Source organism: Zingiber officinale, chromosome 3A, assembly GCF_018446385.1.
Source record: "Zingiber officinale cultivar Zhangliang chromosome 3A, Zo_v1.1, whole genome shotgun sequence".
Taxonomy (NCBI): Eukaryota; Viridiplantae; Streptophyta; class Magnoliopsida; order Zingiberales; family Zingiberaceae; genus Zingiber; species Zingiber officinale.
Window position 1 is genome coordinate 111,576,955 of NC_055990.1, and position 72,089 is coordinate 111,649,043.

Sequence of the window (72,089 nt, forward strand, 5' to 3'; positions counted from 1 at the left end):
CGTCGGTGCGGGTGCGGGTGTCAACCGGCAGTAGGGACTAACAAATTGGGTGGAAGGATGAGCGGTGGCCGAAAGAGTGACTTGAGTATCCCGGCGAGCAGTGAGATGAGCTTCATGATTGAGGAGCTTTTCATGTAACTCCTCAAATGAGATGGCAATGTCCCGAGCCTGAATGGCATGAGCAGACTCCTTATATATAGTTGTCCTCCAGACATTGAAAACTTTGATGGTGAGATCCTCACCGTCAATGGGTGTATTCATGAGAGCGAGTTCATCTGCCTTTAATATGATAAATTGCATAAACTCAGTGATGAATTGAGAACCTTTGACCGGATTGCAAAGTTGTGTTTTTAGTTGTCTGATGTGGCCATGAGAGGGTTTGTCATAGGTGAGAGCAAGAGTGTTCTAGGCTCCAATAGATGTGTGAGCAGTCGTAATAAACGGGATAAAGGATGAAGACAACGATCCAATGATGATATGTTTAGTATGAGTTGATATTGGCAGATCCATGGGAGATACACAGGTGTAGTCATTTGAACATTGGAGACAATGTTGAATTTGGCAGGGCATGATTGGGAGCCATCAACAAATCCAAGCAGATCATGACCAGTGAGGAGGGTCATGAACTGCATACACCTTGAGAGATAATTAGAGGAGGTGAGCTTCAAGGGCACATGAGCAGCAACATTGAAGGAGATCAGAAGAGCAGGAGTAGTAGTAGGAGTGGAAGCGACGATAAGGTTTTAGAAAAAAATAAGTAGGGACGGCGACGACGGCTAGCTAGGGTTAGGTTTAGTGGTGTGGGTCAGGTGCTTTGATATCATGTAGAAACTATTGAGAGAATATATAATTTTATATATCTCACTAGTAAATACCAGACAAGTTTATATACAAAATATAAACCTAACATAGATAAGGAATTATACGAGATAAAAGAAACAAAATATAGAAAGATAATACACAATAATAGAAGATATATTCCAATAGCATGCGAGCTTGGACATGGTGGATATCCATGCTTCATTTTTTTTTCCTAGGCACAGGAAAGTGAGGGCAAATACCTTTGCATACAAGACGATACTTTGACTGGCGCTGCATCTTCAGCGGATAATTCAATTAAGTGGAACTTTAAAAATTTAGTTCAGATTGGGGAAAATATGTTGGAGAAGCTGGTGTCAGAGGTGAACATGGTGGTGGTGGCGGTGGTGGATAGCTCGCAAGGGAATTCGATTTACCCGTTGGACATAGTCAAGTACACTAAGATGGAAAAGTGCAATGTCCATGATGTTGTGTTCGCGGGCAGATCGACGAGGATTCTCAAAGTCAAATAGTTGCTAGTAGATTTTACTAATTTGGTACAAAATGATCTTTCTCCTAAACTACCATTTGATATTATTCTAAACTATCCAGAGCGATTAATGCAGCAGAATCCAAAGATTTTTATTATTATTTTTAGTAATTTTTAGTTTTTCGGTATTAAGGTATTTTTGATAATTTCTATTTTTTATTTTTTTTTTATTTTTAGTCTATTTAAAGATTTAGGATGGTAAGTCTTTTTTTTTTTTTTAAGGATTTCTTTATTTTCTTTATAAGTTAAAAATTGAGGTCTATATGTTGAACTTTCCTTCTTTTTTTGTATCTTATAAATTAGAGTTCATATAAATATGTGTTTAGCTATTTGAAGGATAATAGTTGAATATTAAATCGATTATTTAAAAAAAAATCTGGAGAATAACGATTATCTCTTCTTACCTTCTCCTCAAGCTCCTATTCTTATCAACCCGTTGGATAATCGTTATTCTGCCTAACGTCAACATTTCAAAATAAACAATGCATAAAAGTTTGGAGGTAAAATTAAGTATTCTCCAGTTTTGTGTGATTATTTTTTTAGGTCCCTTAGAATCAAACATAAGGGACGGCATATTAATGAGTGCTATTTCAACTCTTTGAATTCCTTTTTTCTTGAAGTAAAACCATATCGAAGTATGACCTAAACCACTAAAATGTCATTTATTTTATTATGTAAAGCATGGATTTAGCCCTTCTTCCCTTTATTATTATTATTATTATTATTATTATTATTATTATTATTATTATTATTATTATTAATAATTTAGCCCTTCTTCCTTTATTATTATTATTATTATTATTATTAAAGAAATATTTTCTTATTCTAAAATGCAATTGCAATTTGAAGTCCATATACCTAGATATGGCTCTCGATCGATCCTTGCATTTTTGGCATCAACACAATAGTATCTCGATAGATCTCATCTCCCTCCTAATCGTAAACTTTTAAAAAATATATCCAATATCTACAAGATTTACTTCTCTTCAATGAATCATAGTGTCAATAGTAAAATAAATAATAGAAAAGAAAAACATATTATAGAAAAAAAAAAAAAAAGGTGCAAAAGATAAGGGTTACTAAAGTTGTAATGTTGTCTTTCGTTTGCGCGAGTGTGTGATGGTTTTTGTTTTCATCACACGAGTTTTTAAGATCACCATATCTACAACAATGTTTGCAATAGATCTTTCCTATTACTAACGATCTTTAGCCATGCCATTTTCGACATCTTTGATAGTCTTAAGATGGAAGATAAAGAGGAGGAGGGGCTATGGAGATGAGATCCTCTGTCCCGAAAATGTTGTGTCCTCGTGTCCCAGCATCGATCAGACGGCTATGATATTTTCATGATGTACACTGCATCCTTGAGATATGATTTAGTTCGTCCGATCGGCGTTGGGACACGGGGACACAACATTTTCGGGACAGAGGATCTCATCTCGGGGCTATGAAGGGTCATGTGAAGGGGAGGAGTCGACAACAATTCATGTTCAAAAAAGAGCTAGCAGAGGAAGCTACTACCACTTGCAATCAAAACACATATAACACTAACAATCTCGTACGGGTAAATGATCAAAACACATCCTATGAACATCATTTTTAAGAAAGAAAAAATTAACTTTAGTAAAGAAAATCAAAAACTGAGAGAATTTTTTTTCATAAAGTCTATAATATTTGGGATAAAAAAGTGAGAATACTAATTATGTTCTTACCATTTCAACTCAAGGCCTTTGTATCCCACAACTGTGACTTGATTCCATGGAAAGTGTCACACTTGCACTCTTCACTCCTCAGGTGTAATCCCCAACTACAATTGATACAAAACCCTATTCCTCCCAATGGAGGAGGGGTTAAATTCAAGTCGAGATTCAAGTCGGGGCACTTGTAGCTTTCACTTTGCCATGGCCTTCCCTTGTCGTTGCTACCACGGCTACTAGTGCAATCTTGATCGCATCGAAGGAACCCTCCCTTCTTCTCTTCGACCTTCACGAAAGACACTGATAAGTTTGTAATCGGTGCACAGACCTTTTGGTGCGTCGCCGGGTCAATTCCTCGACTCGTTAACTTCCTCTTGATGTGCGTGTTCCAGTGGTTCTTGATCTCGTTGTCGGTTCTTCCCGGTAATCTCCCGGCTATTAGAGACCACCTGCATGAGCAACAAGAGTTAGTCTTTCCGTGCATGGAATGTCGAGGGTGTCTTCGACTTACTTGTTGCCATGATGGCTATGAAGTTTGATGATGAGCTCATCCTCCTTCTCGGTGAAGTTGCCGCGCTTGAGGCCCGGCCGGAGATAATTGATCCAACGCAAGCGGCAACTCTTGCCACACCGGAGAAGGCCAGCCGCCTGAGGCAGCGAGCGCCAACAACCCTCACCGTGCGCGCGTATATAGGCCACCAACCGACTATCTTCTTCCTTAGTCCATGCCCCCTTGTTGATATGGGTCTTCTCGCAGCACCGAGACCTCCCCATTGCCTAAAAGCTCTAGATGCAGGCCTCCCTCCTCACCTGAGTACTTAATGCACACCTCTGTTTGAGCCATGAACACTAATAATAAAACACCGATAGGGATATAAGAGGTCAAGAAGAGAGAATTGAAAGGTACTTGAAGGGTTAAAATAAGTACTGTTTGGAAGAAGAGTTAATAATCCTAATTGGTCTGATTGTCAAAGGAGTATTATGATATTTGGAAGGGAGGGAGTTGGTCCTTGATTGGCTTCTCTCGGTTGATGCCGCCATTAATTGAATAATTAGGGTTTAATTTGTTTAATTTATTATTATGTTTTGTATGTTTTATAATTTAGGGTTTAGGGTTTGAGGTCACGAAGGGGAATAATGAAATGGCGGTGGGTGAAGAACAGGTGAGTCTTGTCAATATCTACAAACTTTGGATTGAATTTGCATTAGAAGAAAAGTGGGGCAAAAAAGATCTTCATGACCAAATTAGAAGATAGATAGATGTTGATAGGAACAAGCTAAGCATTGACTTGAATTAAAGAAGGGGAGAAATATGTTTCCTGGTGCGTAAGCAAGAGAAAGTAGCAGTTATGTGACATGCATTTGGTTAGGTAGATAGTGATCTCGCTGCAATTAACGGTCTATCGGGTTCGGGTTGGTAGAACACGAGAACGGAGCCCCTAATTTATAGACTAGCTAGTTGATTTAATTACCTGTCTGTCCAGAGAGGGTATAATTATAAAGAAGTACTATTTGTTAATAAAACTATTACATGAGCAGCTTCTAGAAAGAGTTTTATAGTTCTAAAGTCATGAATGGACTTCTAAAGGCCCTTATACGTCTAAGTGGAGTTTTTTTACCTCATTCTAAACGTGTTTTTACCGTCTGTCCCTAGGTTAGAAAAGTCTTATAGCCGATAGCCAAGTTAACTAACGGGTGAGAGGAATTTTTTTCTCTGAGGATATGCAACAGCCAAGAATTGATCCCCTATTTTATTATAGTAAGTTTGTCACCTACTATTCAATTGGGCATCCTGTGAAGACACAACCCTACAATTAGTTATAGTGAAAGTGAAGTGATTTAGAGAGGTAAATTTAGAAGGAGAACCTTGGCGCAATGATAGATTATTATTATATGACTTGGAAATCATGAGTTCGAGTTGAGAACTTGCATCGAGAGAGCTTTGTGAACTAGACTATCTTTTTTTTAGAGAGGTAAATTTATAGGTCGTAAAAGATGATAACCCTCACCTCAGGGGCCCCTCTGATGCAAGGTCAATCCTAAAAGATCTATCCAACTTCAAAAGGTCATAATTTTTAACTTGGGTACTAAAACGAAGCGCTATTTGGCTTGAATCAAAATTCGTTTAGAGACCTAGATTTGTTACGGGGTTGAACTTATAACCATCAAATTTTAGATATGAAAAATATTATTTTAGGTATTTTCGGAGGCTCCAAATATCTAATTTACTATTTTGGATATTGTTTTTAGGTATTTAGGATATTTTTGACAGTTTTACCTATCATAAGTCTGGATTTATTTATATAAATATTTGTTTAACTGTTTAAATAGAATTTCTTTTTTAAAAAAGTTTAGAGGACGATAATTTCTCTCTTTTTTTTTTTCTCCAAAATCCTCCTTCTCAACATGAAATGCCCTTAATGATTTGCTAAATCTTGTCTTTAAAACTCAAAAAAAAATAAACAAAAATGAAATAAAACCCTCTGAAATCAATGGAGCAGGTAGTGGCAACATAGTTATCCAATCATTAAAAAAAACAAAAAGAACCCAACAAACTTTCAAATGTGTTGTTTTCTCATGAAACAAGCAGCATAAATCGAGTTGAATTGTAGGAAGATAAACAGTGGATTTGATTAGAAAAATACATGTAAAATATTTTATTTTTTTATTTTCTTTTGATTCCAAATGGAATCAAGAACTTTCTTCGATTTCACATTATAATGGAGAAACATCGACCCTGTTTTCCACTACAAAGGTAGAATTTTCAACTGTTTGATTTTGAAAAACAAGCTCAAGAACATCATTAACTGTCGGCATCGATCATTTGCAATCTGAATTCTGTGCAGGGAAAAAAAAAATCTAAGTTGACTTGGAAATGTTCCATAAATGCATGCATCTTAATTAGTACTGCAGCCTCCGTGACAAAGGCGTTGACGAATCACAATACCATGGTATAATATTTTCCCCCATACCAAATAAATTTAAAGTACAATTCATCTTAAATATTTTTTTAAAACTAGATATATAAGTTTAATTCATCCGACTAATTCACAGTATTTTTCTTTAATTCGTCTATCTAAATTCATAGCACAACTTATGGCACTATATTATATAATATGTAATTTTTTTCTTTAACTAATTACTCTTACTAAGGGTATTTTAATCGATTTAGAGCGTTTCAAGCTTAGGTGTTGAATGCTCGTATTATTAGTATGATAACTCTCTTGATTTTGATGTCCGTGGCAAGGTCAAAGATGGGCTTAATTATTGGAGATTAATATTCGAAGTCCACTTCAATTCTATGAGTTATGCATCTTAGGCACAATAAATAAGCCAACAAAGTTATTTTTTAATAAAATTAGGACTCTAATTAAGCAATCGAATGATGGTCAAGAGGTATGAACCACTACTTGACACCATAGATCGTTCGATGCTAACGTGCAGTGTTAGGCACAAAGTGTTTCGTGGCACGGTAGCTTACTCGAAAGATAGTACCTCACGCACCAACATCATGCAATGTACTTATCTTAATATTTTATATATTAAGATCGTGATGTGAATAGTGACGAATCCAGAAATTCAAATATAGAGGAAGAATTTTTATACGGATCACTGGATCCACCCTTGGATGTAAATTATGTTGTTTCTGGTTATGATGCTATGATGTCAATCTTAATCTTTATTTGTTTATTTATTTTTATTTTTTTTATAATTCAGATATTCAACTCTTCGAACTGATACTCCATAAAAATTTTTCTTCAACCATCAAAATAAATCAAAAGGTGCTAATAAAAATTCATTCAAACAACCAACCTATTGCTCATTGATTTTGTTATTAAACAAAGAGTAGTTGTCAACCTTACAATTATCCAAGTTAGCATCTTTATCAATGCACTTCCTTAAATAATTCATAGCACATGATGTGTACCAAATTTTCTAAGATTTTATGATGTTAAATTCATCATTTACTTTTTTTTTTTTAAGAATAGGTAGATGACCTCTCATGTTTCACTTATCAACTAAATCTGGAATATAATTTATACACATTCAAAAGCTGATCTCTAGAATTAAATTTATCACTTTTAATCTATGAAAGTATTGCTCTACCTTTCATTTGTATGTGAGATTTTCTATCTACAAAAAATTCATCTTATGTAATGTGTAGATAATATTTCCACCATTTATTACTTATATGTCATGTTTCTACATCATGTTAATTGTTAAACCTAAATATCATATATCATGATGTTTTGTATGGTATCATGCTCACAGTTGACATATGTCATGTTTGATAAGCTTGATGTCATAAAGTTCATGTTATTTGTTTGATATCATGACCATAATGAGAAATTAGAAAAATAGCAAACGAATCATCTACTGGGGAGCTGACCGAAAGTTTAAGCAACAATGATTTATTAGACCATGTGTTTCGAATTGAATGAAACATGATGCCCCTCCACATGATTATCGTAACGGAGTAAATCTGTCTTCAGCTAAACTTACCGCATCACTTACAATTATTGAGCAGGTTTATTGTTCTGGCTTCAAGACATCATTCAGTGCCTTGAGACACATCCCACAAATTGGAATGGATTAGTCTTTTTTTTCTGAATAATATTGTATGCATCAAAACTTGAGCAAGAAAGTGCGAATCTCCATGGGGCCCAATTCGACAACGAGTGTAGTATTGTCGACCGGGCGACCTCTTATGGGAGCTGAGGAACTTCCAGGATCATCTGCAACTCTCCACTTCTTCCTCTTCATTCCAGACTTGTCTTGGTTTGCAGATAAGTTTGTTTCTCTTAATTCTTTAATCTGTAAATAGTAGCAGCGAATGTTTATGGATAGACAATTGTACCAAGTTTGATATATAATACAAGGCAAATGCATCATAAAATCTTCAAGGCTTATTTTTCCAGTTCTTTCAATAGAGCGGATCCGTGAATACAATCAGAAGAAATGGAGTAGGGAAAAAGAAATGGAGTAGGGAAATGAAAAAGGAAATTGATCATTCTTTCCCCACATAACCGAATGTTAAAGAGAAGTCTATATTGTTTGTTAAGATATATGTTCATCGATCAAAATCAATTGCTTAAAGTGATGAATTTACCGTTTTCCCCGCAAAGACCTTTTTCAGATCAACGTTACTCAATCTTGAATTAAGAACATCCTCCCCGGCCTATGAAAAGTCGAGTAGATTAGTATAGGATTGCAAAGTGTCTTAGAAGTTATCCACCATTGTACCTCATACAAATGTGCCAACCGAAGGAGGACAGAACCATCATGTAGATCCTGAAGATAAAGATCTTGTTTGTTAAGAGAAGTGTTTGTTTAGAAATAAATGGGCATTCGATAAAGCTACGTCGCACCTGAAGTGTGATAATTGCAACATTAGGCGGCAGATTGTAACCATGATCCATCGTGGTTGCGTTCATCACATGAGAGGACTTCCAACTTTCCTCATCCTACAAGAAATCAGAATGTCATCAGTGGAACAAAAGAAATAGGCTTGCCAACTAAAAGCATATTGTACCGCATGAGCGAATGCTAGAAGAAGAGGAGAGTAAATTTGTTGTCCAAAGGTTCGCCTCCAATGAGCTCCACTACCAAATTGATCAACACTCAAGTAGTAGTTCCCTCGTACCTATAATGCCACTAGTATTAGCAGAAATATAGGAATGAACGCCCTATATAGTAGAGCTTTCTTTCAAATGAAAATCTGACTGAGCAGCAAAAAAAAGTAGCTTGAACAACAGAGGCGATAATCAAATCACTAAGCAGATGCCAGCAGGTCATGCATGAGCAGATAAGTGAATTAAATTAAAGTCACAACACAATCAAGAACGATTAAGAGAGTAATGCCTGAAATGAAGTTATTAAAGTTGTAGAATTTTCAAATACTTTATAGATAATGGCTTTATATCTGAACAGAGAAGTGGGGTATCTTAAGGGAAGGAAAATGCTGATGGCTAACCTAAGCATAACATTGTTGGGGCAAAAATAAAGAAAAACTGGCTACTTATATGTTGTGACGGCTAATCAATTTAATCAACTATGTCTCATGTCCTGGACGAATAAAATTACCAACTTAACAAGTGAAAGCATAAAATAGATAGATAGTCTAGATAATGCATACAGTTATCACTTAAAGTAGCAGTAGAAAGTTCAATAGACAGGAAATGACCATACCGTAAGACCCTCGCATGCATAATTAACACAAACTTGTTCATCAAGAGCTTCTGCAACGCCTCGGGAGTCATCATACAATAAACGCCTTCCAAGTAGTGGTTGGTTAGAAGACAAAAAAAAAAAGAAAAAGGTAAATGAAAGAAAGCCCAGACAATTAGAAAGGAGTTGACATATCAAAGGTTGGAACCTATGAAGCATAATTTCTATTTCCCCGTCTTTAATGCTGGAACCTCCGACACCACGGTCTACAAGGACTGAGAGTTCAGATTTACCATCTGTTGAGTATATTCCTAGGTTCAGCTGTAATGTAAAAAAAATTAATCAGAAAGAGGTATGCTATTTTACACAAGTAAAGAAGCTTGATAATTTTCTACTATTAGTAATCCAACAATTTAAGGCTAGCTGTATTCTCACAAGGACTCAAGACTAACAAGCTCTGCATTACATTGAACCAGATAAATGAAGATAATTTGTGATCCTTAACCTACCTCATATGTTACATATTATATTTTTTACTTTATTTAATTTTTAGGTTTTGGTTGAGTCTATCAAGTGGACCTTGTGTTGAGGGTCAAGTTTAAAAGAGGCTCAATTTGGGCACATTTTAACCAATTTAAAATTGAAGCAAATTTATATTAGGAACAAATTGATTCAAAAATGTTATACTTGATTTAGTGGAGTTTTGGGTTGCTTAGTATTATTTAAATCTGTTTTTCTTCCCTCTCTACATAACCCCCATCCTTCATTTCTTCTCCACCCCTCATCTCTTCGTGACACTGCACTACACCATCAATGCAAAGCCACTGATGGGAGCCATCGTCCAGTGGCAGTCGTCCCTCTTATCCAGCAGCCCATAATCTTTCCCTCTCTCAGTCCCAACCTCTGCGTTTGTTGCCTATCTCATGTGCAGCTGACCACAACACAATCAGCCTGTGTGACCGTTTCCTTCTAAAATGTGGTATTGCTGCCTCTCCCAGCAGCATCTCTCCCTTGCTTCTCCCTTCAATCTCTCTCTTCCAGTAGATCAGTGGACAAAACAGCAAGGGTGGCGCCCACTCTTCAGGTGACTAATGAGTAGATTTACCCCTCCTCTCTCTTGATCTGAGTTCAGTGAGTTTTCCCTTTGATCCCACTTGATCAGTTAGCAGCCTACTCCATTTTTTTTATATATATACCAAGTATCCTAATCTTACAATCCGACTAATAGTGGATAGATGGTCTAGCCTCACATTCCACCCACCGGGTAAATCCAGGAAGCGCAGTGACTCCTGATGTTGCGCCCCAGCTTCACTCATAGTTCAATCGTCATAGGTGTGTCCTATGTGGGAATTGAATCGGGTTACTTAGGAAATGCACCCTGCATCTTACCACAGCACCAAGCCCTAGGGCAATTAGCAACTCCTATAACTTGGCTAAGTGGCACTTCGATTTTTCCTTATGTTGGATTGTCTATTTGTTACAAATCCTTAGTTTTCCTCCATGTTACAGCAATTACACAAGTAGGATCTACCACTTCCTCTAGTTTAGAGTCAAGATTGGATCCAAAAATCTTTAGTATTGGATGATTCTAGATTTGGTGTCATGAATGTGATCTTTAGATTTTTGTGAGTTGTTCTTTTGGTTATTTGTGTAGAGACTCACCCAGAAGTAGCACTTTGACCTCATTCAACTCTATTTATCAGCGCATACTTGAGGTTGAGGTAGGTAAATATGCTTCTTGATCTCTAATTAAGTAGTTGTGCATGAAATAAATATGTGAAAAACTATAATTGGATTAATATACTGCTGTGATTGTTTTTAAAAAAGAATTAATAATGCTAACTTAGCAAACGGGTTCTAAATGAACTACATTATTGGGTTTTAATTGAGTGTAATAAATGTTAACTTTACATGCTTTCACATGGGTCCACACCTAGGAAGGGAAGTTTTTAAATTATAATTTGATGCTTTGATTACTCATCTATTGACACTTACCTCAAACGTGCAACACTTAAGAGCAGATAAATGGCTATTACTAACGGTGAGAAAACATACTAAAAAGGAAATGTTTGATTCTAACCATATAATTAGGGATTTGTTTCCCCCACCCATCCCACACAGTCTAGGTGAATTCAAACTATATCAATATGTGCTGCATGTAATTATTATTTTGTTACACTGTATTGCTATTAATTATTGATGAGGTCTTTGACTGACATATTATATAGCACTATTCATATTTTGTGGACTTAGATCCGATGGTTCACTTCTTTGTGGATTTACTTGCTTTAAAACAATGTTCAAATGTGGAATAAATAAATGTGCAATCATCAATAAGCAATATAAATATTAAAATCTAATTATATAATCATAACACTTGTCAGATTTTTAAATAAGAATATAGTTCTTGTAAATCCTTTTAGTTTATCCACTTTTCAACTTTGTGCTCACTTTGTGTTTTCCTTGATTTCACTTATTTATATTTCTTCTTAACATTTTATCTACACATAATTTGATAAATTTGCTATTGTACAAAATGATTCAGGCTTACAACACTTTCTTTATATGAAGTATTCTTTTTCATACTTAAAATTTGTTTTGTTACTTTGACGAATGAATAAAATGTGTATGTCTTTTTAATGATACACTGATGTCTATCTTGCATTATTTCTTACTCCTAATTGTCACTACGAGGGGTACCTCCTTGTACAAGAAGGAATATCCTGGATCTCAACACCATAAGAGGATAAAATCCTCTATTAAGGAAAAGTTGTGTCCCTGAAGACCTGAACCATTAGAGTGTTTCACCAAGGCTGAAAATAATTTGGACATGACATAATGCTTTGAATAAAGTGAACTGATATTGATAAATTCCCACACTAGAAAGTATAAACATCTTATTTTATTTTTATTTTCCTATTATAGAGAACATTATTAAACATAGGTCTTTTAAAAGTTTCCTTATTAAAAGTTTTTATCTCCAGGATGAGTGCATCCAATAGTAAATAAATACCGGGTAATAGTTTCCTGAAACTGGTTGAGTCACTTGAAGATTCCAATCTGCTCTATAATCTCGGACCTGAAACAATTCAATCAACATAACATGATTATGGATATATTTTAAGATGTTAGCATAGTAGGTATACACACAGGGCACATGAACATTTGCAGTGTATGCAATTACATAGAAAGTAAAGGTTTTCTATATAGTTTGTAGCATGCATATAAAGTTATTATTGTTCATGTAACAACTGCAATTACAACTTGACAAGCCATACTAACTCAAGGTGACAATTAAAAGAGCAATTCTATATGCAGTTATGTAGGTCAATCTAGTTGTTTATTTATTTTTGATAAAATTGGTCCACACTTACAAGGTAGATAAATTCATTTCTTTAGGTCATGATATAGTGGAAAGTGTCAATACAACGGTACATGACTTTCTTGCAGATGTGGATTCTACGATGGATGATTATATTGTGATGCAGCCCAAGGCCTGTAGCAATCTATGGATCATTTTAGCAATCATATTAGCATTAACACTTCGATTGTACATCACCTTTGGTAGTCATGTACGCGTTGGAATGAACATGGGAACTACTCTCAATCGTAAAATTGAAGAGTGAAGAGGTTAACACCTAGAGTATATGGGTCTAACCATACTCATTCATCTTCACTTGTGATCAATTACATCAGTTAGTAGTTGTAGTTGATATTATGGGTCTAACCATACTCATTCATGTTCACTTGTGATCATGTACACATTGGAATGAACTTGGGATCGACTTGTGGTGTATAGCTGTGAAGACCCACTGCAGCTGTAACAGACCGTAGACTGCGTGCAGATTATAGCAATAATCCTTATGAAGAGTGGCGAACTGTCATAGCAAGACCTTTCCTATTTGTATATGATAGTATAGTGAAAAAGGAGGAGGTAAAAACTGCAACATGATAAAAACACACTGATAATTTCACTGTAAACACAAAAGAGTAGAAACAGAAAAAATATAGGAATATATCTCTATTATTATCTGCATAAGGAGTAGGATTGTGGAGTATACCCTCTTCAGAAAATCTCTTCCATTGGAATCTGTGTAGAATGTACTATTTGTGACCATATTTGTCATCAATCGAGTAATGACTTCCTTCCCAGTGCCATCATCAGTAGGTATTGGCCCAATCTTCATTACACATGGTAAACATTAGCAAAAGTTGATAACAATTCAATAAAAAGGTATTAGTCAAGAATGCCATTATACAGGTAAAGTTCTAAACTAACCGTAAATTCTATTTCTGCATGCTCCTTTTCTTTGTAAACTCTAATAACCTGAAACAACTCGAGTTTTAGCAAACATGAAATAGTCATAAGAAAAGAATAGTTAACTAGTTTAACTCTAAACTGATAATGAAAAGGAAACATATCAGTCCGGCACATACATGGCCAATATCTAGGTACAACTAATTAAGGGTGTGACTAGAACTGGAGACATTTAAAAGATAGATTTTTATATTAATGATGTAATTCGTCTTCGTTTTTTTTGAGTTTTTGACACCTAAATGGCAAAATAGCATGTCAACTTACCATAGAGGAATTCAGACACTATTTTTTAATGAAGAACATAGGAAAAGATCATTAACTATAGGGTATTTATATTCATATTATTTCCTTTGAATTTGGGGGTCTAATGACACAGATTCATATTTTAATAAAACACATATCACAATATGGATTATTCTCACTCCAATAGGAAGAGATAAAGACAACTAATCATATGTTTAAAAAAAATATGGTTCTCTGTCATTCATGTTTGATAGTGCCCTATAAACAATTGGATTGCAAAGGAAATCATTTATAATTAAATTGCATATTTAATAATAAAATTACTCTTTTATTATGGTCTTGATATTTTATATGTAATTGAAGGATTTTAATCAAAAAAAAATCACATATCCCATTGCCTACAACGGCTATCATTACAAAGCCGAGTTAATAAAGAATGGTAATATATGTAGCAAACTGGATCGAGCACTCATTAATAGAGAATGGTTAGAAGCTGAGTTACAAAGGTTTGCAGAATTCACACCTCTAGGTTGTTTATCAGATCACTCAGCATGTTTGGTCTCTATCTTGGGTGGAGGAATTCACATTCAGAAGCCATTTAAATTCTTCAATATGTGGGTCCAACATGATTCGTTCTCACAACTAGTGGAGACAAAATGGGTAGAATACAAGCAATAGTTGGAACAAAGTAACAAACAATATGGGCTCTCGCATATTTAAAGACATTGAAATTAGATTTGAAGAGATAAAACGTAGAGAATTATCAACACATCTCTGTCAAAACTGTTGTTGCCCGAGCATGATTGGAAGAGGCACAAGGTGATGGATTATTGCATGGTCATACGACAGAGGATTACAAAGACTTGCAGCAAACTACAGCTCATCCAAATGTTGCAAAACATTCTTTCTCCATGCAACGTGCAAAAATTGGTTACTTCAAGCATGTGGACTAGAACACTTCATTTTTTTCATGCACTAGTAAAGCGTAATAATAAGCGTAATGAGATCATTGTAGTGGAGAAACTAGATGGTAGTCTTACATAATCATTTGAGGTGGTCAAGGTTTTCATGAAACACTTCTATCGTCGGGAGACGGTAGGCCGCACGGCAGATTTTCCTCACTCTTGCATGACATTTGACCAGCATGTCTATATGGACCAGCATGATGCTTTGGCATGACTCCCTACAACAGAGGAGATAAAGCAGACACTATTTGATATTGGAGATCAGAGGGCTCTAGGCTCGAATGGGTATAACTCGAAGTTCTTCAAGCATTCTTGAGACATTGTGGGGTCGGACTTCACTATTGCAGTTATGGAATTTTCACTAGTGAGAGATTATTGCGGAGATAGAATCACACTTTGATTGTGCTTGTCCCGAAATCCACCCATGCTAACAAGGTGACAAATCATAAACCGATCTCTTATTGTACTTAGAATCACACCTTGATTGTGCTTGTCTCAAAATATGGCCACGCTAACAAGGTGACAAATTATAGACCGATCTCTTGTTGTACAGTATTCTACAAGGTCATCTCTAAGTTATTGGGTTCGAGATTATTAAAGGTAGTAAGAGGAATACTTCACCAATCTCATGCAACTTTTGTACAGGGACGTCTCATTACAGATAATATCCATCTAGCGCAGGAGCTCTTCTGAAGGTATCACAGGAAGTGCATCTCCCCAAGATGCATTATGAAGATTGACCTTTAGAAGGCCTTCGACTTGGTTCATTGGGAGTTTCTGCGTAAGGGGCCTATTAGTCTTCAATTTCTTATGAAGTTTATGTCCTGGATAATGGAGTGTGAGACCACTCCGTCATTCTCTCTGGCCATTAATGGTGTCTTTTCGATTCTTCAGAGGGGCTAGAGGGCTACGTCAGGGAGATTCTCTCTCCCTACTAATTCGGTATTTGTGTGGAGATCCTTAGGTGACAAATACAACAACGCACAGACAGATCAGATTTCAAATTCCATCCACGGTGTGGTCATCTCAAATTAGCACACTTGATGTATGCAAATGACATTATTATTCAATCGAGGGATGAGGTATCAATATGACATTTATCTTCTTGTTTGCAAATGTTTGGAGCGATTAATCATCGGAAGTTGAACATTTATCTACCTGGAGTAGATGACTTGACACGGTTGTGGCTTCTTTCTCTTACGGGCTTCTAGGAGGGGACCATGCCCTTTCAATATTTAGGAATACCACTTGCTGCCGAGTGTCTATAGATTTCGAACTACAACCCTCTCCTTCTCCTTGATTCCTTAGTACAATGGATAAACTATTGGCCGAACAAGACACTTTCTTATGTGGGAAAAGTACAACTCATCACTTTGGTGCTTCAAGGAGTGGAGTGCTTTTGGCTCTCTATATTACTTATGAATTATTGACTGCATTTACAGTATCTGCAAATCTTTTATGTGGATGTCCAAATACCCACCCCCCGGTGTCTTGGGCGGATATGTGCAGCCCTAAGAATTGGGATTTCAGGACTTGAAAGCTTGGAACCTTGCCTTATTAGCTAAGGTACTTTGGCGGATATAGGCGAAGGAGGATGTTCTTTGGATCAAGTAGGTGCATCATACCTACTTGAGGCAAGGGACATATGGACTTGGGAGGCGGTGCACTCGGATTCCCCGTTGATCAAGCGGTTATTGTAGATTTGTGACCTTATCCTTATGGCTACTGGGTCGGTGCTATGCAGAGGTTGGAGGATTGGTTTGAGCAGGATGGAGGTTGGCTAGGGCTTATGACTTCTTTAGGTGTCCCAGTAAATGTAGAAGTCCTACATCCAATCTAGCCATGAAGTTACACTTTGGATGTTGGCTTAGAGGCGACTTCCCACCAGAGATAGACTTGACTATTTGGAGGATCGGTGTTGTGCCTTTTGTAGGTGAGAGATGGAGCAAGAACACTTGTTCTTTGGGTGCCCTCCTATAGCGGTCTTATGGCGGAGGATCCAAGAATGACTGCATATGATGCAGATGTCTACCTATCGACGAATGCTGCAAGTCTTTGAGAGTTTTTTCAGAGGAGGTCATCTTTTGACGAAAGCCAGAAACCTTACGATGTCAGCTTTGATACACTTTGTATGAAAAGATAGAACGGTTGTATCTTTGATGAGAGACAGTTGGAGAGAGAGAGGATTTTTAGAAATGTACAAATTCATGTTTACCGGTCATTAAGAATGTTTTCTAATCTAATATTACGTCAAACATGAGACGCTACTAATTATCGGGTATTGTACTCTGGACTTGATTTTAATATATACATTTTACTTATCCAAAATACAATGTCTATCATTGCCCACCCTTTACGCCTGTTGCTTGCACACCACACCCATTACCCATCCATCTCCCTCTTCTCCTCTCCCTTGGTCTCTCTTCTCTTTCTCTCTCTCCCTCTTTGTTTTTGTCACACATCGCCACTCTCATGTCAATGCCCAAGCATTTCACAGGTCGATTGGGGGTGGGCGGTAAATTACACTTACGCCAACCAACACGGCTCAACATTTTAATTCTTGGTCTTCATAACAATAATTATTATCTCCTTATCATGGATTAACATGCCCACTATTAATGATTTTGTGATGTTATATATATATATATATATATATATATATAAGTTTCTTTCCTCCCAACAATTGTGAAAGTAATTTAGGAAATGTATCCTTTAGTAGCATCTTCTTAGTGAAATTGAAATTTGGACCACCTGATAAATCCATGAGTTAAACTGTTGATGAACTTCATCCACTAGAGGCCCTTGTATAACCTTCAATGGTACCTAAGTACAAATATCCATGCAAGCCTGTTTTGGTTAGTTTGGATAGTATATAAACCTTGAGAGTAAAAGATACTTCCATTAACATACCGAGCTTGATGAAGGAACTGGTGGTGCACCATCTGGCCTGAAAATATACGCTCCTGATGCCTAGGAGAAAAATAGTGCAAATGAAAAACAACAAACAATCTGGTGTGATCACATCGTCTCGTCAACAAAGAAAAAAACATGTACTTGTCCATCTGCTGCATCTCCACTGCTCGCTTCATACCACAGAAAGCTTTGATTTATAGGTATATCAACCTGATGCAAATATCCAACAAATAGATAAAAACCATTTAACAAATCATAGGAGATATACATAAAATAACAGCATCCAACACTGAGAATAAGCGATAACATCATCATAAACCAATGTCCTCAGACTAAAAAGGTTAAAAAGAGAATTAGCGGACATTCCCATCATTGAAAAATGAGTTTTCAATGCATAATGTATAAGAAGCTCTACAGAAAATTCAACAACTCAAAGATATTCTTGAAGTTCTAAGCAAATATAGATCCATGGAATTTATATTAGTTTTCATAAATTCTAATAGCTTCAGCTTCCAAAATACACCATCCATTAAAGATAATGATGACATGGAAAAAGTAGCAAAGAAACTAAACAAGAGTGCAAAGCTCATGCAAGCCTTATATGCAGCATTTCTCTTGTTTATACATTTACATAAGCAACTGACAAGAGGAAGACAAATTCATAGTGAAAACAATAGACCTTGCTCTAAATTTTCAAGCATGACGCATTCTTTATATTGGTATTCATCTTATCCATTCTGCATGGTAATAAACCAACTGGAATATATATCTTTTATTATCCCTTAGGCATGACTTAGTTGACCATGCAATCATATCGAAAGGCTAATATGTCAACATAAAAAACACACGAACAGAGCAAAAAACTTACTGTTTCAGTAGGAACAAGAACAAAGGGAAAAGAAATTATCATTCAACGAGCATAACGGCTCAGTTATATATGAATGTTCAGAATGGTGCCTTAAAGAATCAGTACATTTTCAGGACAGACTTCAGCCAGCTATCATTTTTGTATAAGATATATATATGTTAAAGCACCTAAAATGAGGACACATTCCTCGGTTCAGATTTGGGTTATCAGGACCCATCAACATCCCTGCTCTAACATTCTATGTTGCCCATAGCAAAACACTTTTATTGGAAAGGGGAACCTGATTAGGATAATTACAAGCTGACAACCTTTAGCATTCAGATGACAATGGAGATGGCACACAAACAACTCGTGGAATTATGATTAAAGAAAAAGTTGTTTAAATGGAAACATACTTACTCCCGTTCTGTGATTTGTAATTCTTTTTAGTTGTCCACTAGTTGATGAAAATTGCAATTTAAAAGGACCTGGCCCTATTTCAATGGTCTCATTCTCCATAGTAGCATAACTAGAAGTGTATTCACTATGAGCAACTGGGTTCACACCAAAAAAAACAGCAGTCAGTAGCACTCTTCAATGATATATTTAAGGGGTTAAGAAGTTAGAAATAAAAAGTAAAAGCATTATGGTCACGTCTAAATTAAACTTGTTTCAAATACATCCTAGATTAAAGCACATTGAATCAGATATAAATTTCAGAACCGTACATTTAGTATCTTAATGTAAATTTATTTAGCATATCTCTCCTGCAACAATTACTTGCAAAAAAAAATGCCAATTCAGTTTTCATTGTTAACAAAAGCTCTAATTAAGCTAAAAAAGAATCAATGATGTAGTAGGTCAAAAAAAACTTAAATTCATTGCAGTTATAGCTACTCATCTAAACTTAGAAAGCCTATTTGTTAGCCAATAATTCACCATGTGTCAACTAATATCAAGTTTCAGTGTCTTATACATTTCGACCATTTCGCTCAATGCAGTACGAGATTTCAAACCATACTTGGCCCACTTACGGGTGACCACCATGAGGAAAATTAACCGCTCAACTCATCCTATAATTGTTATATGATAAGTAGTAGTGATCCCATAAAACCTCAGAAGCCCAAAAAGAGAATCTTAACCCTGACCATAACCCTAACAAAGTGAAATGTCAATATAGAATCTTGGCATAGAACTAAAACATTAACTCATAAATGAAGATGCTCATTTTCCAACTCCATATAGTGATATGAGGAAAAGAAATAACAAATGGTGCGTTGCATTCTACCCATACCAACATCCGATGACACATGCCAGTAGTTTACATATTTTCACCAAATGTTGGGATAAATCATGCAAAATTAGCATATATATAGGAGTTGCATGAATGTATTTTCAAGAAGGTCTTCACCTAAGTGTTTACTGTTAGTATTAGCCCTAGTACCAATTATGAGATGATTGTAAAGGGCTCATTTTGTATCATATATCACTATTAATAAAAGGTAAAGGTTATGATTATTATATTTATTGCAGTTCAGTGCCGATTGAATAAATATAATAATGTCCTTGGGTAGTAGGTTCTTATCTATAATAATCAATTGGTTGAATTGATAGTGAGATATTGTAGAGAACACTACTCTTAACTATTCCTAGTCGAGCATTAATATACAAGGACAATATTAATGCGCTAAGACTAGCATGTAGGTCAACGGATGACTTGATCTCACAAGTCATGGATATGAGATATCAGGTTGGCACATGGGTATATATTAGAGAATATATACTAAATGACCCGCCATGAGAATGTTTCATGGATCGTCGTATGAGTGTCATAAACATTCTCATGTGACTATTGATATGAATAGTCCTTAGACCTGAAGTCACTACGGTTCCCTACATAAGGAGTTATATGCTTTGGTATCGTCAAACGTCACCCGTAACAGGGTGGACTATAAAGTCGATCACTGGATATGCAATGAATTATGCAGAGGGATGTGAGTAATGTAGATGGGATCTATCCCTTCCATATGAAGGAAGCGATATCTGTGGGTCCCTTAATTAGTAGGACACAAGAAAGCATGGTCATGCGTAAATAAGTCAATATGAGATATTGAGCTTATTTGATAAGTGTGTCTACTTGGAGATCAAGAAACATAAAGATTGATAAGAGGATGACACGGTCTATGCCTCATTGATCAATCTAGATATCAAGGATAGAGGGACCAAATCATACAATATGATAGCCATGGAAAGGTTAGGTCGGATCATGACTTTCTCGTCACTTGGGCAACAATGATACCATGCTAGATGTCACTCATTGTTTATGTATCGTAAATGTTGATTTGGATACATTGCCAACGTTACGAGAGCCTACAGGATCACACACTAAGAACAAGTTGATATGGAGATAGGTTCATGTGATGAATCAATGGATTAAGTGTAATCCGAATTGGGCTTGTTGAGTTAGACTCAAGTGGATCCAATCATTGGATTGAGTCGAATTGCATGGGAATCAATGAGTTTGACTTATTGGGTGAACTTGAGTTCACCAAGGAAGTTGAATGGTCAAAATTGAACCATTGGATTGAATGGTTAATTTTGAACCATTGGATTAGAAGATGAAAGGTCAAAACTCTTGGTATTCCATGAGATGGATATAAATATCATTTTGAATGATATTTTGAGTGAGATTTTCATTAGATGAGAAGGTGAAAAGTTTCCTTTGCTTCTTCTTCTTCCTCTTTCTCTTCTTGGCCGAAACACATCAAGGGTTGCTAGCACAACCTTGTGTGTTTTTCTTCTCCATCTTGTTGAGTTTGTGAGACAAACGAAGGCAAGGCTTGTTCGTGTGGATACCGTAGAGGCGCGAACAATTGATCGTGCTGTGATCCGAGCTGTCGGGAGATCGTGAGCACGCTTCAAAGGTATAACTCTATCATGTCTTTAGATCTAACTTAGTATAAGATTATGTTTCCCTTCGCATGGATCTTCTGGAGGAAATAGGTTTTTCCGCTGCGTGTTTGCGTGTTTAGCAACCTATCTCCTTACACTTACAAAGTTACATAAATAACTTGTAAATCCCAAAGAGATGTCTAGTCCCTATCGTGATAGGTCACTACATTGACAATATAAGGTATGATGTCCTTCCCATGAGCATTGTGCATCTCAATTTAAGCCCATATTTACGACCTCTTTATACTCATTGTGGAAGAGATATGTCCTAAAATAGAATAAAATATCAAATTGTAGCTAACCAATCCTAATGGGGCTGAAACAAAGCCAGACTCCCAAAGGATTTTAAAACAAAACCAATGACCCTATTACTGCACCAATGCAAGAGGAAGAACATTCACTAGGGATGGTAAACAAGAGATATTGCATGTGATCAATAAACTGATGTTGCATGTGATTAATAAACCTTACCCTGAAAGAGCTCAAGCTGTAAGAAAGGGTATAAGTATGCATTCATAGTATCGACAAGGGCAATGATTCAATCATTCAATCACTACAAAAATTTAGTATACAAGGTAAATATATTCCTAACATAATAATGAGAAAGTAAAATTTGATGCAGGCACAACCTATACTTTAGTAGTTTAGTTACCACTTAATTTAATATGATGGTACATTCAAATATTTCACATTTCATTTAAAAAAATTTCCTGCTCTGCCTGCAGAAATCTAAACTTCAAAAAGAAAATTGTGTAAAAGCTTACTATAAAATTTGAAATAGGAAATAAAACAAAGATAAGCAGTTAAGGAGATACGAAATCTACCTTTTTGAGAATCTTTCGAAATGAAGTAAGTGTTCCATCCAATTGGAGGGATAGAAACTTGAAAAATTAACCAATACTTTGGTGTTTCTTTTGGCGAGACTCCAAGATAAGCCTCAACATATAGTCTTCTCAGAGAGCTTGTTATATTGTCCACCTCTACAAGTTGTGTGGCGATATAGTTTCCATCGGAATCCCGCACAGCAAGTTTGTCATCATTCACCTGATACAAGGAACACTCTAAACAACAAACCAGAATGTACCCTTTCTGAATGCACAAGTATTATATATTGACCATACAATTGAAAAATGCAAAAATGCATCAAATATAAATAAGCAGGTCCATCATACAGTACAAAATCAAAATTAACATACAAATGAGGTCTTGAACAAGCTATGATTATCCAAAATATTTGAAGCAAAGTTTAAAAGTAAAATGTTGAACCAGGTAACACAAAATATTTGAAGCAAAGCTTAAGGTTTCATTCCAGTGCCTGGTTTTATTGGACGGCTTATACAAGATTTTTTCAGCAATAACCAGCATACATAAGTGTTGGTGCATCATTGATGGCGAAAGTCCACTCACACGATTCATCGTGCTAGTTGCTGCTCCCATGGAGATCCCATGGTTCAACAAGGTTTTGATGTTGTAGTGTTCGAAACCGCTTATTTCATTAAGGATATTTATTGGATTAAATTATAATTTAATTAGAATTCAGATTTATTTAATTAAGAGGATTTATTGGATTAATTACAATTTAATTAGATTTCAAAATTATTTAATTAAGGTTATTTATTGGATTAATTATATTTAATTAAGAAATTTATTAATTTAAATATATAGATTTAGTTAGATTTAGTTAATTAGTTAGCCTACATTTATGGAATTTAATTTGATCAATTTTATTAAGGAAATTGTTGGATATAAATATTAATTTTATACCCAAATATGTATTTTTATAGCCATACAAAATCATATTAATTAAATAAAAATAAGAAAATATATATATATAAGATTAATATATTATATATAACGTGTAACATGTAAAATATATATAATATGTAAGAAACTACAATATTATCACATACAAATTATCTATGTATATATAAAATTCAGATAATTATGATATGGATAAAGGATAGAGATAAAAGTTAGTATGAGGTTTTATAAAATATATATATAGGAATTAAAGGACTTAGCATTTAGGGATAAAACTTAGTATGTAGAAATTTTTAAAGATTATTTATCTAATCGATATAGAAATAAAATATTTTGTATGATATAAAATATATAATGTGTAAATTATAGTATAATATGTAAAATGTAATATAGACGTATAATAAATTATAATATATGAATTAAATATTACTATGTATGTATGATGTATAGATGGATATCTAATTAATATGAAAATAAAATAAGGTGTAATTACAGAGAATAAATAGAATTAAATAGGTAAAACTATATATGGAATTATATAAACCATGGAAATAAGTTTCTATTTAGACTTAGCATTAAATTTTATAAATAATATATGGGACTTAGCATTTATAAAATCTATCTAGTATTAAATAAAAGTATACGAATTTATATGTGACTCACATGTATATACATAATCTATAAAATGCATATGTTGTAGATAATAACTAAGAACTAGACTATTATACATACAAATATGTATATATAAAATTCAGATAATTATGAATATGGATAAAGGATAGGGATAAAGGTTTAGTAGATAAAAATCTAGACCAAGTCCTAAAGCCTCCACCTTATAAAAAAAAAACCCTCACCTAGAACACCACTTGTTCTTCTTCTTGCCGCCGGCCCTAAGGAGATTTCCCCACCCTTTGTTTCTCCACCGGTGCTAGAGTTTCAAGGGACGACAAGGAGTAATAGCTAAGTACTTAAGGCATGTTCTCAACTATGTTATTGTTTTAATTAGCCTCTATAGTCTTGTGTAGTTTTGTGTTTGTTTCCTTATTATGATACCATGTTTCGGCTTCAATGAATGGTGCATGTTCCTATTATGTTAATGCTCTTAATTAGTTTCTATAATTCTTTAAAGTTTCGGATTTTATTGTTTGTTAGGTTTAGTATGTTATGTTAGTTTTGGTTCTATGCTTTTGTATGCTACAAATTCAACTCATGTTTTATTGGTAACGAATATGCTTTTCTTTCTTGTTCATGCGATGATTGGACGAAGTTCTAATGACTTTTCGGTAGGTACCATGTTGTTTAATTAATTAAAATTAAGATTTATTTCTTTAATTAACCCGAAAGGTTTACTCTATTTATTTGAATCCAAGTGTTAGTTAAGTTTAATATATTAAAGAATAGATGAATAGGTCTACAATGTAATTTATTTATGGTATGATAATCTAATCTTGATTAGAGATTTAATGAATTAAATTATTTATAATTTATTATTCATAGATTGATGAAATGGTTGGTGATCTAATAGGTACTCATTAATTGATTGAGATTGATTAGTATATAATTAATTGCATTAACGATTAATCTGATTGAATACAGATTTAATGGGTCGATCAAGTAATATTAACCGATTTATTAATGTAGTTTGATTATTGGAGCAATAGTCGATTAATTAAATATAATCTGGAAATTAATTGGAGGGGGTTTGCATAATTAAGATTATTAATTAAATAATTCGCTGAGTAATTTAATTAGCTTAATTGATTAAATTAGTTTAATAGATAAATCAATTAATAAGAATGATTGAGAGATTAATTAAGTAATTAGTTAAGGTTAGTTAATTAATCTAGAATTTAGTTGATGGAATTGGTTAAGCAATTTCGTAACGGATTAATTGATAATCTGAACTCTAATCCCAGTTTTAGTAAAATAGTACTAACGTATTAATTACCAAGTAGTTAATGAGATTTATTTGGTTATTTGATTGAAGTAATTGATTGATTAATAAGTTGATAGGTAATAATTACATTTAATTGATTTAATGAATAATGATCGATAATTAAGGTTATGGATCTGTCTAAAGAAATAATTAATCAGTCTAATTAATTAGTAATTGATGTTAATTAGTCTACTTAGTAAATTCAATAAGCTATAACCCTAAACATGTTCCTGAAAATAATAATGAAGACATCGTGAGGGAAAAGGCCCCAAAGGGAGCCCGCTTACCGGAAAAGGCCTCAGAGGAAGCTCGTTTACTGGAAAAGGCCCCAGAGAGCCCGTTTAAGGGAAAAGACCCGATAAGGAATCCAATATCGGGTAAGTTGACTGTAAAAAAAGTAATAATGATAACTGTACAAAGCAAAACTTAAATTCTCGTGTGTTGGGAACCACGAGTTAGGCCTTTATATAGAAAAGAAGATATACACCAAAAGACAGAAATACCCCTATAATTATTCTAACACTCCCCCTCAAGCTTGAGAATATAGATCATATACACCAAGCTTGTTACATATGTAATCGATCCGGGGACCTCTAAGTGACTTAGTGAATATATCTGCTAGCTGATCATTTGAATTGACAAAACTAGTAGATATTTCTCCAGATATGACTTTCTTTCTGACAAAGTGACAGTCAACTTCAATATGCTTTGTTCTCTCATGAAATACTGGATTTGAAGCAATATGCATAGCGGCCTGGTTATCACATATGAGTGACATTTGTGTAACCTCTCCAAACCTTAGTTCCTGAAGCAACTGTTTTAACCATATAAGTTCTTGACTAGCAATAGTCATAGCTCGATATTCTGCCTCTGCACTGGATCTTGCCACAACATTCTGTTTTTTACTTTTCCAAGAAACAAGGTTACCTCCGACAAATATACAAAATCCAGAAGTGGATCTTCTATCAGAGGGAGATCCTATCCAATCTGCATCAGAATATCCCTCGACTTGAGTATGTCAATGCCGGGATCAAGAGCATGAGCAAAACATATAGAACCAAAGACCCGAGGTGGTAGAGGATGAAGGGACTGATGCGGATAAAGTATCTCATGAGGTATTTTACCCTGGAGAGTGGTTGAAGGCATGCGATTGATGAGATAACACGCAGTAAGTACGGCATCACCCCAAAACTGAAAAGGGACATGAGAATGGAGAAGAAGAGTCCGAGTGGTCTCAAGAAGATGACGATTCTTGCGTTCTGCAACCCCATTCTGTTGAGGGGTATGAGGGCAAGACGTGCGATGCAACACACCATGAGATACCAAAAAACTACGAAACTGAGTAGACAAATACTCGCGTGCATTATCACTTTGCAAAGTTCAAAGGGAAGTACCAAATTGAGTTTTTATTTCAAGGAAGAAGGATTCAAAAATAGAAAACAATTCTGAACGATCCTTAATCAGATATAACCATGTACAACGGGAAAAATCGTCTATAAAAGTAACAAAATACCTTGACCCCATTGTAGAAGAAACACGACTCGGACCCCAAACATCAGAATGAACCAAAGCAAAGGGAGACATAGCCCGACTCTCAATGCGAGGAGAAAAAGAACTACGAATATGCTTACCCAATTGACACGACTCACAAGATAAAGACTCTAAGTGAGAGACTAGGATGTAACTGTTTCAATTTATGAAGACCTGGATGTCCCAACTGAGCATGAATAAGTAGTGGAGATGCCGCCGTCGAACCAACAAAAGAGGGTTGTTGAAGCCGATATAGGCCATGGGATTCACATCCGAAGCCAATCATCCTCCCCGTACTCCGGTCCTGTAAGGAAACAGATGTGTTAGTAAAAGAAATGACACAATCAAGAGATCGAGTAAGTTGACTTATTGACAATAAATTAAATGGAGCGCCGGGAACATAAAGAACATTATAAATGGAAAGAGATGAAGAAGGATGAACAATACCAATACCCTGGGATTGAGTTTGAGAACCATTGGCCATAGTGACCATTGGTAGAGTACCAGAAGTAGTGAGAGAGGAAAATAAGGATTTATTACCAGTGATATGATCGGTGGCCCCAGAATCAAGAACCCAAGGACTCGAAGAACGAGATATACCAGCAAAGGAAGCACCAGCGTGTGCAATGGTAGCAGTGGAACCAGAAGCCTAACGATCCTCAAACCATTTCAGAAAGTCAGTATAGGAAGGTGTTGGAGTCGGATCAGGTGGTAACTGGGGAGTGGAAGCTGAAGAAGCAACAGAACTCTGAACGATCTGAGCAGCACGAGGAGGACGACCATGTAGACTCCAGCACTTATCAATCGTGTGTCCCGGTTTGTGGCAATGATCACACCAAGGGCGTCCTTTGCCACCCTTGCGAGGTGGAGGTCCTTTGTGTCGAGAGACCAACGCTGACGAGTCGGCAGGTATCGTCAAGACTTTGGCCGGGACACGGAGAAGAGTCGCCCAGGTATTGTCCATGGTAGCTTCTGTGGGGCTACCCAGGATCTGATCACGAACATGAGAATAATCTGTGGGCAGACCATATAAAGCCAGAGACATAAAAAATTTCTTCCGATTTTCAAGCTCTTCAGCAGGATTGGCCGCAGGTGGGAGCAGTTCATTGAAATCACAAAGAAGACTAGAGACTGAACCCAGATAAGTTGACATTGAATCCTTAATCTGATGAGCGCTGAGGATGGTCATGAGATCTTCACAAACTTGATAGAGTCGCCGAGAGGTGTTTGTAAAGAGTTGTTGAGCCTGTGTCCAAACAGCTTTACAGGTTTTGTGAGTACGGAAGACATCCCTGAGAGATGGATGGATGGTGGCTCGGATAATACAACACAACTGAGCGTCAACCTTCTTCCACAGAGGACGATCGGCGTCTTGAACATCTTCTTCAGTTTGAGTGAGATGTGTCTCATACCCCTGTCCAACAAGCCAAAGTTCAATGTGAGATGCCCAGGAGATATAATTTTTACCATCCAACTGCTCGGAAGAAAGGGGTGCAGTAATATGGTTGGTAAAGATTGAAATATCTGGCTTTGGGGCGCCAGATGTAGCCATGAATAGATAAACTGAGCTTGCTTCTGCTGAAAGAGATTGCTTCTTCAGGCGGCGGGCTAGTTGGCTGCTGGTGACAGAGCAGGGGCAGAGGTGTAGGTTAACGAGTGGATCTGAAGGCACGAAAGGAGGACCTGGGTTCGTGCTCCTCTCCCGCGAGGGATCAGAACGCAGAAGCAATCCTTGGTCGCGAGACGGGGGTCACGAAAGGAGGACCTGGGCGCAGGGGTTCGTGCACAATCCTTGGTCGCGAGCCTCAGAGGAAGCAGCCGTCGCCCCCTACACGCTGGATGGCTACAGAGAACTTGCGGAAGAGGAGGCGCGAGCTCAGAGAGGAGGCGGCTGTTCCTCGGAAGGAATCGGCCGAGGCGGAGGGGCTTCGACCGTTTGCCGAGGCGGAGGGGCTTCGACCGTTCGCCGGGGCTTCTGCAAAAGAAGGAGCAGCTGTTCCTCGGAAGGAATCGGCCGAGGCGGAGGGGCTTCGACCGTTCGCCGGGGCTTCTGCAGAAGAAGGAGCAGCGTTGTCTCTGTCGGCGCCGATGCAGAGTTCAGCGGAGAGGGAGTTTGATCGAGTACTCAACTCGGTGTTAGAGGAGTTGGTCGGGGGCGCAGCCGCGATGCGGGATCTGGAAGCGAGAACAGAAAGACAGACGGCGTGACAGAAAGACGGCACGGGTAGAGGAAAGAAATTAGGGTTTTAACTTGGCTCTGATACCATGTACAAAGCAAAACTTAAATTCTCGTGTGTTGGGAACCACGAGTTAGGCCTTTATATAGAAAAGAAGATATACACCAAAAAACAGAAATACCCCTATAATTATTCTAACAATAACGATAAAGCTGAAGATACCGTGAGGGAAAAGACCCCAAAGGGAGCCCGTTTACGAGAAAAGACCCCAAAGGGAGCCCGTTTATGGGAAAAGGCCCTAGAGGGAGCCCGATATCGGGTAAGTCGACTGTGACAAAATGATGAGGATTTAATGGGAATACTGTGAAGGAAAAGGCCCCAGAGAGATCCCGTTTACGGGACAAGGCCCCGAGAGCCCAATATCGATTTCCATGTTAGGCTATGAATAAGTTAGGTTCATGATATGCTATGTATAAGTTCATATCATGCTACAAATATGTTAATTTCATGATACGCTAAGTACAAGCTCATGTTATGTTATGAATACATTAAGTCCATGATATGCTATGAATATATTAGGTTCATGATATACTATAAATATATTAAGTTCATGATATGCTACGTCCATGCTCATGTATGCCCATGTATATGCTCATGATAAAGTTTATTTTTATGTGTAAGTTTATTTTTATGTGTATGTTTATACCATGCAAGTATGCTTATGTACATGCTCATGATCAAGTCTATCATTATGACTAAGTCATTTACCATGCTTATGGTTATGCTCTCATGCTTATGTCCATGTCTATGCTTACGTTCATAGTATGCTAGTAGGGAGATTCCAAGTTACCTTGTATGTGGTTTCCCTTAGTACACTAGATTATAGTCGCTAATTAATGCATAACATCGTTTTGAACGTGCTGACTCTCTCGACTCACAAACTTTGATCCTTTTTTTCAGACAACGAAACCGACGAGGCAGGAGGTGATGACCAGTGGATCAGCTCGAAACAATGGCAATACAACCCAAAGACCCTCCCGATTAATTCCGTATTTAGCTATGTTTATTTTCTTCAAGTCGTGATGTAATTTTATTTGAACCAAGAACCACTATGGAAGTATGAGTATGTGGTGTCCGCAATTTATATATTATAAAAAAACTAGGGGCGTTACAGATGTTAACCCCTCATCCAATAAGGACATTTAAATCTATGTCAGAAATCTCTTGAATTAGCATTATTTTTTATGATAGCACATTCATCCAAGAATTCTTCAAAAGAAGGTATTAACATGATATGTATGATGATGTAATGACAAGAGTGAAGGATCTAGATGGATTGACTGAAGCGTTTCTTAAGGATCAACTTCAAGTCTATGTCTGTTTATGTTAGTCATGAATGAACTTACTGAACATATTGAAAATACGTTACCATGGTACATGTTTACAAATGACATTTTTTTGGACGATGGGATACGTGAAGAAGTAAATGTTAAGCTTAAATCTTAGTGGATAACACGAGAAATAAAAAATTATAGGCTTAGTTGAGTAAAGATAAAATATATAGAAATAAAATTTAGTAGTAGGGAAATTCTTAAGATAGGAGATGACGAACTAAGAGATTTAAGTATCTAGGTTTGTATTTGCAAAAGGATAAAGGGGTTGTTAGAGATTTTTTACATCATATACAAGCAGGATGATTGAAATGGAGGACATTAGATGTTTTTTATAATCGTAAGATACCTTTAAACTTTAAAGAAAAGTTTTACGAAATGATAGCTAAACCTACTATGTTATATAGAGGTGAATGTTGGATTATGAATTTAGCATACGAGTGGAAGATAAGAGTGGCAAGGATAAGGATGTTAAGGTAGATATGCAGACATACGAGGATAGACAAGATAAAAACTAGGAACATCAGAGAAAAAATCAGGATTGCGTTGATTGAAGGAAAATTTTGAGAGGCATTTAAGATGGTAGGTACATGTATTTAGGCGACCAATAAATGCCCCAAATAGACAATGTGGGACCATAACATATTACGCACATTAATTGAAGAAGAGAAAAACCAAAGAAGGCTTAGTTAGCAAGGATAAAGAAGATAAAAATTTATTTAAATATTGATACTGATATAGTAGGAGATTAAGCCCAATGACGTAGGAGGATCCATATAGCCGAGTTCACTTATTGGGATGAAGACTTGATTGTCATCATTGAACACATTCATCCAAGAAAGAAAGAGTGAAAAACAAAATCCAGCGACAAAAGACCCTGCTTGGCTTAACTATTTGTGTATTTCAAAGCCTTAGCTTGAGCCATATATGCAGATTCAAGCTTCCTCAAGATCCTACATGTCAAATTTAGGGATAGAGAAAACATACCATCAGCCACTAACATGCAAAGCATGGTAGAGCATGAACAGAATGAAACTCAAATGACAAATCTTTTAAGTTACTGGGAGCAATTACTTAAAAATCTTAAAATCACTACTATAGTGGCTTCCTAATGATCAAGGAAAACCCAGAAATTAAAGAAAAGAACTCATGTACCAAAACTAATCTTTAGGGGCTTGTGAATGTTATTCCCTTTAATTTTTTTTTTGTCTAGAAAAACTAGAATAAAAGATAATTGTTCTCTCTTTAACATAGTCACTTTTTACAAGCCTCAGACATTCTAATTCATTTCAGATAATTATATACTCTGAGATTGCCATAATCACCAAAAGTTAGCACAAATACTTTCACTAAGCAAAGCCTATCTAGATGATGAGAAGTCAGTGATCACTAGACCCCATCCTTGAATGCTACCAAATATAAAGATAGGTTTATGACAACAAACCAATTTAATTCTCTTTTATCAACTAGCCTCTATTTTGTAGATCTATAATAAATGAAAAAGGATTTTATGAGATCATCAATGTAGTTAGATAAAAATACTTACAGGGATCCTGACAAAGTCAGTTTGATACCATCCCAGGGGGTTATATGCCACTACCACCTGGAGAAAAACAATGAGAATACCTCTCAATGTTTAATTCAGCAAACCCAAATCCTTTCAAAACTCACAACAAAGGAAAAAAAAATTGTTTGACTTACTAAGCTTTTCTCCACAGAAATAACTTTTTCAGTTGCAGGGCAATAGCTTATGTTCAACAAGTTGCACTGCCAAAATAAAAAGACATTGAACAAATTGAGAGTAAATTAGTAACTACAATCAATATCAATAGAAAAGTAATAGTTACACTGTATACATAGGCTCTTAACTTGATGCTTAATTTACAATACCTACTATCCATTCTAACCCTTCCTTCATGCAACAGCATAGATATTGTTCATGATCTAATGTTACACAACAACAACCAAAACATATCCCACTAGGTAAGTTCAGCTAATGATCTAATGTTACACAAAACAAAACAAAAAAGAGTTCCACTCAAAATTGCAATAAACATTTGTTGTGGGTCATCCATGTGAATATGTAAGCTAGGGGGTGTATTTGTAATATATCATCTTTGTTAATAACATATAAAGGTAGTGAGGGGTCACCTAGGGTAATCTAATATGGAATATTTTCCCCTTCACATGGTTTCGGAGTGGCTTCCAATCAGAGGATAGTCTGACCAATGTCATCCACAATCAATTTCCCTTTTCGTCCCCAATGGACCCGCAAGAAAAATGCTCCTTTTCACACATTGTTAAAGTCTTAAATCTCGGTCCTCTCTACGGCCTACGCCTTGTGCTCCTATTCACACACCAACACCAATTTTTGCTTCATCCGCCTCAGTCCCCTACCATTGTTGAGTCACCACCCAAGCTCAATTCAAGACATTGACACCTATATGTGCATCATATGAAAAGCTCAATGATGCATACCTCGTGTTCCCATTATCCCAAAACACTGCTCAACCAGAAATCTAACAATCATTTGAATCGTCTTTTCTCTCTTAATGTTAGGTACGCAAAGCCCACCTCACTTTATCCAAATCATCACGTTCTCTGTCATCTTCTCAAGATCATGGCCTTCCAATTCAAGTCTTTTTCAAAAGTGGCGCGGTCTCACAAACTTGATATTGTCATGCCCTACCATCCCTCGTGTCAACTTCCTCCATTTCCAATGTGATGCAGAAGGATCTAAAAATTTTTATTATTATTTTAGGTAATTTTGTAATTTTCAAATCTTTTGGAGTTTAGGGTATTTTTAATAATTTTTATTTTTTATATTTTTTGGATTTTTAATCCGTTTAGAGATTTTAGGATTGTGAGTCTATTAGGAAAAATTTTCTTTTCTTTTAAAATTTTGTTCTTCTCTTTACAAGTTAGGGATTGAAATAAGTATATTGGGATCTATTTTCTTTCTTTGGTCTTAGAGTTTTTGGTCTATATAAGAGTCTATTTAGTTATATTTAGGAGAAGATTTTTGGTTTAATAGTATTTTCAACAATGTCGTTATTTTTCCTATTTCAGGTTTTAGAAGATTATTTCCGATATTCATGCGCAAATCAATGGATTCAATAGCACACAGGATAGTCTATCCCATTCAGCATCAATTGGTATCTGAGCTCTAGATCCGATGGATGGTCTTCATGGTTATAATCGTAGTAGGCAAGTTTTGGCTGAGGAAGCCTCACACCGTGGTCGAAGGACCCAAGACGAGATACGTGAAGATCTATAGAGACAGTTATCCGAGCGTCTAGTGGCGTGAGATCTTAAAGATCGAAGATCTTTTATTTTAATTTGGATAAAAAATTTCTTGAAAAAGATATAGACGAAAAGATCGAATAGTCGGTGATCCAATTTACAATGAAGACGAGACTGAGACAATTAGTGATCTAATTTATGACAATGATGAAATCAAAGAAGTTGCCAGTGATATGCCGCAAGTTTCGAACACTGAGAATTCCCCCATGGAGGCACCATTGGCGGAAGAGTTGATGAGGCAAAGAGTAACTGTAAAAGGCAGCTTACCGAACACAATCGGCACAGAAGGAAGACACAACTAGAAGTTGCTTTTCCTAAGCTGCAACCAAAGAACCAAGAAACTTCAGCAAGTAACTCTCAAAACAAACAGACGAACATCCCTCTGTTTGAAAGGGACAGCCTTGTTAGTAAATTAAGTGCTTCAAATAGTGGAAACCCTTCTACTAGATCTTTAGCGCCTGGAGATTTTGATTTGAACATATCTCAAGATGTGCCACTTGTCTCAATTATGGAGATTGGGGAGATAAAGTCTCTATCTGCCACCACTAAGCTACTAATAATTTTATCGGCAGCAATTGCAGCTACTACTACTATCCCGACAACTCTTTCCCAAAGGAGCAGCGAAAGTAGTGGCAATGATAAGGCTAAGGTTAAAAATGTTGAATCCTTGGGGAAAGCTAATTCTCACGATACATCAACCCATATGCATCCGTGTGTCTTGCCAAACAATCTCATCAGCAAATCTATGGTTGATGCATGTCACCAGCTAGTTCAGCAAACCTGTCAAAGCTTATCTTTGCAACTTCTTGGACGAGTATGATAATCCTCCAGGACTTGGTTCTACAATTAAATATTTATCATATGAAAGTAGCAACCCTTTGGAAGGGAGATCTCCATTATTTTCTCTGCCAGTTAGAAAGAAGTTGCTCTCTGCATACAATATTGGAAGCCACAAAATATGCACAAGCACTAGAATCCTACAAACAGAGGTATCCTACCCAAGATGAAGAAGATAAATTTGAGGACAAGGGCAGAGTTTGCAATGTCATGCTCGTCGGTAGATCGACGAGGATTCTCAAAGTCCAGTGGCTGCTAGTAGACTTTACCAATTCGATACCAGATGATCTTCCACTAGGGCTACGACCTGACACTACTCTGAACTCGAAGAAGAGTTCTTTTTAACCTAGGACGACTGGTACAGGAGGATCTACAAATTTTTATTATTATTTTTGATAATTTTGTAATTTTCAAATATTTTTGGTATTTAGGGCATGTTTGGGCTTTAGCAATGTTTTAAATTTCGCCCTAGGCGGCTGCCTAGGCGCCACCTAGGCGTTGTGCGGCGGCAGGCCGCGCCGGAAACCAGCCAGGCGGAAGACCTAGGCGGCTGGGCCGCCTAGGCGGTCCTCGGCGGGCTTCGGCGGGCTTAGGTATTTTAGGTACGTTTTTAATCACTAAATCAGATTTACGGAGAGGCTGGCGCTTCGTCTTCTTTCTTTCATCGCCGACTTGTGTCTTCTCTCATCGCGGCCTGCAACTTCCGGTGAGTTTTTATTGTTTTCTTGTTCTGTTCATTTTTTTTTTGTTTCTTCGTCGTCGCGGCAACTCTCCGGCAACACCGGACGAGTCGTAGGGCATCAAACGCCACCGGAAGCGTCACCGGACGCGTCCGGCGAAGTCTGGCGTTGCTTCCAGCAGCGCCGGTAGCATCGCGATGCGCCAAAAGCTTTCCGCGACGCTACCGGCGCCGCTGGAAGCAACGCTGGACTTCGTCAGACCACCGGACTCGTCCGGCGACGCTTCCGGCGACGCTGGAGGCCTCCCGCGAGGCGCCGGTGGCGTCGCAACGTCGCGGCGTTTTTTTCTTCGATATTTTGTATTTATTTTATTTAATAATTAATAAATTAAAACAATTCCTAACGGGGATAATTTCAATAATAGGGTAGGGTTTAGGGTTCGGTTCATAAAGCCTAATAGGAATATAGGATTCGATAATAATACTAATAGATTTAATTTTTTTAATAAATATTATTAAATATTAATTTATATAACAGATTTAAAAAAAATAAAAATCATTATAAATATTTTCAATTATCATTTATCAGATTTAAAAATATAAAAATAAATAAAATTTAAAAAATCATAATACATATTATTAATTTATATAAATCGTATTTATAATTTTTATATATTATTAATTTATATTAATCAGATTTATAAATATTAAAATTTTAAAATTCTAATAAATATTATTAATTTATATAAATCAGTTTTAAAAATATGAAAATTAAATTAAACTTTTAAAAATTCCAATAAATATTATTAATTTATATATAAAAGTATAAAACAGATTTAAAAATATAAAAAAAAATTAAAAAATCATAATACATATTAATATATTATTAATTTATATAAATCGTATTTATAAATTTTATATATTATTAATTTATATTAATCAGATTTATAAATATTAAAATTATATTAAAATTTTAAAATTTCTAATAAATATTATTAATTTATATAAATCAGTTTTAAAAATATGAAAATTAAATTAAATTTTTAAAAATTCCAATAAATATTATTAATTTATATATAAAAGTATAAAACAGATTTAAAAATATAAAAAATATATTTTAAATTTAATTTTTTTAAACAAATATCTATTATCTAATAAATTTTATTAGTTAGATACTTAGATTAAGATATAATGATATATAAAAAATATTCTTAGACTTGTTAATGTTATATTTCATTATTTTGTATCGTTTGGTATAGTAAAAAACTAAAAATGTATAATTAAATTTTATTATCATGTTATGTTGTTAACTTGTTAAGTTGTTATATATAATTTTTTCAGGTTATCTGTTATCATAATGGCAAGCAATCCATCTTCGACAGCATCTGTCACTCAACCCGAATCTGGAATGCTTAGAAGAAAGTCAAACGATATCGGATGGGAGTTTGGGATATTGATTGATCCTAAAAATCTCGACAAAATTAAATGCAATCTATGTGGAAAAACCATGTCAAGAGGAGTGTATAGGATAAAGGAGCACATTGGAAATATACCTGGAAATGTATCTGGTTGTCGAAAAGCATCTCAAGAAGATAAAAATAAGTGCAAACAAGCTATTTTAGAAGGGAGGAACAGAAAGAAGAACAAAATAATGAAAGAACAAAGTTGTAGAGCAAAGGTGGCTATTTCTCTAGATGAAGAAGAAGGTCTTGAAATTGAAGGGATGGATGGAATTAAGAAACCTCTTCCACTTGGCCCCATGGATAGATATGCATCGGCAATTGCTCCAGAAAATGCAAGCTCCAGTGGAAGTAAAGTGCTTCGCCAAAAAAATATAAATGAGGCACTTTTCAAAGAGAGAACTCAACATGTTCAACAATATGTTGGGAGATAGGTTTATGAAAATAGAATCTCATTCAATGTTGTTGATAATGATAGTTTCAAACAATTAATAGAGGCACTGGGTCAATTTAGACCAGGATTCAAGCCTCCAACTCAATATCAACTTAGGGAGCCACTATTGAAAGCCGAAGTTGAAAGAACAAAACAATTGTTGAAGAAACATGAAGAAGAATGGGTAAAGAATGGGTGCTCAATCATGACAGATGCATGGAGTGATAGAAAAAGAAGAAGCATCTTAAATTTGTGTGTTAATTGCAAGGAGGGTACTACATTTTTAGAGTCTAAGGAGTCTTCAGAGGAGGCGCATACAGCTGAACTTATTTTTGAGTATGTTGACAAGTGTGTTGAACAAGTAGGAGCTCAGAATATTATTCAGATTGTAACAAACAATGCCACCAACAATATGGCTGCAGCTAAATTGATGAGAGAAAAACGACCCGGGATCTTTTGAAGTTCATGTGCAACTCACACTATTAATCTCATGCTTGAAAGTATTGGCAAACTTCCATGATATAAAAAGGTGATTGAACAATCCGAGGCTTTTACCATTTTCATCTATGCTCACTATAAGACTTTATCATTGATGAGAAGTTTCACGAAGAAGAGAGACATAGTCCGACCAGGAGTTACCAGGTTTGCATCAAATTTCCTCACATTGCAAAGTTTGATTGAAAAAAAAAGCTAGTTTAAGGGTCATGTTTACAAGTGATATGTGGGAGAAATGTAAATGGTCAAAAACAAACAAAGAAAAATTGGCTTACTCTACAGTGATGAGCATGAGTTTTTGGAATGGTGTGACACTTTGTTTGAAAATATTTGCTCCTTTGGTAAGAGTTCTTCGATTGGTAGATGGAGATAGAAAGTCATCGATGGGGTTTCTATATGGGGAGCTTCTTCAAGCTAAAGAAGATATCAAGGTGGCTCTGAATAACGTGGAATCAAATTATCAGCCTATCATAGTCATTATTTAGTCAAAAATAAAGGATAGACTTGATACATCATTGCATACCACTGCATTTTTGTTGAATCCTTATTTTTACTACAAAGATAGTTCTATTGCTCTTTATGAGAAGGTCGCGATGGGGATTTTTGAATGCATGGAAACTTTGCATGCCAATGAGTTAGATCTACAAGATACAATTATTAACAAGGAATTTCCAAAATATAGAAATAAGACTGGGTTATTTGGAAAAACATTGGCAGTAAAAGCATGTGAAAAAAATGATGATACATTTGATCCATGTGCATGGTGGAGTACATACGGTGCTCACACACCTAACTTGCTAAGGGTGACATTGAGGATACTTTCATTAACTACAAGTTCATCTGGATGTGAAAGAAAATGGAGTACATTTGAAGGAATAAGTTTTAAACTTTCAGTCTTTAATTAAATTAGTTATAATTTTTAACGTCTATACTCTATATTCAAGTACTAACTATAATATTTACTTTCTCTATTTTTTTTTAGATTCATACAAATAAAAGAAATAGGTTGGATGCCAACAGGTTGAAAAATCTAGTATTTGTCCAATTTAATGCTAGATTGTTGAACAAACAAAAACGAGAAAAAGAAAGGAATGTAGATGTTCTTCTTGCAAAAGATGCTTCAAATGCACAAGGTTAGATTGTGGATGGTGGGGAAGATGATGAAGTTGAACTAGTTCCGGGCTCACTTGGCAAATGCTTGATGAAGCAAGTGGAGCAGATGAAAATCTACAACCTCGAAGAAGCTCTAGAGTGAGAGAACTTCATGAAGATGATTTTGAATCCGAAGAAGAAGACGAAGATCACAATAATGATATTGAGTTTGTGTCCGATGAAGAACAAGTTATTGAAAATTATGGAGAAGAAGAAGCAGAATAAATATGAGTCCATTAGTTGTGTAATTTTGAACTAATTTTGTTAAGACATGATTTATGTTATTTAACAATTATATTTTGCTTAGTGGTTACTAGTTCACAATGCATTGTAATCTTGAATTGAACTATTGCTACTATTTTCCAATGTTCTACTGTTTACTATATGATTATGATGACTTACTGCATGTTCTACTGTTTAACTTACTGCATGTTCTATTGTTTAATTATTTCTTTTATAGTTTTTCAATTTTTGGTATTGGAAAGTATGTATTTATTTCAGCATACATAGTTAGATCTTCATTGCTATGAAATTGTTTAAGAAAACATTTAGATTTGCATATGACATTGTCCACAATCCACATGAAACAAGGGATACCGAGGAATCCGCCTAGCAGCGCCTAGTCCCGGCCTAGGCGGCCTAGGCGCTAGGCGCTGGTCTGCCGCCCGACTAGCGCCTAGCGAATTTTAGAACCTTGGGCTTTAGGGTATTTTTGGTCATTTTTATTTTTTATATTTTCTAGATTTTGAATCCATTTAGTTGATTTTAGGATTATGAGTCTGTTAGGAAAATTTTTCCTTTCTTTTAGAATTTCTTTCCTTTCTTTACAAGTTAGGGATTGAGTTAGTATATTGGGATTTATTGCCTTTATTTGGCCTTAGAGTTTTTCGTATATATAACTATATAAGAGTTTGTTTAGTTGATATTTAGGAGAAGATTTTTTGTTTAATAGTATTTTAGGCAATGCCGCTATTTTTCCTATTTCCTGATATTTCTTTTTAAATCAATAGGTTTTAGAAGATTGTTTCTGTTATTCGTGCACGAATCAACGAATTCATGTGGTGCCCTCACTGAGATGAATCTCTCGACAACAGAGCACAAGGAACTCCTAGCTATGCATATATTCGATTTTGTCGATTGCATTTTTAAATTCCAAACTCTTCCTCAACCTCCTCGATGCTATTGCTTTCACTTCATTTATCTCCTATCTTTTATACTTGAATTTCCATTAAGCATATTGCATGGTTTAAAATCTCGACATGTGTCGAGCTTTAGGGTCACGAATCGGAATAATACAATTTCGGTACAATACATTTTAAATATAAAATATATTAACTAAAAAATATATATATATATATATATTTTAAAATATAAAATCAAATATTATATACATATAGGGTTTTTACCCTACTTACCTCTTGTGAGCACAATGTGTAATTTTTATTTTTTTTATGTGTATTCTTTACCTTAACTACTATAACTTAAATCCTAAATCCTAAGCTTTAAAAAAAATAAAATAAAATTATACGTGGTACGAGCACCATAAGATGAGTAGGGTAACAAAATCCTATATATATATATATATATATAGGATGCCCGGATCACTTCCGGGTGCCCCGACCTTGGGGGTTGCGGAAGGCGACGCTGATGCAGGGGGCACACCATATCAACTCCTATATATATATATATAATGGGATAATTTTATTAGGCTTTAATTAAACCTATTTAAATTATCTCAATAATAGTTAAGAATTGATTAAAATTATTAACATAAGTTATTTAATAAAACCTAAGTTAAAACCTTCGGCCCCCGACCAGCATGAAGCTGCTAGCCAGCGTGAAACGTCCGAACGCGTCGCTGACACCGGAGGCATGCCTGTGTCGATGTCAGTTCACAGGCAAAACGAAATGTTTCGATCGTATCAGCGAAATGACACGAGATTTTAAATTATGGCCTACTGTTATTGGTCAACTTACTAGATTTTTCAATTATTTTGTTATATTTAATGCTATTTTTGTTTCTATCCAAGATTCAAGGCATGTAAAATGATTAGTGCCACACATGAGTCTTGTGGAATTGGGTTAGATGTGCCTTCACTACCAATCTTTTTATACTAAACCTTCTTATCTCCAATTGCATAGTCATCTTTCCCTTATGTACTTAAAGGTAACTTTTCGGTCTCTTAGGTGTGAATCCCATCAGTTGAGCAACACATGTAAAATCCCTTTTGCTAGAAGTGTCCTTATGTGCTTATAATTTTTTATTGGTTTATTCAAATGTCTAAGGCCACGAGCTTGTTAGCTTTACTTTTGGCTTTAATTACTTTGTAACTTTTGTTGGCAATTAAATGATACAGAATTTGCTAATGAACAATAGTTCTAAACTGTTTTTATCTTTTCTTCTTTTTATGCTGAAATCAAAAATCAATTTGGCATCTTTACAAGATCCTTTGTAGTGATAATGTCAAGGAATACTTCTTTCATTCCTTTCGGTCCTTATCTTGCCATGGCATTCTCCATCAATCTTCATGTCCTTACATATTATGACAAAATGTTATGATCCATGCAAAAACTAACACTTGGTTGAAACAGCTAGGACCTTACTCTTCTATATGCATATGTCCCTTTTATTAGATGAATTGATGTTATTCCCACTGCATGTTATTTTGGTAATCGTATGTCATCCTCCACTATTCATGGTTAAATCTTTTCCTTGTTGTCTTTCCTTATGATGGCCACTCAAGTGCATCTTTCTTGGTTATTTGCATTTCAGGAAAGGTTATCATTATCTCATTACTACTCTCCCAAGTCCCCTTGCCTTTATGCTTACCAATGTGATATTCTTTAAGTCTCGTCGTTCTTTATCTTTACCAATATGAACTTCTTTAAGTCTTCTCCTTTCTATTCACTTACATGATCACCTGAGTCAATCAAGAAAGTTCTTAGTCTTACACCACCACTCTTCCTTATTCTAGCAATGGACATCTCTCCACCTTCTTAGGTTCCACATCTTAAGTTGCAACCTTCTAAGGTTCTCTGTCTTCTGAGATGCCCCCTCTATTAGGATGTATACTATAAGCTTAGCTTTTGTATGAACATCTGTTTTGAAATATTTTAAAATGAGAATCACTTTGGTCAAATGTCTGCATTTTATATATCGATGTGGTTGTCCATTTAATATATATTGTAAATAACATGGTGTGTGGTGTCACACAGAAGATCATGTTATCAGTTCCTTATAAATTATAAATAGTAGCTCACAACCAAGATGAATAGGGACAAACCATTAGAATGGTTGTAGTGTAATTTGGTATTAGTTTATCTTGACTATAAAATTACACTAGTACACTATGTGTGTATTGAGCAGGACCGTTTGAGATTGTTCGATTTGTATTGATTACGTAAAAGAACAGAACCTCTGTTATTATGGATATGCATCCTCTTAATCCCTATATAATAACAAGCACGTATACTTAGTATTTATTTCTTTAACTTATCAATAGATGAGATTTATTCGTCAAATCAATAGGCCCGATGAGTTGGGAAATAGTATTGTTTATATGGTGTGTTGTTGATTATAGAAGGAAACTGTGTCCTAATTATTTAGGTTGATAATGTCCCCTTGAGGAGCTCATAAGGATTATCATGTAAACCCTGCAGGTGGACTTAGTCCGACATGATAATAAAGTTGAGTGGTACTACTCTTGGAATCAGATGCTAATTAATTGAGTTGTCAGTAACTCATTTAATTAACGGACATATGATATCTTAAATACGGGGAGATTAACGCACTCATAATAAGGAGCTCATATTGTAATATGGGATTGGTGCGGTAGTTCAATAATAACCCTTTAGTGGTATGGGTTATTATTGATGGACTTTAGTTGGGTGTTCGGGGTGAACACGGGAAACTCAAGTCCATCGGAAGACCTAAACCAATTCCTCCTCTAGGTCCCTGTTGTAGTCTCTATATATAAAGTCTTGCATCCACCAATCCATAACTAGGTTTGGTTTAACATAGTTTGGTTTAACTTAACTTGGTTTGGTTTAACTTAACTTTGTTTGGTCTAACTTAACTTGGTTTGGTTTAACTTAATTTGGTTTAGTTTAACTTGGTTTGGTTTAACATAGTTTGTTTAGATTTTTTCTAAACAAAATTTTGTTAATTTTTCTTTCCTCGTAACCGACTGCAAGTCTATAAAAAGGAGTAGGATGTGGCCCCTAAAATCTAACTTTCTATTTCTCCACAATCTTCTTCTCCTTGTGGCCGGCGCCACCTTCAACCCCACCTAGGGCCGGCGCCACCTCCACCAAGGGCTGCCCCTTTCTCACCTTGCAAGGGCTCGCCCCCTTTCCTCTCCTAGCTAGGGCCGGCGGCACTTCTTCTTCTTGGCGGCCAACGGCTTGAAGGAAAGGAAGAAGAGGAATGTAAGGAAGAAGAGGAAGGAGAGAAAGAAGAAGAAGAAGATTAGAAGGTGACCCATCCTAGAGACTACTTTTTGTGGCCGGCGGTTTTGGAAGAGAAGAGAAGGAGGGTGGTTTTGTTCTTGGTAAATCGTCGCCCATACGACATCCAAGAAGAGGAGATGAATACGGCAGAGATCAAGAGGTCTTAAGCTACAAAGAAAAGGTACAACTAGTTCTCTAATTCCGCTGCATATCTAGTTTCGTTTTTCTTTGTATCGTTTTTGAATACCAACACAAGAGGCTAGCGATCTTGTACTTCGATCAAGATGTGCTTCGATCATTCAAGAATTTACTTGATTGATTGTATACATCTTTGGTCGAACATGCGGGTTGCTAGGAAAAGTTCTGTTCTTGTACAATTTTTTTTGTACAGGGAAATTGAAACAGAATGGATTTCCAGTGCCTTCACCCTCTACGAGTATACAGTCAATATCTAAAGATGTGAAGGTGTGTCAGCACTCCCTCAAGACTAGGGGTGTAAACGAGTCAAACCGCTCGTGAACTATTCGGGTCTCGGTTCAAAAAAGTTCATTCGAGTTCATTCAATTATGTTAACGAGCTGAGCTCAAGCCTAATTTCGAGCTCGAAAACATTATCAAGCCAAGCTCGAACTTCACAATATTTGGTTCGTGAGCTCGCGAACATGTTTGTTTAGAGGTTTACAGGCTTGCAAACATGTTCATTAAGAGGCTCGTGTGTGTGTGTATATATTAATGAGCCAAGTTCAAACTAAGCTCGTTTAACTTTTAAACGAATCATTTTCTAACCAAGTTCAAACTAAGCTCATTTAACTTTTAAACTGGCCATTTTCAAACCAAGTTTGAGTCATTCACGAACTATTTAATTTCATTACAAGACAAGCTCAATCTTAAGAATTAAAGCTCAAATTGAACTCAAGCCAAGCTTAAACTTAGGTAAAACAAACAGAGAGCTTGAGTCTCTTACTGTTGCTTGGTTCGGTTCGATTCAGTTCGATTACACCTCTGCTCAAGACTCTCTGCTTTGCAACCGTCAACAACTATCCTAGATCCCTAAGGATTTAGACATTCCTATTGCTTATAACATGGGTACTTGTAATTGTCCCACCTCCTATCCACTTTCTCATTCTGTCTTACCTCTTGTTGGCACCCAAATTGTCTATTGTTATTTCTTATTTATCCTCTTAGACTCCAAAAAATTTTTTACAGATGCTTTTAGATCCTAAATAGATGCAAGCAATGGTGGATGAGATGAATATTTTACATAATGAAACTTGGGGCCTGGTCCCTCTTTCTCCTAGAAAGTCTACAATGTCAATGAATTTTCTCAATCTAATATTCACCGAATGACACTATTAATTGATTTAAATCCCAATTGATGGCTAAGGGCTACACCTAAATTTATGATGCTAAGTATCTTAATACTTTCTCTCCAATGGTAAAGATCATCTAATTTAGCCTCTTCCTCTCCCTTGTTGTTGTCTTTCACTAATCCCTTCATTGGTTTTGACATAAAAAAAATAACTTCTTCCATGGTGATCTTTTAGAAAAAGTTCATATGGAGCAACAAGTTGAAGAAATCATTACATGGGCTAAAACAACATTTAGGAAGTTTAGTTCAGTCCTTCAGTACAAAATGAATAAAAGTGGTACAAATCGCCTAGCGTCCATATGCATGATATTATTATTATTGGTGATAACTCTATCAGAACTACACATATAAAAGATTTAACTTCAGCAAAATTTCCAAACTAAAAACCTACGAGATCTTAAGTATTTCCTACATATAGAAGCTACCCCCTCAGGAGAAAAAATATCTAAATTTCTCTACGCAAAAATGTACTTAATATGTGTGAAGATATGGATATGTCGGCGACTAAACCAATAGATGCCCCAAGGTAGCATAATGTTAGACTAGAAGTAGAACAAATGGAGCCATTGACTGCCTTGGGGAAATAAAGAAGGCTGATAGGGAAACTAAATAATATTCCAGTAACAAGACTAGACATCTCATTTGTTGTTAGTGTAATTATTCACTTTCTAGAGAGCTCATGTCATCACCATTTGATAGTAGTTATGAGGATTTTACACTACTTGAACAAATGTTTCGGAAAAGGTATCTTATTAGACGATCTATATCATCTTCAAATTGGATAGGATCCCTTAAAGATAGACAATCTGCATCAGAGTTATTATGTTTTCTTAGGAGGTAAACAATGATGGCAAGGTTGAATGAATGTCATCCTTAAGAGACATGTGAGTTTATTTAGATTAAGCATCTAATGACCAAGATAAGATATACCCCATTAGAGCAGATGAAGCTTTATTATGACAACCAAGCTACAATACGTTTAGCCTCAAATCCTATATTCATAAGACAATAAACTATATAGATATTAATTGTTATTTCGTTAGAGAGAAAGTGAAATCTAATAAGATTATCACTTCTTTGTCAGTCTTAATAGTCAATTAGAAGATTTGTTGATCAAATTGTTAAGGAAATTCAAAATTGAATATATTCATAATAAGTTGGGGTAAATAATATATTCAAACTAGTTTAAGGGGAGTGTATAGATCACCAATGTGAATATATAAAACTATGGAGTGTATTTATAATATCTCACCTTTATTAATAACCAATAGGTAGTGAGGGACTATCTAGGGTATTCTAATCAGAAGTAGTATCCTCTTCACAATATTAATAGAACTTGATCTAGAAAAGATGTACATATTAGTGCAACAATTAACATGATTTGATGTTGGATGGTTCAGACTGAAGCCAAGGAAAGAGAAAAATAATGAATTATAGGGAGAGACTAGGAATAAAAGTTTTGGTAGAAATGTAATTTAATTTGTTTGATTTTATAATTTGGTCTATTACCTAGTCTGACTCCACTAAGAACAGGATTATTTCTCCCCTTTATTATTAGGAATTGAATTTTAAGCTTTTATAAGTTTTTAGATTTATGGTTTTTTGTTCATTAAAGGAAGTCTTTAAGGTGTTAACTGCTTATTTAAAATTGTAGAGGATGCATGAGAGATGAGAGGACAGCATATTTAATCTCCACTGCAAGGAAAAACTATTTAATCTCCGTTGTTAGCCCATTTAGTCCCTAGAAAATAGATATCTTTCATGGGGTATTTGCATATGTTTGTCTACTTCCAGATTGAAAAACCACAATTACGAAAAACAACATGCTCATACCCAACTAATATCTTTGCAAATGCGATGGATGACTGTCACAGATTCATAATAATGAAAAACAGAGCATCTAACCTGACTAAAACTAACTGCTGCAGATGCACAATGGTTTCTCGAACTAGTTATGCAAGAAAGAGCCACGTCAACGGACTTTTCAGCCTATAAGAGGTGGATCAAGTTTAATGTTAGGTAGAGAAAAAGTTTTAAAAAAAAAACAATAAAAAAGATAATGTATTTTCAAAATTCCATGAACCTCTGAAGCACCATAAGAAAGGCGTTTTGCATAGTCATTAGTTGTATGCTGTTTAGCTGTACCAGTGACAGCGTCATGATGCTGAGCGATCCCCAGAGCGTCTCCTAAGCTTAAGGTAGATGGATTAGATGATGTCCTCCCTGCTAAAAATTCAATCTGACGTGCTGCCTATAGAAAATTTGTTATATCATAGTTCAAATATATACATGACCTCTGGTGATCAAATGCTATAAGCAGTATAATCCTACCAAATAATATCCACTTAACATGCGGATATAACGTTTGAATGAAGGACGGCTAGTAAAGTACCCAGTCCAATAAGCATTTTGTGAATCTGCATATCTGCCAACAGTAATGCAACTAACATTAAAATTATTATTTATTTAAGGGTTACTTGCAAAGCAATTCCCAGCCTTACCATTTTAGACAAACTATTTCCACATTACAATTTTAGCAAATCTATCCTAATCTATTTTTAAAGTCATTGCAAAATGTGCCCAAACCACTTTTAGCCATCTCCACCTTTCAATTTTAACATATCTAACCTAATCTATTTAACTCTTAAGAATTCCATCTCACCATTAGATATATCATCCATTTACCATTAAATTGGGACATGGAACCTCAAAATATGATAAATTTGTATTCAATTTAAGTATAATAATCTTGGTTTGCTTAGCTAACTAATTCATCTTATTGCATCCATTAACTATTGAAAAAAGAAATTAATTGATCGCATATACGGTGCCATATCATTACTTAACAAAGTGGATGACAAATTAATGGTGAGATAACAATTGTCAAGAATAAAATTAAAAGGTAGGATAAACTTGTTAGAACTTGTAAAGGTTGCAATATACCTTGCAAGTAACTCATTATTCATATGAAAGTGGGTAAGTGAGGAATGCTTACGGGAAGTAGTCATCAGTTTTCAGTGGCCAAGATTCATTTTCAGCATTTTTTGCATCAGTGTAAATAGATGGAGTAGAATATAATGCATGAACACGACCATCCTGTGCCAGCTTGTATTAGATCACTGAGAATCGATATTAGTTTCTAACAACAAACAAGTATTGGATCTGATTAATTTGACAGAAATTAGATGTTATTGACTAAATTTAATAAATTTATGAACTAGCTGTTTTTGGACAGTAGATAGTGCAGATGCCATATAAGCAAAGAGTAAATGAGCATCAAAATGCATTGCCTACTGGTTAACAGTCCATATCGTGCAGTGAATGTTTTTTAATGCTAATGAAGGTTGAGAAGGCTTCATGCCATAATTTTTCTGTTAGTTTTTCAGATATGACAAAACATATTCATTATTAAAGCAGTATTTTTTTCCATTAACAAAAAGGTTTATGATACCGCAGCACCTTAATGATATGCAGCTTGATTCAATAACACAAATTAAATAGGTAGCTATTAAAAGGATAATAAATTCTGAGAGTGAAATACATCTTAAAATAAATTGTTTTTGTATTTTACTTTTTACTTGAACTCCGCCCATGACGACCGGTCATAACCGGTCCCAAGCCCGGATAAAGGAGGAGGGTTGCGTTAGGTTGCCAGCCAGCGTCAAACTATGGCAAATATTCAATGAATGAATCCATTAAACTATTGTGCTAATGCTAGGTTGTTCCCTGGAAGGAACGCGTTGCAGGGTCCGACTGTAACGTCTCGGCAAGACCGCTACATCTCCAGAACTTGGGTGTAGTGCTAAATATGTAAGAGTTCGTGTTACAGGGTCCGACTGTAACGTCTCAGCAAGAACCGCTACATTTCCATGAGAACTTAGGTGTAGTGTTAAATAGGCAAGAGTTCTCACACCATAGGTTGGATAAGAACAAATATGATAGGAAAACTAATAATCTAAAATTTGGAACATGGAACATAGGAACTCTCACTGGTAAATCAATGGAGGTAGTAGATATGATAATTAGGAGAAAAATTAGTATTTTGTGTGTACAAGAGACAAAATGGACAAGCGAGAAGGCAAAGATGATAGAGAACACGGGTTTAAGTTATGGTACACTGGAAAGAGTAAAGCAAGAAATGGAGTGGGTATTATTGTAGATAGTTTGTTAAAGGATGAAGTTGTGGAAGTAGTTAGAAAAGGGGATAGAATTATAGCCCTTAAGATAATAATGGTGAAAGAAACTATGAACATAATTAGCGTATATGCACCACAAATATATTAGATGAAGCTACCAAATCAAGGTTTTGGGAGGACTTAGATGAAATATTATAAAATATTCCACCAAAGGAAATGATTTTAATAGAAAGTGATCTAAATGGGCATGTCGGAGTGAAAAATGAGGAATATGAGAGAGTGCATGCGAGTTATGGGTTTGGAACGAGGAATGAGGAAAGAAAAACTATATTAGATTTTGCGATAACATATGACCTTATATTAGCTAATACGTTTTTTAAGAAAAGAGAATAACACTTAGTCACATTCAAAACTGGGAATAATAAATCGCAAATTGACTTTCTTATAGTTAGGAAGAAGGATAGAAAGATTTGTAAAGATTGTAAAGTCATCCCTGGAGAAAGCTTAACTACCCAACATAGGGTAGTAGTGTTGGATATACGCCTCAAACATAGTATCAATAGAAAGAAAATATATACAATTCCTAGAATTAAGTAGTGGAAGTTAAAGGATAGAAAGCAAAATATATTTAAGGAGAAGGTAGAAGTACAAGGATTAGGTGAAATATACGATGACTCTAATACAACATGGGATAAGATAGTATCAAAGTTGAAAATAGTAGCTAAGAGTGTACTCAGTGAGTCAAAGGGGCATGCACCACTAAGTAAAGAATCTTGGTGGTGGAATGAGAAAGTACAAGAGAAAGTGAAGGCAAAACGAATAGCTTATAAGGAATTATATATTTGTAAGAACGAAGAAAACTTAAAAAAATATACAATAGCCAAGAAAGAAGCTAAGAAAGTAGTGAGTGAAGCAAAAAATGAAACTTTTAAACGGTTATATCAAAAATTGGATACAAAAGAAGGGGAAAGAGACATTTATAGAATAACTAAAGTGAGAGAAAGGAAAACAAGAGATCTTAGCCAAATAAAATGTATTAAAGATGAATGTAATAGGATATTAGTAAACGATGGAGAAATAAAAGAGCGGTGGAAGAGATATTTTCATCAACTTTTTAATGAAGGTTTAGGTGATCAACTTAACTTAGGTAATTTAATTAGGTCAAATGAGCATAGAAATTTTAATTTTTATCGTAGAATTCAAACTTCAGAAGTAAAACAAACTTTAAATGAGATGCACAATGGAAAAGCCGTTGAACCAGATGATATTCCGATAGAGGTATGGAAGTGCTTAGGGAAACAAGGTATTGAATGGCTTACAAAACTATTTAACATGATATTGAAAACGAAAAAAATGTCTGATCAATAGAGGATAAGTACTCTAGTTCCCTTATGTAAGAACAAGGGAGACGTACAAAATTGTACAAACTATAGGGGTATTAAACTAATGAGTCATACTATGAAACTTTGAGAAAAAAGTAATAGAAAAAAAATTAAGGAAGGAGACCACAGTGACAGAAAATCAATTTGGGTTCATGCTTAGAAGGTCGACAATAGAAGCTATATATCTTCTTAGACAATTAATTGAAAAATATCGGGAGCAAAAACAAGATCTACACATGGTATTCATTGACTTAGTAAAAGCTTATGATAGAGGTGTTAGCGTAACATATATTGAACTAATTAAGGATATGTATGAAGATGTAACGACCAGAGTAAAGACTTCAGGCGGAGTAACTGAAGCATTTCCAATAAAGATAGGGTTACATCAAGGATTAGCTCTAAATCCCTATCATTTTATACTAATTATGGACGAACTCACTGCGCACATTCAAGACACAGTACCATGGTGCATGTTGTTTGCAGATGATATTATTTTGGTAGATGAGACACGTGAAGAAGTAAATGCTAAACTAGAATCTTGGAGGGAAACACTATAAGGGAAAGGTTTTAAGCTTAGTAGATTAAAGACAGAATATATGGAATTTAAGTTTAGCAATATTAGAAGTAATAAAATAATTGTTAAGATAGGAGAGGACGAGTTGCCCGGAACCGAGAGATTTAAATATTTAGGATCATTTTTGCAAAATGATGGAGGGATTGAGAGAGATGTCTTACATAGAATACAAGCAGGATGGGTGAAATGGAGGGGAGCGCCGAATGTTTTATGTGACCGTAAAGTACCTCTTAAACTTAAAAATAAGTTCTATAAAATCGCAATTAGACCTGCTATGTTATATGGAGCTAAATGTTGGGCTATGACTCGAGCACATGAGCAGAAGATGAGAGTTGCAGAGATGAGGATGTTAAGGTGGATGTGTGGACATACGAGGATGGACAAAATAAGAAATGAGAGCATTAGAGAGAAAGTCGGAGTTGCATCTATTGAGGAAAAACTCCGAGAGACACGTTTAAGATGGTACGGACATGTACTTAGACGACCAATAAATGTTCCAGTTAGGCGATGTGAAACCATGATAAACATACATATCAAACGAGGAAGAGGAAGACCAAGACCAAAAAAGACTTGGTTAGCAACAATAAAACAAGAAAAATTTATTTAAATATAGATGATGATATAATAGGAGATAGAGCTCAATAGCGTAAAAGGATTCATACAGCCGACCCCACCTAATGGGAAAAGGCTTGGTTGTTGTTGTTATTGTTGTACTTGCCTAAAATATACTTTTATTCTATTTGCTTTCGATCTAGTGTTTAATTTATTTTTTTTTTACTTTTACTGTTCCAACATACTAAATTTATTTTGCTCGAGTCTTATGAGACCAGATTATCCTAAAGCTTACCAAGAAGGCCTCCTTTTTTTATTCATTCAAGCAAGAAATTACTTTATATTTCTTTTCTTCTTTCTCACAAAATAACCAACCAAGTCATGCAACTCCATGATCAAATGGTATAAGTTTAATCTAGTTCAAAACCTTGGATTGGCCTGTGTTCCTTGCTTGTTAGCTTTCTCCACTATACAATTTAACCATGTCTCAAAGGTCCCTTGACACTCTCCCAAAGCTGGCAATAGTAGACACAACTTGATTACATGACCCAACTCAAGCTGAAATATGATTAAGAAAAGCCTGAAAAGTGGAACGATACAATTTGACATGAATTGACTCATTAATGAAGATAATTCATTTCAAATATTAACAATTTTTATGTGACATAATTTAATTCATTAAAGGGCTTAGTTAAACCTTAGGAAAAAAATTGATAAATTTTATATATTTGTATTGACCTAAATGAATTAATTTGACACAAATTGTCAAGTGGGTCTGTTGATGGATTTCAACAAGTCACTGTAAATATCACATCCTCCTCTCCCTACCCTTGGATTTCAATGAGTAGTAAGTGGTCACCATCACCTCCTCTCCTTTGTCTTCTTTTTTGTTTCACTTCTCCTCATAACTAGTGAGATCAACATCATGCGCCGACTCATCAGTACAGAAATCGTAACAGTTTCATTCTAACTGAGGATCAATATCCCCCTCAAAATGAAACATTAAACCCTGTCCTTGTTCACAAACTCTCTTTATTAATTTTAGTTGTCAAACTAGTCAGTAATTTTATGCTGACCATGATGAGAGGCAATAATTCCACTAATGTTGGAGATGTTAAAGTCATGTATATGAATCTTACAAATTCAAACTCTATTATGGAGGACAAGGTCAGGATCATAAGATCTAGATTGGTAATCTAGGGAAAAAAAAAAAGGCAACCTAATGCACGAAGCTCCCGCTATGCGGGGTCCTGGAGAAGGATCCATTGTACGCAACCTTACCCTACTTTTTGCAAGAGGCTGTTTCCAAGATTCGAACTCATGACCTTTTGTCACAAAGCAACAACTTTACCATTGGTAATCTAGGAAGTTTAAAAGAATTTGTTGAAAAGTTACTTGCTAAAACGACAAAAGGAAGTAGTTAGATACAAATGGACAACTCTATTCACAACAACCCAACAAGAACCTCGCCAAGAACTAACCATCCTGACCTACTCAACCAACCAATGCTTATAGAAGAATTTAAGTAAATTTTTTAGAGCTCATAATACCATTATGATTCAGCGTTATGAGCATGAATATAGCTATAAATTGAACTAAATTTACCAACAGAGAAAGATGGAAACAAACAGACAAACTATGCGACATAACAGTATGCATTTCTATATTTTTTTGAAATGACAGAATAAGTCTTATGTGGTTATCAAAATTAGGAGTTGCATGAATGTGATGTTCATTTATACAATTATTACGATACAAGTCAACTGAAACTCATCCTCACACATAAGATGTTGCTTGGATATATCAACCTGTTTATCAACCATAGGATATGCTTGAGCTCATCCAAAAACTGAAAACCATAATGACAAAATATGGTGTTCTTCTCATGAATGTTGTGTATACAATTCTTGGACTTGGTTATGTAACCTCTTTTCTATCACACATGATGAGAGGCAAAACTGCATATGTTTTTAAACACAACAGAAAAAGTATTAAACTCAACCATGTGAAACCAAAACAAAAAACACCTTCAATACTGTGTAGGATAGCTTCTTATCTCCTCATTCAAATATGCTGTGGCATTTTTATCTCACTCCAAAAAAAAAAAAAGAGAGGGAAAGAAAAAACTACGAAATAAATTAGGCTGACCACTGTCAGGTCAATTTAGCATTAATTTCTAATAAAACAATGAGAAAAAAGCTTGTACACCAGGAAATGTGCTTGGTCAAATAAAGAAGCAACTATAGTGTAAATTTGCAAGTTCTTGCCAAAAAGTGCTTATTAAATTACAAGTGATTTTACCTTGTTGGCATAATGGATCAGCTTGTCCATTTGCTTAAAATAAGCTTCTGCATATTGATACTTAAAGTCATCACCCATAGTCCACATGATATGATTTGTCCTTGTCACGTTAGCCTAAAGTGCCGATTGAAATCAGGCTCCGATAACTTTTACTGATATTAAACTCATAAGAACACAAAATTTAATGTTGTAACTACAAACACAGTGGACAATAGCTTCCTTGTCTAGAAGAAACAGGGAGGGGATCTAAAACAAATATTTTGTAATGGAGAAGTGAAGTAGCATCTTAGCATACTTGAGTCATAGCAGCAGCAATGAAGTCATTTACACGTTCTTCAACATTGTAATCAAACAATTGAGGATCATCCTGCAATGTTTTGTCTAGATACTAAGAGATTGTTATTAACTTTTAATGTATCAAATTTCTGGACTGAAAATTCTTACCTGCACTGGTATAGGGTAGCTGTCATCATCAGTTATATCAAAGCTAAACCCACTTGGAGCACTATAGTGGACAGGAAAGGCATTTGCAAAAATCTGGGGCAACACTATGTCAAAATATAGTAAAAGAAACAAGCCTTTAAAGCAGAAGGGAAGAAAGTTAACCTGTGAAGAAGAACCAAATGTTCTTGATCCTCGCCATATAACTTCAAGAGATTTGTCCAACTTACGCTTTTGCCTGTCTTGATAATCAATCCTTGCGAAGTGTACAGAATCAAAACCAAGCTGCAAAAAAAATAATGCAAAGATGTAGTTTTTCTATGAAAGTTGCATATCTCAAGTAACAATAGATAATCTATAGCTTCTTAATTCTAACATGTAAATTTTAGGACTGGTCTCCAAAATATAGTGTAAGAATATAGTAAAACAAGTGTCATTTCTTGAGTTAATAGTCATCATCATTATTATCAGCTTCTTGAAAGTCCATATTGAAAACCGAAAATGAAAATGCCCTATCCACCAATCCACTGAATGAATAAAGAAATCACTTATGCACCAAACTTACCATGACTGGAATAGAAAATTAATCAAAGAATTGAGAAGTACAAAATATATGACTAGATATGGTTAAAATCTTTTTGTAATCAAGCAACTAAAAAGGGAAAATTTTCAGAGATAATAGATCAAGAGAGATCCTGTGGCAGAGCTCCCAGATTTCAGGCAATTCATATGAACTCTAAACCATTGTTAAGCACGGCTGGTTTTGATAATTCCACCAAGGAACAATGTTAATCAAGGGATCACTGCTGCTCTAGCAATCATAAATAATGAATCTTTAGAGCTATTTAAGCATCATAGTTTGATCATTTGAAACATTATTTTATGTGAACTTTGTGGATTTCAGGATCTAATTTCTTGCATCTTTACAACTTACAAGGACTACGCAATCATGATTTTTCATTATTATTGTGCTTGCTTGATGAAGGCTATGAAGTTGTTAAACTTGTATTTTTGTTATTTGTCTCAGGGTTTGTGCAAAATGAAACTTTGACTTTTGTGATTAAATCTAAATGTTCAAAATACCTTTACTAGTCTCAAAGCAAACCTGTGGGAATTTGTTTAAAATGTTGTTGTCTGTGGATTGGAATGATGGCTTGTTGATTCGTAGAAATCAATAATTACTTTCAATTGGCTTAATTTGGCGCCAACAATGGTATGCAACTAGGTTTGGTAAATTCCTCTAGAACACAATGAGATTGTCTACTCTACTACAACTTGCATTGTCGAGGAAGAGTTTGTGGCCCATTCTATTATAAAACAAGATCACCAAAATCTTCCCAATGGAATTTGATGGTACTTGGGCTAGTTCCCAAGCACCTCACCTTGGTGCTCAGATACTAGCTTCCACCGAACACCTGGACTCAGTGCTCAGATACTAGTTTCCACCAAGCATCCTGCCTCAATGCTCAAATACTAGTTTCCACTGCCTCAGTCTCGGATATTGGTTTCCATTGCGTATCGGCCTTAGTGCTCAGATGTCAACTTCCACCGAGCACTAGACTCAATGCTCAAATACCAGCTTCCACCGAGCATCCGCCTTAGTGCTGAAATACCGGTTTCCACCGAGTATCCTGCCTTAGTGCTTGGATACATGCTTCCATCGAGTACCCGCCTTAGTGCTTAGATACCAACATCCACCAAGAACCTGGACTCAGTGCTCAGATGCCAGCTTCCACCGAGCATCCTGCCACAATGCTCAAATATCGGTTTCCACCGAGCATCCTGCCTTAGCGCTCGAATATCGGCTTCCATCGAGTACCGGCCTCGGTGCTCAGATACCAGCTTCCACCCAGCATCCGGCCTTAGTGCTCAGATATCAGCTTCCATTGAGCATCTGGCCTTAGTATTTAGATATCAACTTCCACCGAGCACCTAGACTCGGTATTCAAATACCAACTTCCACCAAGCACCCGTATTTAGTGCTCAGATATTGATTCCCCCGAGCGCCTAGACTCGCTCTTCTTATTTCTAGTATCTTCATCTTCTTCTTCTTCTTTCTTCTAGTTTTGCATCTCTACAAAACCTATATCTCTCTTACCGGTGACTAACTTGAGCGTGAGAGTAGCCGTGTCGGTAGAGCTGGCCAACCCCTAACTTGTGTTACTTCTCAGGCCGCCAAATCTCGTGAGTTTGGAAGGTGATCTATGTTTTGAGAGAGGAGCCCGAGCAAGCGACAAAGACACCATCAGAATTTGTAAATTAAGGGTGGGAGCTTCATCTATAGGGAGGAAGATAGGAGCTTTATCTACAAGGAGAGAGAAGGTTATGACAAGTGGCAAAAGGCGAATACGCTCGCCCCAGCGCCCCCGCCAGTCCGTCCTAAAACCAACACGGAGGAGGTAAATCACGGTGACTGAGAAGGCAAGTGCCAGGTGGGGTGAGTTTACACGGGTTGCAAGGATTTTCGCTTCGTCAACCCCGAGATTCGACCCCAAGACCTCATGTGGCAATCAGCCTGCCACTTACCAATTCAGCTAAGCCCGTAGGGGCGAGAGAAGGTTATTACGAGAGAGAGAGAGAGGACTTGTTTCTTGCTGAGTGTTTTTAATTGAATTTAAGTGAATCTACTTAGCCCACTCTGACCCTTATCTAGACCAATCTACACCCTTAATTGGGTTGTCTCTTGTGTTGCACACTTCTTGGTTTAATCTATGCCATTCGATTGGACTATTCAACGATAAACACACTGGTTCACCTAGACTTGTTGGATTGCACCATTTTGGTTGGATTTTGACCCACTAGTGCATAGAAATAGTCAACTTTTCATCCATCCCACGTGGTAGCTTAGGAGTGCAGCTTCCTAACAATAATTTAACATGTGGCTCAACACGACTTATGCACGTCAACTAAATCCTAGAATTTTTTTTTCCTTGGCTTTTCGCCATGACTGCCTAATTCATAATCTTCTCTGAAGTTCCACAGACTGGTAAATGAAAGATTAACTAATCAAGCCTGGACAAAATATTAATGAATGCAATGATTTTTTATGTTCAAAAGAAAAAAAAAAGTATCCAAAATAATAAAAAGAATACATTCAACAAACAATTCCAAGATTTGATATACTGATGTAAAACTCTCAATTCCTGATACATAATACATGTAGAAAATAAATATACCAAACGAGATGAAGAACACCTTCATAATGAAGTTGGCATACAGAACTTAGCATTTGATAAATAAACTATAAGATCAGAATTTGTACAAGGAATTTCCTACATTTAATATCACTAGGAGATAGATCTCAAGAAAGCATAGTTGCATGATAAGCACCATGAAAATAGCCTTGAGATGAGTGGTTAACAAATGCTAACGTTCCACTTTCCATCTAAAATAGCTAAGGATAATCTTATACTAACAAAAAAACATACTGATTTTTCATTTTCCATGTGGAATAGCTTAACAAGTTTCCAAATTGATTTTTGTGTGTGAAGCAAGCACATTCATGAGTGTATTTGTGTGTTTGTATGTCTGTGAGAGAGGGAGAGAGTTGTACACCACCTCTGCTCCTAGCAAGTAAGCCTGTACAGCAGAATGACCAAAAGGATCTATTTGCCATCCAGCACGAGGAACCTTGTTAAATTGCTTCTTGATCATCTGATGGCCAAGAGTTGTTTGATCAATCATATCAATGTAATGCACTGTGGCTTCATCATGCATACACCAACCACCATTTCTAAAACATGATTTTAAAGAATAAGGATGCTGAGTATAATAGCTATAATCGAAATTACAGATGAGCATAAGTACATACATAAACTCTAACTGTCCAGAATCAACAATTTTTCTCACTATTTCTTGAGTTTTATCACTTTGCTCTCTCCACCATCTTTGGAAAAAGGCCTGCAAAATGCAAAAGACAATGAGAATTATAACCAGTCCAAAAATTTGAAACATTCAAAGAAATTAAAAGGAAAAACAAAGTATCAGATAAATCCAAGGTAGTATTTACAATATCTTATTTGATGGTTAAAGGTGAAACGTTAGTTCGCTTCCAATTCAATTAATCACTGGAACAAAAGAATCTGAATGGGGAATCCAGTTCTATTGCTGCACAAGGGTCATGCTGGGTCTCCAAGAACTGGCGAATACAACCTCACCTGATTCTGTACACTTCATTTCTTTGTCATAGAGTTGTGAACACCTCACTTCTTTGTCTTATGGTGATAATACAAGATGTTAAAAAAAATCACTATAAAACAAAATTTTAACCTCATTCTACCTAATTAATCAGACCATTTAAACTAATTTGTTGAATATATCCTCAACCTATTGACGTGTGCAGCGCATGCAATAGAGAAACTTATTTGCACACAAGAGAGAAATTGTGCCAAGGTTTAATTTTTTTTTTGAAATTATGAAGTAAAATATAATATTCTAAACTATATGAGCCAAGATAAAAAATAATAAAAAAATAATAAAAAATAAAAAAGTAGGTAACTAGGGGGTTAAATGAAATTTTCTTAAAAAAATATTGTATTACAGTATTACTTGTCATTAATGAGATAATCATTACATGGTTATATATAGGCTCATGATAAAACTCAAACAATGTGCCAGACCTACCTAGGTATTTCCAAATCTTTGATCTCAAATCATTTAAATATGGATTCTCTCTGTAGATATGGATAGGCTTCTGTCAAAACCACAATGTATCAGCTATTATATTACTTTTTTACTTTGCTTGTATTTGTTATGTTATTTTGTTACAGCTTGTTCTCAATTGATTGCACATAAAAGTATTTTGTGAATACTTCTGCCACTAGAGACTGAGATCAACATCATGTGACTTTAGAATGATGTGATTTTGATTTCTACATACACTATGGAGGATGATTTGAGATCATGAATTAAGTCATCTACCTTATCGGGGTTCATCAGACAAGTGATTTCACAACAGTCTTGATCCCCACAACTAATGCTTGATAAGCCCCAACCTTACAGTTGATGTTAGAATTAATTAATAAATACATCATTTAGTTTTCAAACAAATATAAAACACTTGAAACCAACAAAGACAACTTGAAATGACCAAATGCCATAAGCAATCTCAGCAAGATGACTCCCACAATCACGATGGCCTAATTAATGAATGCTTAAGAAAGCATTTTCCTGATGCGAAGAGCAAGAGACGATAATTATCATGCGGCACACTTCATGTCAGTTAGCATCAGACGTTGAATGTAAAGCAAACCTGCTCAGCAAAGATGAATTTCCTATTCGGATCCTTGAGCAAAGAACCGACCACCGAGTCCAGCACATTTATAATACAAGCACCCTTTAAAAATGGGGGAAAAGGAAAACAAAATCAGCGCATAATCACTGGGACTATTTAAAAAAAAAACGTTTTTTTTACAGTACGTGGATGCTATTGTTCGAGCCAACGAAGTACTGATCGACCGTCTTGAGCCAACCGACGTCATCATGAGAGTGCGGCACAAGGTGCACGTTGATCTTCCCGGCCACAGTCCCACCGCTGGTGTTGTACTGAATGTAGCCTGCCCGAGCGGATCCGGCGAGAGAAAGGACGATGAAGGAGACGCAAAGAAACGCCGGCGAAGGCATCTCCAAAGCTGCTTACGCAATTGATCGCGCACAGCTGTTGGATCCAGCAATAAAAGGAGCGAAGATGAGGATGAGCGGCCGGCAGAGTAGTAGATTGACCCGTGTGGTGAAACGAATTGACTAAGAAAGTGAAGAGGACAAGGCACAAGGCCATGTCCTCTCTCCACGAGGAGGCAATTCCTACGAGGATGACATTCTGTAATTTAGGGATTGCGACAACATGACAGCAACATCTTTCAGTCGAATGCATCGATTAGTAAAAGTGGCTAAAGGGGAAATCATTCGTCCCAGCGTTCCCGTTTAAATTATGACAGCCGAACAGGTAAATAATGGATGAGTGTGATGCACAAAGTCCGAGGATTTATATTCCGACAATCTCGCAATTTTACCAGTGTTCTATTATTGATGGCTACTAGTATTAATGTTAGTCAAGATATAGAAGAAGTTATGTACCTATTGAGGGAGTGTTTGGTTTTTCGTAAGAATAGGAATTGAAATGAAAATTATTGTATTGTAGAATGAGAATGGGTATTAGTATGGATATTACTCTTAAAAGTAATATTTGTTAGCTGCATATTTTCTATCGAAATAAATCAAAATTTCCTTTTTAATTACCCTTAAAGGAAAATAAGAGAAAAAATTAGATGTGAGAGAAAGATGAATGTGAGAGAAAAATATGATGAGAGAGAATGATGAGAGAGAAAGTATAATGAGAAAGAATGAAGAGAGAGAAAATGTATTGAGAGAAAATGAGAAAAGAGAGTGTAATAGGAGAGAGCATGATGAGAGAAGATGAGAGAGAAAATATGATGGGAGAGGATGAAGAGATAGAAAATATAATGATAAAAATGAGGAGAGAGAGAGTGATAAAGAGAATGAGGAGAGAGAAAGTATGATGAGAAAAAGAAGAGAACAGTGAGCGTGATGGGAGAGATTGAGGAGAGAGAAAGTATGATGAGAGAGAAAATGTGTTGAGAAAAAAAAGGAGCGAGTGTGACAAGAGAGATTGAGGAGAGAGAAAGTGTGATGAGAGAGAAAGCGTGTTGAGGAAAAAAGGAGGGAGTGTTACAAGAGAAATTGAGAAGAGAAAAAGTGTGATGAGAAAAAAAAAATAAAAGTGTGATGGGAGAGATTGAGGAGAGAAAAAGTATGATGAAAAAAAAAAAGAAGAGAGTGCAATGGAAAAGATTGAGGAAAGAGAAAGTGTGATGAGAGAGAAAGTGTAATGAGAAAAAAAAGGAAATAGAGTGTGATAAGAGAAATTGAGGAGAGAGAAAGTGTGTGATAAAATAATGAGAGAGAAAATATGATGAAAGAGAACAAGGAGAGAGAAGTGATATGAAAAATAAATAAATAAATATATTTTAATATTTGATATTAAGGGAGAAAATTTTAGTTTTAGATCAAGGGTATTTTTGGAATAAGAAAATATTTTGATTGATGAAAATAGGATAATGACTCATTGAAGGAGAGGTACATGGGAATGAGTTATTACCTAATTTCAAGGATTCATTCCTTTATTTGTATTCCTATTCCTATAATCCAAACATTAACAATGACAATCAATGATTCTTATTCTCATTCCCCACTCATATTTTCCTAAATCAAATATCCCCTGAGTTTTAATATGAAGATCTTCTTTGGTAACGAGTCCTAATTAGATCGATAGTCAAAAGACGAAGGAATGCGCAAGGAATTGATCCTAATTTCATTATAATCATATCATTATAATGATATCCTCCGTAGTCTGTCAAAAGAGGGAGGGATGCGTGAGAAATTGATCCTGATTTCATTGTAATCATATCATTATAATCCTCCAGAGTCCAGCCAACTTAATATTCATACATCAAGCATGAAAAAAAACGCAACACTTTGATATATTATTCAATATTATTATTTCCTACCCTTTACATTAAATTTTGAGTTGGTCGTATTTATAGATACTATAATTTTATAATTACTGTAATCTTGTTCAACAATATTCATATTATGATGATAGTTAACTATAAATGTTATAACTATTATATAATTGTAAAGTTATAATTTTACAACGACTATAATACAGATTTATTTTATTCATACAATTACTGATAGGGTAGAGTAATAAGATATAATAATATCTAATAGTATACTGAAAGATAATTATAGGAGTTGGTGAGGTAGGGATTAAAAATAAAATAAAATACTCCTTTCATGAAAAAAAAAAGACACCTTTTTTATTAAAAATAAAAAGAGTGTGATTAATTATAGAAAGTTTCATTATAATTGTTGGGTCATTTGGCACTTCCTAATTTTATTTTGGTAGTTAATAAAAAACTTTAGCTGAAACAATCATTAATTAGTCAAAAAATTAAATATATAAATTTAAAAAAAAATAAGAACATCCGATATTTTTTTATTTTTACCCTAAAAAGATATATATTATTTTTTAAAAAAATAATAATAAATATTTAATTATCTAAATGAAATAGCATCCACCTATAAACTTTTTTCATAAAATTCTTATCTATATGTCTCATCTTAGAGATACTTTTATCAAAGCTAATCAAATATAGTACGGTTCGTATTTCTATAATTAGAGCAACTAAAAAATAAAAAGTATTTAAAATAGAAAATTACGAATGAGATAATATTATAATAATTTTTCTAATTGAAAACTCTTTTTAATAATAATAATAATATTTTTTTTTATTTTTATTTACCTAAACTCTAAACATCAATGCAAAATATTCTACTAGCAATAAATAGTACACCTAGCTAAAATCCAAAACATATTATTATCATTTTTTATCTAAAAAAAAAATCAGCCTACTACCGGAGCCTAGTACCCAATACACTCCTTCAAACGTTCTGATTTTTTTCAAATCCCTTTTGATAGGCATGCCCTTCGGAAGACTTACTCATACTGATTGGTCATGTGGGTTACATAAGTATGTACGATAACTATTACATAAAAAGATGAAATCGTTATTTTAACGATCCATTCAGGTCGGTTTCAAAATAGCTACACACATTCTAAAAAGGATAACTCTGTAGAAATTAAGAGAAAAAAATTAATCATCTTATTAATCTTATTAGATCTTAAAATTGATACAAATTATAAGGTCTTATATAGTTAAGTTAAGAAATCCTAAATTTTATATAAAAAAAAGTCTAAATTTCTCTAAAAGCTATAAGCAAATAAATATATAATCTAACATCACCTCTCAAACTCACGATGCTACAACTAGAAGCATTGAGAGTTTATCAAAGAAGAAACGAAAACGTGAAGCGGAATATGTCTTCGTAAATATATCAGCAATCTGTAGCTTTGAAGGAACAAAAGGCAATGTGATGGTGTCAATCTGAAGATGATGACGAGTAATGTGACAATCAATTTAAATATGTTTCGTCCGCTCATAGAAAACTGAATTACATGTAATTTGAATAGCACTTTGATTATCACAATATAACGGAGTAGGCTGATGAAAAGAGACATCCATATCCGCAAGCAAACAACGCAACCAAACTATCTCACAAGTAGTTGAGGTCATGACACGATACTCAGCTTCTGTAGAAGATCTAGAAATAACATCTTGCTTTTTACTCTTCCAAGAAACGAGGGAATCACCAAGAAAAATGCAGAAGCCAGTGGTAGATTTACGATCCGTAGGATCGCCAGCCCAATCCGCATCAGAGTATGCACGCAGCTCAAGAGATAAAGTAGAAGGAAATAAAAGGCTTTGAAATTGAATACCCCGAAGATACCTGAGAATACGAAGAACAACAACCCAATGAACTGTAGTTGGTGCAGCGATAAATTAACTAAACACATGAACAGCATACGCAATATCTGGACGAGTCACAGTGAAATAAACCAAGCTTCCAACAATAGTTCTGTACAAATTAGGATCCGGCAAAGGTAAGCCATCAGATGGAGAATATCGAGCATTAGTCTCAATAGGAGTATTAACAACTCTATTATCAGTAAGATGAGCACGCTCAAACAGATCAGATATATACTTTGACTGAGATAAAAAATAACCTTTCGAGGAATAAGTAACCTCAATGCTCAAAAAATAGTGTAGTATACTCAAATCTTTCATAGCAAAACAATGAGTCAACTCAAACTTCAAGGAAGCAATTCCATCAGAATCATCACCAGTAATAATCATATCTTCAACATATAATGATAAAAGAATACGACCTGCACTCGTACATCTGACAAACAATGTTGAATCATGATTTCTGGGATGAAAACCAAACGAAATAATCATTGTAGAGAACTTCTCAAACCAAGCACGAGGTGCCTGTTTGAGATCATAAAGCGCTTTACGAAGCCTGTAAACTTTACCAGGTTTGTGTGAAATACCAGGAAGAGGTGTCATATAAACTTCTTCATGAAGATCACCGTTTAGAAATGCATTCTTGTCATTCATCTGAGATATTCTCCATCGACAAATAGAAGCAATAGCAATTAAAGTACGAACAGTTGTCATTTTTGCAACAGGAGCAAATGTTTCTTCATAAGTCATGTCATACTCTTGAGAATAACCTTTAGCAACAAGACGAGCTTTGTATCGTTCGATAGATCCATCAGATTTAGTCTTGATCTTATATACCCAATTAGAATCAATAGTATATTTTCCTGGTGGCAATGAAACAAAATCCCATGTATGGCTCTAATGCAAAGCAGTTAGTTCCTTAGCCATAACACTCTGTCAAAGTGGGTTACAAACAACTTCTCTATAGGATTCAGGCTCAGAAAGACAATGAATAGATGCAACAAATAAAGCAAAAGAACAAGAATAACAAGAGTAAACAAAATCTGATAGTTTAGTAGACTTATGAACACAAGTGGATTGACGACGGTGGAGAGAAGGATCATCCACAACCTCAGGAGATAATTGGTAGTGCAGAAGGAGGAATATGTGGAGTGGATATCTCGGGAACCAAAGTACCAGATTCAGTTGAACTACCAATAGGATTTGTGGGTGAATCTTCCTCAGTATCGGTATTGAAAGAATCAATGCAAAGCAGATCTGACTTTGTCATATTATGCGAGCTAGCCAGAATAGAAAAGAATGGAATATGCTCAAGAAACACAACATGACGAGAGACATACAATTTTTGACTAACAGGATCAAAGCAACGATATCCTTTTTGACTAGCATCATAACCCAGAAAGACACAAAGAGCAAACCGAGAGGCTAACTTATTACGCTCTGCATGTGGACGAAGGACAAAGCAAGTACAACCAAAAACACGCAAAGAGGAATAGACAGAAGTATACCCATATAATTTTTCAAAAGGTGACAAACCTGAATTGTGTGAGGTTGGAATTCTATTAATGACATGAGCAGTAGTAAGGATTGCTCCCCCCCCAAAAGGCACTAGGAACACTGGCAGACAATAAAAATGAACGGACTATTTCAACAAGATGTCTATGTTTTCGTTCAGTCATGCCATTTTGTTCAGGAGTATCTGTACATGAGGTTTGATGAATAGTACCATCAGAAGCAAGTAAATGTAAAAATTGATTCAAAGTGTATTCACCTCCAAAATCACAACGAAAACATGATACTAGAATGTTGAGTTTTCACAAGAGCTCTAAAGTTGTTGAAAATTGTAAGATAATCAAACTTATGTTTCATAAGATAAATCCAAGAATAACGAGTGCAATCATCAATAAACGAAACATAATACCTTGACCTCCCTTTTGTAGGAATAGGAGAGGATCCCCACACATTAAAATGGATAAGATCAAATGAAGCAGAAGAAAAAGAAAGACTTTTAAAAAATGGTAAGACAGAAAATTTGGCCAGTTTACAACCACTATAATCAGAAATATCAAAACTTTTTAAAGGTCCTAATGCTCCTGTAGTGGCTAAAAACTACAAACGAGGGTTGAAATATGACCTAAGCAAGAGTGCTACAAATAAAAATCAGAAGATGAACGACTCAGATGGAAAGACGATAAATTCACACTCGAAGCTACAACTTCTAATAATTTGAGTTGATTTAAAACATAGAGTCTTCCTTGCTTATGGTATGTCCAAATCATCCTTTGAGATTGTGGGTCCTAAACATAACAATTGGATGAAGAAAAATAAACTACGTATCCAAACTCACATAATTGACTAACTGAAACAAAATTTAAAGTAAGACTCGAAATATAATAAACATTAGTAAGATATAAAGAAGATGTAACAATTGAACCAACACCTACTAATGACATAGGAGTACCATCAGCAATCACGATAGATATAGATGAACTGAGAGAAAAAGAAACAAAAGATGACAAATTGGATGACATATAATGGGAGGCACTAGAGTTCAAGATCCACAAGGATGAAGATATACCTGAAATACCAGACGACGACAAACCTATATGAGAAGAAGCTAACATGGCAGAGAGTTGTGAAGCAAGGAACTATTGAAATTGCTCAAACATATATGAATTAGATTTCCATGAAGCATCTGTACGACCAAGCATAATGACAGAACGAATAATTCTCAGAATAACCAAACTGTAAGGATACACATTTGTATGATCCGTAAAAAATTGATGTCAGGATGACCCGTGATCACACAAAGAATCTGAGGTAGAAAAGGATATCAAATGTAGAAATCAGTAGCACAGGGCATCGGTATCAAAATCAATAGAAAAGGACGTCGGTGTCGAAATCAACAACTTAGGGCTTCGACACCGAAATTAGTAGAAAAGAGCGTTAATCTTGTCCGAGAGTTGAGTCGATGGACGCTGGGGACGTGGCGCTCTCTGCTGACTCCACGTAGACTCCGGGATGATGTGGCATCCGGTGAGCCTACAACAAAACCGAGTCGGGAAGGGGATCCCGGCAACGGTCCTCCGACACTCAAGTCAGGCGAGGGAAAATCGAAACAGCACAACGAGGCAAGAGCTACAATAGATGAGAATGCATACCTCCGTCGAAGGTTGGGGGCCCTTATATAGGGCTCCCCGGAGGCGCGTGCACGCTCTTCGAAGCGTACACGCTTCTCAAAGCATACCTAGAAATGGTCGTGTCATAAAAATACGCCTGACGCCATACCGTAATCTTCCGAGCATATCTCTGACGTGACAGTGGAAACTTCCACCGTACGATTCTCTGTCTAGTCCAGCCGCTGACCCTGCTATCTGTCTCCTTTGTCCTTTTTTGTGTCTTGTCTATTCCCGGGTCCGCCCAGGCGCCTAGGTGGTCGGGCGCATAAGCGTGCCGAACCGAACAGGGAGGCCCCCTAGTTGCTCAGACGGGTATACGTTCTTTAGTTGGTCCACAACTCAGCCGAAAGAACGAGCCACTCGGCGCAACAATTCCTTGGTGGGAAGATTGAGCGTCGGAAGCCCGACCCATGGTCGAGCTATATTCACGCCGCCTCCGGCGACTCATGGTCGATCGGACTCTAATCTGGCCGATCGGACTTTATACCTCTCCGCTCAGTGAAATCTTTAGGTTGGTCATGACCTCCACGCGTCGTTGACCGTCGCCCATGTGAGCTCCTCCCTACGCTTACCACCTGATCAAGCGTCGTCGCCAAAATTGACAACACAGGACATTGGTGTTAAGCCCCGTGGATGTTTTGATGTGATCAACCAAGTTAGGTTAGGTCTTGTTAAGTTTTAATCCTTGTGTCTAAGTGTGCAAGAGCTTAGGAGCGCAGGAAGTCGAGCGGAAGACGCAGCTAGCGAGAAGCACGGCACGGGAAGGGAGTTGACGGGCTCGGTGCGTCCGAAGGACGAAAGAGCTGCGGAAGAGTACACCGGTAGACGAGAAGAACGTACGCGACGTTTGAGGGACGAGAAGCCTGAGCAGAAGCTTGCTCAAGGAGAAGGTTGGAAATTGAATTCGGGTAAGCCTTATTTCGATTGGCCGAAATCACCCAAGCGATCGGAGTTTCGGAAGAAGAAAAAAAAGAGAAGCTATAAGTTATTTATACCATGCAGGTTGAAGACACCCTCAACAGCATTGAGGGTGCCCTCAACAGCATTGAGGGTGCCCTCAGCATTGAAGGCACCCTCAATGCCATTGAGGGTGGCGCCCTCAACCCAGTCTTTGTGGTCGTTTGCAAGCAGATAAAGTTTTATCCGCTTATCCCTTTAGATGCGCCCTCAAGGCTTGAGATAGGATTTTCAAAAGCTATATAAAGGCCCCTGGAGCTAGGAATTAAGCATTCAACTCTGTATTCAATTCCTAGCAACTCTTAGAGCTTTCTTAGTGTGTAAAAGGCTTCTCCGCCTATAGTGAAGGAGACATTTCTAGTGGAGTTGTTCAACCGCCTTAGATTAACAACCACCTAGATTGTAACCAAGTTAAATTTCTTGTCTTTTCTTTTCTGTTATTTTATTTTATTATTGTTGCTGTTTTAGAGTTGAAAGAGCGAGGAGGGTTTTCTTTTATTTGTAGGCAATTCACCCCTCCCCTCTTGCCGACCCGCTGTACCAACAAGTGATATCAGAGCCAGACCGTCTCAGAAGGACTGCCCGCCGACTGAAGCAACAAAGATCAAGACAATGGGCGGTGCAAGTATTCATCCCCCGAAATTCGACGGAGACTTCGCAACATGGAAACACTGAATGAAGGTATTATTCAAAACAGAATTTGATATTCTCTTAATTATGAAATACGATTTTGCAACCCCTAAAGACAAGAAAGAATACAATTGGACGAAAAAGGAGCAAGCTGATTTCGTGGCCAACGAAAAGGCAGAGTTTCATCTGCTCAACGTCCTGTCACCCCAGGAGGTAAGTCGGATCGGAAGCTACGACTCCGCCAAAGACCTCTGGGAAAAATTCTTGGAGCTCCACGAAGGCACCTCAGAAGTGAAGTTAGCAAAGCGCGACATCCGCCGGACTCAGCTGACAAATCTCCAGATAAACAATGGTGAAAAGATAGCACTACTCCAAGCAAGAATAAAGGAGTTGATAACTCAACTGACCAATCTTGGAGAATCGGTAACGAACCGAGATTCTATCCAGTATGCGCTCAACGCCTTCCCAAGAACTCCAGAGTGGGTGCCCTTAGTAGACGCTTACTACATCTCTAAGGACTTTGAGATAAGTACGTTATAAAACTTGTTTTCTACTTTCAAACTTTACGAGTGTCGAATTGCAGAACCGAAACAAATAGAGAAGTCAAACCTCAATGTTGCCCTACAAGCCGAGATGGACAATCCCGATTTCGAAGCGTCAATCGACGAAACTAAAGTGACGCTATTGGTAAGAAAATTAAATAAGTTTATTAAGACTAATAAATTTATATCACGGTCAAGAAAGCATCAACGTAATAAAAGGACGGTCTGATGCTACAACTGCAATGAGGAAGGGCACATTAAGGATGACTGTCCAAAATTAAAGAAAAGGAATAAAGAGAAGTCTCAAAGACCGACATCCTCTAAATGCAAGAGTCTGAAGGCTACATGGGATAAATCATCATCATCCGAATCTGAAGTCGAAGCCTTCTCAGGACTAGCGCTAATGGCCAACCATCAATCGGAAGAAGAAACTAGCTCAGAATGAGCATAGATGAAGGGGGAGGATCATCAGAAGAAGAAAGTTGCGATGAAGGGGGAGCATCATAAATTGAGGTAAGTAAGGTACATACTCTAACTCCCAAGCAGTCCTTTCAGGTCATTAAAGTGCTTACTAAAGACTTAGTTAAGTTAGAAAGGGAAAATGATGAGTTAAAATTAAACTTAGCAAAAACATGTCCTCTAGAAATGTACGATAATCTAAAATTAGAGAATGAAAAATTGAAAATTAAAATTGATAAATTGAAAAATAATCATGCATGCTTGAATAAATTTCAAAAATCAAAACTGTGAATCTATGGTAAATTAAATTGGTATATTAGACATCACTAAGGTCAACTTAGGAAAATTCCTAAAGAATATGTACCCCCTAAGTTTTTGACTAATCCAGTAGGAAGGAACCTCTATTGAGTTCCAAAATCATATCTAGAGTAAAACTTCTATTAATCAAGGCTTTCAGAAGAAATTAAATATTGAAATTTCTTAAAAGACTTTGTCTAGAAGTGGTTGATGTTGGTGCAAGCCGCACCTGAATCAAACCTAAGTTTTGATATTGTCAAAGGTTCAAGTTAAGTCTTGTTATGATCTAACAAGTTGACTGAGTGTGTAGGATGGTTACTCAACCAAGAAAGACCTAGTTGGAGGCTAGGCAAGAGAAATCTTAACAGATCGTGGAACCCAGGTGCAAATCCAAGCAGGTCAAGGGGACCCAATGCTTGGTGGTATGATCAAGAGGTCTGGAGGGCCGAAGATCGAAGGAAAAGTCCTGGGGAGCCGATTAAGGCTGAGTGAAAAAGTCCAAACTAGATCTGGAGGATCAAAGTTTGGCAGGTGGGTTGAGGTAAACAAACTGGAGGAGCGATTGTGAGGTCGAGTTCCAGAAGGGAACAACCCTAGGTCGTTGATCCAACTGAAGAAACCGGGAAGGTTTCCAAGTTGAAATCAAGAACAGTCTTACTGTTCTTTTATTACTCATTCATTATTATGTTGTGTGCTAATATCTATGTTGTAGGAAGTTTTTGTTCTAACACTTTGCTGCAGGTCAGACTGGATCGGTCAACCGAACCAGCGGTTCAGTCGACCGAACAAAGCATAACAGATAAAATCAGAAAGCAAACAGCTCAGACCAGATCAAAGTCAAAGTCCGATCAAAGCTTGATCGGTTGACCGAACAGTAAGATCGGTCGACCGATCCCTGGTGACTCAGCACAGACCAAGTTAACAAATATCGATCAGCAGAAAAGGGAAAAGGCTGATTGGTCGACCGAACCGGATGACCGGTCGACCAATCCAATCAAAATTAATTGCAGCATTAATGAGGATCTCGGCAGATTTCGACGAACAGGGAAATAGGTTGTTCGGTCGACCGAAAAATGGGTTCAGTCGACCGAACCATTCATGAGCATTTACTGCGACAGATCGAGCCAGCTGCAGTCTTCAGCGAGGAAGGAATGGAGCTGGTTCGGTCGACCGAAAAGAGGGATCGGTCGACCGAACCTCCAGTACTCTTATAAATTGAGGCTCGAAGTTAGAGGCAGGATAGAACTTTCTAATCAATTCTGGTGCTCTTCTGCAAGCTGCTCACGCCTACGATTTCAGCAAGCAACTTCATTCGTGCCAACCAAGCTTCGTCTTTCAAATCTTATTATCGGTATACTTATTTTATATTGCACTTAATTTACATAAGATAGTAGGTGTGTTACTATCTTAACATTCTTGTATCTGTACGATTCACTTCTTTCCGAGGATTTCGGAAAAAAGGATTTTAGTGCTTTGCCCATCGGTGCGGTCAAGGACTGCGGGCCTTCGAGTAGGAGTCGAGCTAGACTCCGAACGAAGTAAAATACTTTGTCTCCTTTTTATTTCCGCTGCACGACTTTGATTTGAAAGAAAAGAATAGTTTTAAAAAGCGCGATATTCACCCCCCCTCTATCGCTCCAAACGATCTATCAATTGGTATCAGAGCAAGGTTAGCTCTGAAATTTCTTAACCGATTTTCAAAGCATCTTTTTAAAAACTTTCTTTTCTTTTCCTTTAGAATATTTTTATTATTTATTCTTCAGGCACTACTAATCCCAAGACGAAAGTCTTGGAAATATTTTTTAATTTTTGTCTTGTAAGAATGACGAACTCGTATCAAGAAGGATATAGTATTGTCCGACCTCCACTATTCAAAGGAGAAAATTTTAGTTATTGGAAGAATAGGATGGAGTGTTACTTGAAGTCCGATATCAAGCTCTGGTTCACTGTTTTGAAAGGATATACTCCCCCAACAAAGGACGGAACAACACTAGAACCAGAAGAATGGACTCCCCAAATGATCAAGAAGGCACAATTGAACTACAAGACGATCAACACCATTCAGTGCGGGCTTACTATGGAGGAGTTGAACCGAATCGGTCCCTACGACGACGCCAAAGAATTGTGGGGCTCGCTAGTCAAGCTACACGAAGGAACTGACGATTCAAAGGTAAACAAACGAGATTTACTTTTAAATAATTTATTGAATATAAAAATGTTTCCCGGAGAGACGGCCTCGCAACTACACGCTCGACTGAAGGACATCTTAAACGGCCTCCACCTGATCGGGTATAGTCTTGAAAACTGTGACACAATAAGGTATGCTCTGAACGCTTTTCCGAGGAATGCTTTGTGGGCATCAATTGTAGATGCGTACAAAGTTTCCAAGGATCTTTCAATTCTTAAGTTAGATGAGTTATTTTATGAATTGGAATTACACGAGCAGTCTTACACAAGCCATGTCGAGAAAGGTGTAGCTTTGTATGTAGGATCAAGCAAGGAAACAAGATAAAAAAAGAAGACCGAGTCAGAAAGCGAACCAGACTCGGACTCAACAAACGAAGAAGAATTAGTCAACATGGTCCGAAGGTTGTTGACTAAAAGGAAGTTTAGAAGAAGCACCAAAAAGACCTCACCAAATTAGATCCAAAACAAATTAGAAGTGATTTGTTATGGTTGCAACAAGAAGGGCCATTTCAAAAATGAATGTCCAAATCGAAAAGAAGAAGGACCCAAATCATCAAGATGAAAGAAGGCTCTTCAAGCGACATGGGACGAAACTTCTTCCGACGAATCTGACGCGGAGCAAACGAAGCACTCGAGCCACCTTG

General features: G+C 36.1%; 2 protein-coding genes across 2 annotated transcripts; both read right to left on the minus strand.

The window, feature by feature from the left end:
• Positions 1–2,996: 2,996 nt before the first annotated feature.
• On the minus strand, positions 2,997–3,896 carry LOC122053964 (myb-related protein Hv1-like). Its single transcript, XM_042615851.1, has 2 exons — positions 3,557–3,896; positions 2,997–3,494 (listed from the first exon to the last, which is right to left on the minus strand). The coding sequence occupies exons 1-2, from the start codon at positions 3,817–3,819 to the stop codon at positions 3,065–3,067; spliced, it is 693 nt and encodes a 230-aa protein (XP_042471785.1). The 5' UTR covers positions 3,820–3,896; the 3' UTR covers positions 2,997–3,064.
• Positions 3,897–7,441: 3,545 nt separating this feature from the next.
• On the minus strand, positions 7,442–59,679 carry LOC122052277 (alpha-mannosidase-like). The gene is made up of 29 exons (XM_042613729.1): positions 59,227–59,679; positions 59,060–59,143; positions 57,620–57,708; positions 57,367–57,541; positions 53,974–54,093; positions 53,812–53,904; positions 53,663–53,734; positions 53,368–53,481; positions 47,418–47,518; positions 46,754–46,847; positions 46,506–46,673; positions 46,328–46,411; positions 31,948–32,013; positions 31,793–31,849; positions 22,276–22,495; positions 18,920–19,053; positions 17,794–17,862; positions 17,650–17,709; positions 17,491–17,562; positions 13,493–13,540; positions 13,275–13,394; positions 12,227–12,292; positions 9,422–9,534; positions 9,235–9,319; positions 8,579–8,689; positions 8,415–8,510; positions 8,290–8,337; positions 8,156–8,224; positions 7,442–7,860 (listed from the first exon to the last, which is right to left on the minus strand). Exons 1-29 carry the CDS (start codon positions 59,428–59,430, stop codon positions 7,672–7,674), a joined length of 3,021 nt encoding a protein of 1,006 aa, XP_042469663.1. The 5' UTR covers positions 59,431–59,679; the 3' UTR covers positions 7,442–7,671.
• Between the last annotated feature and the right edge of the window lie 12,410 nt (positions 59,680–72,089).

Excerpts from the sequence above, each read along its gene's own strand:
- LOC122052277 (XM_042613729.1), bottom strand. The coding sequence starts at position 59,430 with ATGCCTTCGCCGGCGTTTCTTTGCGTCTCCTTCATCGTCCTTTCTCTC. Across the intron at positions 54,094-57,366 it reads CTTACTTGCTAGGAGCAGAG|CTTGGTTTTGATTCTGTACA; the intron begins GTGGTGTACAAC and ends TTTTTTTTGCAG. Across the intron at positions 19,054-22,275 it reads TTCGAAAGATTCTCAAAAAG|TTGCTCATAGTGAATACACT; the intron begins GTAGATTTCGTA and ends GTGTGAACCCAG.
- LOC122053964 (XM_042615851.1), bottom strand. The coding sequence starts at position 3,819 with ATGGGGAGGTCTCGGTGCTGCGAGAAGACCCATATCAACAAGGGGGCA. Across the intron at positions 3,495-3,556 it reads CATAGCCATCATGGCAACAA|GTGGTCTCTAATAGCCGGGA; the intron begins GTAAGTCGAAGA and ends TTGCTCATGCAG.